We start from the raw sequence: 72,089 nt of genomic DNA on the forward strand, positions 1-72,089 counted from the left end.
TGGGATTCTTCACAGACATAAACAGAGAGAAGTAGCTCCGGCTACAATGTTCTTCTGCAAGACACTAGCAGTTCTGTTTATTAACTGCTAGAGCGTCAAAAGTTACGGACTGCAGCTTTAATGTGTTTGTAGATGAATAGAAAGTTTACAAGAACAGCAAGTTGTAACAATGTGAAAATCTTTACCATCACTTTTGATCAGTTTAATGTGTTTGATGTGTAGATAGATAGACAAATAGATGATAGACAACTAGATAGTCAGCAGACAGCAGTGTGCCGTGATGCCAAAATGCACATAAAATGTAAACGTGATGACAAATTAACTTTTTTTGTTGTTTCATATTTAATCATAATTCTCTAAAAATGTAAAAACCAGAGAATGTTTACTATCCAATGACAAAGGTGTTCATATTGATACAAGGATCATCTAAAACTTTGGTCCAGGTAGATATGTTGGTCTGTATCGATTTTTAACTCTTCCTAACTGTCCAATGCTCTGGTAATATATATACGATATCTTCAGTTTTTATTTCCAAAAAAACAGCTTTTTCCATCAGTTTGGTGTATATTAGGTGATGGACTGATATGAACCGGAATAGAGAGCTGGTAATGATGCTCCCGCTGAGTGCCTGGACATGGTCCACCCCACCCCCAACTCCTACCTCACTTTAGCCTCTCTCCTGGTGTTGATTTACTTATTATGGGCTCTTTCTCCTTCATTCCACTGTCATTGAACCCTGATTAGATCAAGCTTGGATTGCTTTGGACAGTTAGCATCGCTGAGTCCATCTATCACGCAACGTCCATTAGCTGTGGATCGCTACCGCCATCTATAGCCTGCGGTTCTAACGCCCGTGGCCCTCATCTCCTTGACCTCTTCCCTCTCGCATTCCGCCTTTCTCAGACGTTGTCAGTGTATCTTTCCAAACCCCCCCCACCCCACCCTCTACTATCTATGGCAAGCAAAGTCAAAACTGCAGCTCCAGGGAAGTAAAGCCTCTTCTTCTCTCTCTACCCTTCTTTTTTCCACTGTCTTTTATCGGTGACGACTGAGTGGCAGCCAATCATGGGCTCAGTCCCGCTGCCACAATCTCCCTGACTCTCAAAAAGAGAAAGAGAGAGGGAGAAATGTGTGTGAAAGGAAAAATAATACACAGGCAGACCAAAAAGGAGACATAATGCAGGTAAAAAGACAAGTAGAAATCAAAAAGCATTTAAGACAAAAGGACTAGAATAAAAAGAGAGAGCAGTAAGACATCTCTCTCTCCCTCTCTCTCTCTCTCTCTCTCTTTCTTTCTCCCTCGCACAGTAAGTATTTAGTCTTGCAGTGAAAACTGAGAGGGAAGGTGACAAGCTTGGAGCTTATGCTAAGGAGATATAGAAGTGTGCCGAAAACACAGCAGAAGACAATGGAGTATAGGTAAAACTCTCTCTCTCTCTCTCTCTCTCTCTCTGTCTCTCTCTCGTCTGTCCCTCCCTCTCCAGCTTTGTTGCTCTTGTGCTCTCTCGGTCCCCCACTCTAGCTCAGACTGATGAGGAGAGTCCGGAAAGAGAGCAGCCATGTACGTAATTTTCTCTCGCTTGCTGAATCTAAAGGTTATCATTAAGACAGATGTGCCCTGAAGAGTGGTTGCCGTGGAGATAATTTTACACTGGAGGAACTATTTGATTAAAGAGTGGCTAAGACGGATTTAAAGCAACTGAGAAAGACGTGGCAAAAGCAAAAAGAGAGTGTGAGTAGATGGCTGATTAGTTTCTTTTGCAGGTGGTTTCAGAAAATTTGTCTAGGACCTAAAGAGAGGGTTTGGTCGCTTTTGTGAATACACTGGCACATTAATGTTCAAGGACCTACTGTCTGGAATTTATTGAGGTTTCAGTAAAATGAGTTTATATTGTGGGGAATTGAGAGGGAATTCCTGGCTAGAAACAGTTTGAACTATTTCATCTCTAGACATCTGAAGTCATGATTACCTGTGAGAAGTCAGATTTATAGTTTTAAAATATTATTATTTTTTTATATTTTTTGCCAATATGGAGGTAAAGTTTGTTGTTTGAGATTAAATGGAGAATTATTGTTGGTTATGATTAAATAATTTAGATTAAAACTGCTTTGCTACAACCATATAAGATTGTTCTTGGTGCATATAAAATCAATATTATACATTTAGACAGCAAACAATGTCTTAAAACTTCATAGGAGCTGGCAGAGGCTCTGTGGTAATTTTATTTAGCAAATGCTCTGTTATGAATCCTGCAATTATACAAATGCTTTTGGTTGATTCTGATAAGCAGATTATTGCCTTGACCTGTGTGTCATCTGGCAGCTGTTTTACTGGCTGCCTCAGTTTGAAGATAAACGATGTACATGAGTGTGTTTGTGTGTGTGTGTGTGTGTGTGTGTGTGCAGGAGAGAGAGAGAGAGAGAGAGAGGGGGAGAGAGAGAGAGAGAGAGAGAGGGGGAGAGAGAGAGAGAGAGAGAGAGAGAGACATGCAGGAATATTTCATAAATATGTATTGCATTTGGACACAGCAAGAGTCTACCCCGCTGCTCATGCCTAATCACTCACTCACTCTCACTGTTTCTTTCACACACACACACACACACACACACACACACACACACACACACACACACACACACACACACACACAGACACACACATACATGCATGCACACATAAACACTACAAAATGCTGCATCTACTATATACAGCCAATCAACTGGATCTTGGTATTGGAAGTCATTAGTGATTGTTCATTATTGTCCAACACAAATTAACCTCTAAAGTGCTCGTTGCATTTCTGCTTTCTAAATTAGCCACACTAATAGCATCTCTTTCAATGTAAATCGATTCACTTGGAAACACACACAAAAGCCTGTGAATAGAAGATCTGTCACTGACAGCACACACATTTAGGAGACAAATGTCTAGAGAGAAATTTACAGGCTTATGTAACTATTTTAATCTGTTTTATACAGGTTCTTCTTCGGGAAAAAAAAATATCTATATTCAAGAATAAATCACATGAAATGTCAAAATTTTCTTACATTTAATGCAAAAAATACAAAATAAATTAATAAGTATCCTAGAATTCCTGAAGTCTCCCGGTTTCCTGATTTTTCTCAACTGAGAAAAAAAACCTCATAATGATCTCCTATGGAAGTTATCTCATCAAGGTCTCAAACTTTGCTCAGATTTGTGAGATTCCAAGGTCAAATTTCAATATGAATATGGATCTGAAATTCTGAGCTATTGTATTCAAGATAATTGCATAGCGCTATACTTTGCCTGGATGTAAATACATAAAACTGAGAATCTCCTGAGCTAGGAAAAAGCTCAGGAGCAATACAACTTTAATTTGGGAATCCAGCTTTATTTCTTTTTAAGTAAAAACTGTCCTGCAATAACATAAATTTGATATTAGCCTGAAAATGAAGGTAATCAGCCAATCAGAATCCAATTTCTAGGTCATGCCTTCAGTGAAAATCTATAAGCATATATTTTCAGCATTGTAGGCTAAAGACACATGATACACACAGGGAAACCGAGCGAGACAGATAGAGAACTTCAGTGTTATCTGAGAGAGAGTTAGCTCCACCATGTGGCACAAAATTCAGTGCTAGGCAGCAATGAAGCCCATCATGGTTGATCTTCAGTCATTTTAAACACTCTCACAAACAAACATGTAAAGCCATACCATCCAGATTCGACAAGCCCCAACCCTAAATTTCAAGCGAAGGAAGGCCTCTGCTACAGCAAATGTAACAAAAACCAAATCTTTATCTGACCGTGGCAGAGAGTTTGACGCCATGCGAGTAATCTGGAAAGACCGTGAGGCTGCTTCGATTGTCAGAAATCAGACAGGCCTCGGGCAATATTTCAATCTTTTAGAGAGTATGCAGTCTATTTATTATTAAGCGATTTGTTCGTCCTGTTTCCAGAAGTGAAGTTCTCCTGTCAAACTTTTAACCTGAATGAAGTCTCCATCCTTTAATGCTTGAGATGTCAAGGTCACTAAAACAAGAAGTGCTGAAAAAACTTTGCCCAGCCATAATAAGCACGACAAATGACAAGACTCTGTATCCCACATATGGCTCCAGTCATCCATCAGAACACAGTCAGATGTGGACAGAAATAACCCAGTTTCCCTAAATGATCCATGTCTGATATGGTCTTAGGGGGAATATACTGAGGAGAAAAAGAGGAGGGTGTTTGAAGGCTTATAGCATGAGTGAACGAAGCTGTGTTGAACTCTGACAGATGTATTCCCTAAAGACAACGCTGCCCCAGACTGCTTTTAGAAACCTCGGGAGAAATATAGCACTACCTTGCAGACAGGACTACAGCAATTACATAGAAAGACTACGGCGGGTCTGTGTTCATCAGAGCAGTCTGATAATGCAGACTTTAACTGTATATCACTGTCAATCAAGTCAAATCAAATTGCAAAACATGAACTTAGTCTTCCGTTTGCAAAATGCCGCTCACAAAATGTTTTCAGTGTCACACTGATCAACAGGGTCAGCCGTGTTGTGTTTTCTGGTAGGACAACTCACCATTCTCTCCACTAATTAATTCATAATTATAGCATTACCTCATTATACCTAGACTAGCATGTCTACATACGCCTAAACTCACATGTACACACTAATTAGATGCTCTTAATAGGACAAGTGAGAAGATTCTTCCTCCTCGCTCCACTCCCTCGCGCTTCCTCCGTTCCTCCCCCATGGTATCGCATATCCTCCATTATAGCCGCACATAAACAAGTTTTTAATGCACTAATCAAAGTGAGATAATTAAGTGACAGTCCTAAACATCTGGCAAGATAGCTTTTCTTTCTTGTACTGTATAGTAACAGGAATAAATAATAAGAAAAAGGATCAGCTGGCCTAATGCTTAAAAGGCATGCTGTAGCAAAGATTAATATCCAGAATGCTATTAAACCTCAAGGACAGCCTTGAATGATAATTAGAAAATGCAATAATGAGAATCGCAACCCATAAATTGGTGCACACAATTATTTTTTTATTTTATTTTTTCAGAATGTTCTTGACATTACAGTGGAAAGGCTAAGAGTGCAAGATAACAAGAGTTGTTAAAGCACCCTGAAGACATTCCAATAATGCTCATGAACAATGGGCACCACAAATTGTTTGTGACTTCAGCATATACAATATGTGTGGATTTTTTTTATTTTTTTATGTTTTAACCTTTTAAGACCCTGCGGCCTCATATGAGGACATTATATATTCATGAATTTCTCTGAGACTGTACAGGCCACAGTTTTATGTCTGGGTGTCCTGTACAGAGCACATTCAGGCCTTTTCAGAGTTACTAAATGTTTGGATGTTTCACCATGACAACTCCCTCTCCTTGGTCTTCAAAATGTCTGAAATAAATCTAATGACACTATTATGGAAATATGATAATATTTGGTAATTATCATTTAAATCAAAATTTTTTATTGTGTGTCATAAATCAACATCTCAAGAAAATATTATGGGGTTTCAAATCAAAATATGACTTTCTGTTACGAAATTCTGTCATATGAGGAGACAGGTACTAAAAACATGTTTATTACACATTTTGTTATACATAACCAATTAATAGTAATATGAAATATGATATATTATTATGAAAATCTGGTCAATTATTACTCCCATTATTACACTTCGTTTTTCATTACATGTTGCCCCAAAACCACAATTATCTTTATATTTGTGTGGTACACAAATATACCACACAAATATAAAGATAAATATATAAATGATAAACATCTCCTGCATTTCAGATTTGATATTTCTCCTTAGAAAGGTTAAGTTTGCATTAGGCTACATTATCTGTGCTGCAATCCACATTTATTTTATAGGGCTGTACATTTACTCAATGTGAGCAATTTGTGCATCTCTTTATTTCTCCTAAGCAATTTTAGGAGAAAGATCTAAGATAAAATATGTAGCTATATGACACATCACTGAGAACTCTATTAAATCATGAAAGAGCAAATTCTGAGAAGGGAGCACCAGCTTCATAAGGCTTTGAAAGAGCGTGCAATAAACATGCATGAATCAGACCTCATTTTTATTACTCTTTTGTCCGCGCTTGCCCTTGAGCTAAGACCACGGATGGAAAACGTGTCATAGAAACCATTAAATCAATCAAGTCGGTCGTGGACCATGACACTGACAGATGGATATTTATTTGGATCTGTCCGTCAAGGTCACGCCGGAGACTTGAACAGGTTTTTTCATGCCAGCTGCTGATTACATGCTCCTGAACAATCAGTATGACCCTTACTCCAAAATCAAATGTGACTGCCGCTTTCCATGCATTGACACAAACCGTCAAAGTTTATGCCAGTTTTGTGATTCATACCAGACGTGAAAGACTCAGCTTAGTCTCATGAAAATAAAAATCATGATTAATTTATAAGGATCTTCTTAATGTAAAAGTTCTGCCCTGCTAGCTAACCCTGGGCTGCACTGAAACATCCAGTAGGCTGTGTCTGAATAGAAGATGGGCCACAAAAGGCCTCCATGCTGGGGCTGACAAAATTCATTACTTGCATTAGAAAAGCCAGTGATTTCACAAATTAGAGTAGTCTGCACACTTTCAAACGCTGCCTTTTTGAATAATTCCTAACTTCATCCATATCTCATTAAGTAAATTATTTGATTCGTATTCACATGACAGTGTTCATTTACATGCATAACTTCAGTCACATCAAATAGAACCAGAGCCCTAATTTGCTCTTAGAAAAATAAATGATTCACTTTGTTCGTTGAGCTGGCCTTGCTGACACCGTGTGTGTTTTATCCCCTCCCCCCTCCACTTCCCAAGCCTCCCCATCTTTTCTTTTCTTTGATTCAGATCGTTAAACAAAAAAGCCACAACATTATGAATCAGCTCCTCGTTTGCTCACAAGACCCCTGGAGACGTTTGCCATAATGAATGCCTGTCAGGCTAACTTGGCTCCTTGGCCTTTTTCTGCAGACTCCTGGAAAATGGGTTTTCGTCAAATGAGCGAAGAAAGATTTATTAGGATTAACTTCCAAAAGCCAATAAATTATGCATACATCCTCCAAATTACCTATCAGAACTAGTCCTGGAGGAGAGACTGCTTCACTGAGCTGCTGCCTTTGCTTCTTTTACGCTAGTTTGTGTTATAAATGTTGAAGTCCTCAGCATTTTGAGTTTACTATTGACTTTTAGACCATTTGGGGGGTAACTGCAAATCTATGCAGAGTGAGGAAAGAAAAATGTTTAGAGACGTTCAGGCTCATGAAGTTCATCAATTAGAGACCACCGAGAAACTGCTGTGTTCTAAAAATCGAGTCACTAAATCCTTTGCGATCAATCAAGATTAACGATTCGTTTTCTAGTTAGCCAACATGATTTTAGACAGCTAACACAAATTTAGAGTGCCGTTGTCATCTGTGGCACTCGACCCTGAGGTAATTTAGCAAACACGTAGCTTTCTGCTGATATTGTGTTGAAATGGTTTCTTAATGATCTTTTTCTATCTGTCACAGGCCCCAAGAAGACAGAATTTAGGAGAATTAAGGATAAGATGCCCCATTTCGTCACTCCTACCATTCAGCAGTATCTTCAATGCAGAGCTCTGTTTCTTAATTGATTCCTTATCAAGGACTCTCCAGGAGTGATCGGATACAATGATAATCAATCAACTTACTTTCCTCCTGTTGTTCTGCTTGCTGGGCTGGAGTGATACACTGATCCGGCCAGTGCCTGGAATTAGCACGACGGATCGGGATGGACGGACTCTACAGCGCACTAAACGAGGATGGATGTGGAATAGTTTCTTTCTCTTAGAGGAGTGGACGGGAACTGGGAAACAGTATGTTGGAAAGGTAAGGACTGGTTCTCTTTTTAAAAACAATAACTGTGATAAAGTGTGTGTCCTCATCTTTTTGTAGAGTCAAAGTTTTTCAAACATTACATACTTTCAGGGTAAACCATGTATAAGTGGAGATTATTATTTACCCCTTACCCTTTACACAACTGTTCGAACATAGATCCATGATGATAATACCATGGTATTCTTTCAAATACGGTAACATGGGATATAGATGAGTATGCAATCAAATAAATATTATTTGTATTATATAATTTATATTATATAATGTGCATATAAAAAGTGCATATCCAAAACTGTGCAAGCTCCTTCTAGTAGGTCTTGGGTTCGATTCCCAAAGAATGCATGGACTGATAAAATATATAAATTTAATGCAATGGATCTGAGCATTTGTGAAATGGTAATCGAACTTATGACCATGTGGTAGCTAGTGAGCTACTGTACAGTATAATATGAGCAATTACATTCAGTCTGACCATTAACACACAACACAAACAAGCACAAGGGTCAGTAACGAACATGAATCAAGAACATCAAATGAACTCATACCTAACGGGTAATGCTTTCAGCACTATGGCTAATGATGTATTAGAACAAAATCAATGTGAATGTAGGCTATTAGAATGAATCGATGTGTGGGATACAAAGTGCCATATAACCCTCAAAACCGATATGCTTGTGTGGGTTTAAATCAAAGGCTTACATTATAACCGTGACCTGATAATAACAGCAGATGTCCCAGCTTTCAAAATGCACACATGATGCATTTTTTTTTTTTTAGCCAAGATCAAGTCAGGACACAAATCAGTTGAGAGGCAAACCTCTACATGTCATTTGTTGAAAGGTGGGCCTACCGGTGCCACATGATTCGGTTCAAATAAAAAAAGCTGAAGTGCATCTCGTGTGGCGTCTGATTAGAGCGGCGCACTTGTCAAGCCACCGGCATCAGACGGCAGAGACAGCAGCAGTTACAACCCCAGTGCATCCGAGGAGGGGGTCGGCCAATTTTACGTCAAAGGCGTCTGCTTTCATCATCGTATTCATCTTCTAAATGTAAACGTGTGATAGGTTCGGGGCGGAGAGAGGAGTGGTAGCACAGACAGATCAACATCTTTTTTCTCTTATGGTGCAGGGTTGTTTTGTGGGGAATAATTCTAGAGAAGAAACGTGTGTGTGCAACAGAAAGGCAAGCAGGCAAGAGTGGGTGAGGATAAAACAATAAATCAATCAAAAACAAGAATGAGATTCCACCCTCATACTGTAGCATTGCATTTTATGTGACAAGGCAACAAACCAGCGCTTACTGCGAAGAGTCCGTCGGTTGAGGAAGTGTCAGACTCAGCAGTGTCCTGGCCTTCTTCCCAGAGCTTTGATGCTTCTATCTCTCCCTCTTTTTCTGGCTGCGCGTTTCTCTGGCTTGACAGCAATCACATGCTTTTGGCCCGCTTCTCATCTACCGTCCACTCTCATTCCCAATTAAAGTGCCAGAAAGACACAGGGCTCCCATAAATACTGTAGGAGGGCGAGGGAGAACGAAACACCCACATGCTGGTTCAGGGAGACCACTGTGGAGCGACTTGATCATCCATTCCATCCATTTCCCCCATTTCTTACTTGTGTGTGTTTGGGTGACGTGTGAGAACTTGTGTAGGCCAATAGACGGGTACTTAGAGCCCCAGCGAGAAGCCATCAAAGCCATTGATGGTTCTCCTCATAAAAATAATTCAGCAACCTTTATGGAGCCTTGTGGGATACCATATTTATGTCTATCTGAGCAAGGCCTTCACTGGCCCCTGACATAGACAAGCCCTAAAAGAGGATTTATTTTCCAGTGTGGAGCCAGAAATAATCCATAAAATGGGAAGAATATTCACAATAAAACAACAGTGCTATCAACGCTTTCTTCATTGCTTTTCTTCAACTGAGTAGTCTATAACCAGGTGGTGCATTAGAAAAGGGGCTCATCTCCTGTTTCCAAAGTGCTTAAAAAACCTGTAAACTAATTCCACATTGCACAAGGTCCAATCAACCTTACGCCTGTTTCACACATACTCCGTCTGCAGTGGGTATGCGTTGCATATTTTTTTATGCACCCATGTTAACGGATTCCAGTTGCATTTCAGGAACGTTGCGTCTGCAGCAGTGCAGCGATCGTTTGCGTACCGAGTAGCGAACTGCAAATGCGTCCTGTGTGAAAGCACATCGAGTCCGTGCTGCACCACATACGTAACGTTTCCTCAACTGTTTACTTTCACTTAAGAAATAACTGAATAATTTCCAAGGTGGATATTTTGACATATTTTGTATGTATTCGTCGGCACAAGAGCAAAAATATGCAAATTCGATGTTCAAGCGTTTTGAGACGCCTTTCTCTGCGTGAGCGCTGAACACCAGAACACTGCGAGAACTGAATTGGGCTCTTTCACATCTTTTTGTTTGTTCAAACTGCGATTTGTATTTGTTCGTTCAGTTGCAGGAGGGACTTGGAGGAGAACCTCGCAGAAGAGAGCTCGGTTCAGTAATATATAAACTTCACAATCCAGAAACATCTTGCTGGCCAGCCACTGGTCAGTATAACTGCTTAGGAACCATGGCCCTGTTGTGCAGAAAGACACTCAGAAGTGCCGAAGCCCACCGTGCATATCCCCACCTTTGTGTCAGGAGTTTGATGTGGGGGCAGCAGCTCACATGGTGTGCCATCAGCGCTATTGATGTGAAAAAAATCCTATTAACCTTCTCCAAGCCCCACAATGCATTGTGCAAATAAACCCATTCATACTGTTCTGTTTTCCTGGTGAGCTCTCTTCTTGTGTCTACCTAACCCTTTTGATCCTCTTCACGTAAATACTTGGAACTTTAACAAAAAAATAAAATAAAAATAAATAAATAAAATATTTAAATAAAAATAAAATATATATTTTTTAAACACCAATAATGAAAAATTTATGGAATGATGACTCACATTTGAATGTTTAATATTTAGCACAGGTTCATTTGGACTTGTCAGGATTATAAACTCATCTGAGCGTGGAAAACCACATCATGAATAGACAGAGTGGGGGGAAACTCGTGTTAATATGACAGTTGCAGCACTACTGAAATGTCAACTAATTATGTTGTGTAGAATGGCAATTCTAAATATAAAATGTTATCATCGCTACACCAAGACTGAAGATCTTTTCAGAATAGATTTTTTTTGTAAGATATAAAGGTCACTTTGATACAAGCTATGTGTGGGTAATTTACAGAAAGATACAATAAAAGTGTACTTTTTTTTTTTTACATTCATACCAAATATTTGTACAAAAAAAAAAAAAAAAAAAAAAACCTGCTAACATTGAGGTTGCATCCAAACAAGCAAATAGTTGTAGATAATTCTCTCAGTAGATACTTCTTTAAGTACTTTGCAACAAAAAATATTATTTTCTATATCACATGAATATGTGTAGTAATAATGTAATCTGGGCATACTACATTGCCATTCACAAATATTATCCCATGGCTTTATAAGATAGCCATTGGATGCACACTCCAACATCTCCCTGGAAGTAGTATGCCACCTGGGTATTTGTTGACTAATGTTTTATAAATACTGTGAATCAGATAGACTACACTTTTTGCCTACAGTATAGTAGGAAAGTATGTTTCTAAAATATATTTTATATGCACTTATACTGCAATTTGTATTTTTATTAAATTTTTAAAGTGTGATAAAGATCTTGCTGATATTTTTTTTTTCACTCTGTCACAGAAAAGTCAGGCCTCACAGGAACCTCCAGCTATCTAAGTAGTTGCAGTGTGTGTCCTTATCCACTCAAATGAACCAGCAGAGTCCACAGCCAGCAGAGGAGATTAGAAGAGAGAGAGAGAAAGAGAGAGAGAGAGAGAGAGCTTTGCCAAGTTTGGGTTCATGCACTTTTCAACTCCTCAGAGAGTCTGCATGCGAAGAAATCTGTTGTAAACCTCCACGAGTGACAGAAAAAAAATTGTCAAAACTACAGTGCGAACCGCGTGGCCTTATGATTAATGGCGAACAGTGAAACCACAAAAGGGGCGACTGGGGTAGGGAGAGCCAGCGATAGGAAGATTGCACCAAAGTGTTTGTGTCAAGTTAGTCAACTTGAATATGACTCTGTCCTAGTCTGCGCGAGCTCAATATATACACAAAGAAAGAAAGGGTGGTGGGGAAAATATATAATTATTCTGTATCTGTTCTGGGCCCGGGCTCTCATTTTCACAATCTCCTCTCTGCAGTACTAAGCAAGTGTTCACCGCCGACCTGACAAGAATTGTCAATGATTTCTCCGTGCTTGGCTGACAATCCCTCAGTGTGTGTGCAGGGGATTTAATTCCTAAAGCTGCTCCGAGTCAAAGGCTAATTTTGTGCTACGCAAATTAGCAAAGGCAAATGAAAGCAATGCCAGGATAAATCCTGGCTGCCTTTACTTCATATTTATCAGTCAGCTCATTATAATGAAGTACATCCTTCAAAAATAATGAAAAAAAAAACACACTTTTTGTATTTTATTTATTTATTTTTTTTTTTACTTGGAATACTGGCATGCTTTTTCCTTGTTGCCTCTTTGGGAAACGCTTGGATTTTTGACTGGCAGAGATTATTTGAGCAAACTCACGCCGGAGACATATTCCTGCCAATAAACAAAGGCTATCTGTTCAGGGTTGCCAGTGCCACAGAGAGCACAGTGTTGTGCCAAAAAGCGCTCCTAGAGCAAATGAGCAAGTGATCAGTATTCACTGCCATGCAGCACTCTCCCTGTAGTGCATTTGAAATGAACAGAGGGATTGTGGTTACGGTTGAATCAGGATCTATGAGGCCGAATCAAGTCGCTCATATTTTTCATGAGTCACTGTGAAAGGCCGCCGTATTGCCGACAGATGCCTTATTTTGATATGTCTTTTAATTCATCCCCAGAGGCCCAGAGGTGCTTTTGCTTTTTCTTTTTTTAAAGTTGTTTTTTTGGAGCTGGCAGTAATTAGGACACCCCTAGTCTTCCAGAGAACAGCCAAATGGAAAACATTGGCTACACTGTGGAGACGAAACATCTGGTGTATTGTGATACAGACCTGTTGGAAAATAAATAAATAAATGGGGTTTACAATCAATTAGGCAAGTTACTAAGATGCCTGTAGCTATAGCAGTCGTACATGTGCCATGTGTGATCATGGTATGCAATGATTTCCTTCTGAAACAGCGTAAACAACCAACAGAGGAAATGTAAACTTGTACTTTTTGGCTAAACTAAATGTTCAGGTGAAGCATCATGTTAATTTGACCATTTTTCTCTTGTTTTCCAGTACTAATATTCAAATATTCTTCAATCAAGATACATTTATGTATTTAATAAGCAAAAGCAATAGTTGTTTTCTGAAAAAAATTTCAAAATGAAGCTAAGTTTTGCTTAAAACAAGTCAAATATCTGCCAGTCTGGTTAGAAAAATAACCTTATTTTGTCTGTTAAGTAGCCTAAGTTTATTTGTCTTACCGCATTGACAGATTATTATTATTATTATATATATATTTTTTTAATGGAAACTTTTTTCTCTAAAAAATAAATAATAATATTAATAATTAATTAATAAATTCTGAATTTTCAGTCTTACAATTTGAACTTTTCCCCCTTCAGAATTTTCTGATTTCTTTATTATATTTATTAATTTTTCTTTTCTAATTTTGTGTTTAAATTTTGCAATTCTGATTTATAAAAAAAAGCTGCAGACATAAAATGTCATGGTTGGTAAACAGTGATTATGGAAAGCCAAGTGGACCATAAAACGCGTGCTTTTCAACGCCGTATTAATTTTAAAACGCCGTTTTCATAACGCCGCCAGGCGTTAAATAAGCGTCGTTACGCGATAAGTTAACGCCACACGTCGACAGACATTAAGTTAACGCGACACGCCACTTAAGATGCAGATTTATTTACTCATCTACATGGACACACCTCTCATGGCTACAAGGACTCTACGGCAAGTCAGAGCATCCAGTTTGCAAGAGCGCGAATTTGGCAAGGATAGCCCTTACAATTATACATATAGCTTTTGTCTCATAAAGTTATCACCCCAGGCATGAATGAGTGCAAATTTGGAAATTATTTTATTCAACAGTTAAATTAATAAGAAAGTAATATTATTATTTTATTATTATATTATATTTTGAGTAGGCTATCATTTCAATTTAATAAATAGTTGGCGATAGTTTCACAAAAATATAAATTGTTTATTTACATTTACATTTACTCAACCCAATGTTATTTCAAACATTATGCCTTTATTGCGTTTGAGGAAGATATTTTGAAGAATGCTGATAACCAAACTGTTTTAGTCTGTAAATATATGACGATTCAGATTCTGAAACAAAAGTAGAGCATATGTAATTCTAAATTAAATATCAATTTTTAAACTACTTTATTTTTTCTTTTATATTATATATATATATATATATATATATATATATATATATATATAAACATGAACTGAAATGATAATCATAGCTGAATTAAGCATAACTGCGGAGCTGACCCCCCCTAGAAATAGACTTATGGGAGTCCCCCCTGATATTTTGTATTAGCATCAACAACAAAGGCAAATCTGAAAAAAAATGCAGTTAGGATAGTAAATAAGATTAAAGAGACGGAGTATGGGGATTGAATGAAGGAAGTAAATGTTTATTGGTTCAACTCAGATCGTGAAAGCAGACTGCAGTATTGTCATTCACCATAACGAACAGTGTAGAGAGGGCTCCCTCAGAAGAAATGCTGCAGGCGCCCCTGAACATATGGCCTTACATTTCAGGAACACTTAATTTGCTCTATTTCTTAAAAACAAATTCAAACAAAGTCACAGCTGATCGCGGTGCATCTCCAAACAAACACACAGCTGTTTCTGAACAACGTTTTTGAATGAACCTGCATTTTTGAACAAATCTAGCAAGTCAATGATTTATCCATCACCAATTCATAAAGAGAGTCATTTGCTTTGTTCTTGAATGAACGAATCGATTAAATAAATGATTCATTGATAAGGCAGTGACATGCTGCCACCTACTGTCGGTTTCAGTTTCATTTGAAAGTATAAATGAGTCATTTAAATCGTTTAATATTTCAATTTTCAAAACTTTATATTTTAAACATTCATTTCATTACATCGTTCTTATGAAATACATTAACGCCACCTCTAAGTCTTCTCAAAAAGTCTGTATAATCCTTAATGCAACAGCAGAGTTCTGTGCCTTGCAAAGCTGAAATGTTGATGCTGATTTCATTTGACTGGTATCTTATTCTTCTGGATTGTATTTTACTAATTTAATAATAATGAGATGGAAAATGGGATCAAAAAGGTAAAAAAAATCAAATATTGCCCTATTAATTTATTTATGTTCCTAAACAAAAAAAAAAAATATCAAAAAAGAAATGTAAGCATAGAGGCCTTGATACTGTAACGTTACCTTTTAAAAAGGTATCGCCCTCTTATCGCTCTCGCGGTACTTTAATGTCATACTGTGCGTGCAGCGGTGCTTCAAGTCGAACGCGTCTATCAACTTCGTGCTATTGCTTCTGGAATTCGCAGGTTGTAAAATCGTGTCGTATATCATCTCGTCCATACGATTTTCAGATAAACTCACTCGTGCCTGGCGGCGTTATGAAAACGGTGTTTTAAAATTAATACGGCGTTGAAAAGCACGGGTTTTATGGACCACTTGGCTTTCCATACGTGATCTCTGGGTTTTGCACTTTGTGGGTGAAGTCTGTGTGTTACACGTCAGCACTTATTAGTTTGTGGTCATCTCCGTTAATTGTCATCAGCAACAGCTGTCACTCATTACTCATCCCTATATATTGGCTTGTCTAGCGTCTTGTGTTCGTGAGAGCATTGTTTCATGTTTGTAACCTATGCCTTGCTTTCTTGTGTGTTTCTGCGTTGGATGTCCGTGTCTCCCCGGAACCCCGTCCACTCTACGCAACCCACCACCAAGCAACACCACTTACCTTCAGCTCGCTTCCCCGCAGTTCCTCTTCAGGAACTCGAGCTGCGTCGAGAACGTTTGGGGAATGCGTCCAGCGTGACGTCTCTGAATAATGTGTACAATCAGTCCAAAGGAAGGGCGAGACGTCATAGGCGGGTGACGTCAGGGACCAGGAAGCATAAAAGCATGAGCGGCGAAGCCGGTAATCAGCCTTGTGTCTTCAGCAAGCGCTCTGTGTGTGTGTGTCAGTCGCTATATGTTTGTGAGTCTTATTTAGTGACGTTTGTCCACTGATAAACTCCATTGTCAAAGCTTCAATCAAGAGAAGTTTTGGGCGAGAGCAGGCAGCGTTCAGGCTGTGTGTTTTCCCTGCCAAAAAAAAAAAAGGGCAGGGACACATGCAGCTCATGTGTTGTCTGCTTGAGAGTGAAGCGCGCAGTGTCAGCTCTCGAGGGAGTTGATGGCTGCGATGTGAGCCTTTGCTTCACTCTCAGAAGGCTCTCTTTGAGGAGAGAGCTTTCATTGGTGTTTCTCGCGGTGCCAACCCCGCTTTCGCCGAGGCGGAGCAGTGGTTGTGCTCGCGGGATTTGCTTTCGGATCTACTGGAAGGAATGTAAGACAGGCAAGTCCCTATCTTCTTTCTTAGCCACCAGATCCGGCGCCCGCTCTCGGGGGTTCGGAAGCCCGCGTTTGCGGTACTTTCTCCCCGATGAGAGGGCGCGACGCGCTGCCTGTCTTTCTCTGAGGAGATTGATGTGGAAAGGCGTCTATGAGCTCGCCATTTGCACAAGCACCAGTCACACAAGCATGTTATGTCTAATATTAACATAAGCAGCATTAATGAAGAGTGGAGCTTGCGCAGTCAGCTCTCGGGGGCTGATTGTGCTTTTTTCGCTGTTAAGCGCTCTGCTCTCGCCGGGCACGCTCCGAGGAGTGTGTCCGTGCATGTGATCTTGCGGTCTCGCTGGTGCTGAGGCACGGCGGCGACCGCGACAGCGGGAATCGCACATGATCTGGCGAACGGGTTGGACATGGCTCGTCCTATCTCCACCCGTGTTCACTAGATCTAGAGCTTGTTCACGAGGCTTGGAAACCAGCGCTGCGGTTTCTTCGCCCTCTGAGACAGCTCGCAGCAGCATCCATCTTTCTCTAAGGAGATTGATGTTGTTTGTGTGACTGAGTAGCATGAAAAAAAAAAAAAAGACGCGCGCTGCCGAGGCAACGCGTGTATTACATTGTTTCATTTTTATGTGTGTTTTTTCTACACCAGACCGTGTTGACTAGTCTGGTTGCTGACTACATTTAATTCTAAGAAATAAATCACATATTTATCTGACTATGTGAAGTTAGATGTACAGGGGCTCTAGGGATGTGATTTCTTGTGTGAGGAAGTTGAGGCGGTCAGGGGCTGCTGGGCGGAGCAGTCCCAACCGTGTTCCAGCCCCTCGTGCCGGGGGTGTCACGTTTGTAATCCGCAGACGCTGGAGTCAAAATGGCGCTCCCAGGCCGAAGGCTTCTAGTGGAAAGCAGTTCTATGGACCGTTGTTTTCGCTGGATAGCCTTCATCATAACGTCCTGACGCCTAGGCCTCTGGGGAAGAGTGGTGTACACCGCATTACATGGTGCCCGTCTCTCCTCGGTGCCCTCAGGAGATTGTCTGCCAACCCTGCCGGTGTTCCAGGGCGCAGCGATCTCCGGCGAGCAGTTATTGCCCGGAAACGTAGCAGTGATGAGAGGCTCGCTACCTCTACGGAGGTCTCTAGAGCAGCTAGTACGGTCATTCCCCTGCCAGTCCACCACTTCAGGGCACCGAGCTAGTGGCTCTAGGCGCACCAGAGGCCAGTCTCGTGAGACTGGTTCCCTTAGGAGGTCACATGGCGGTGTGGGAGCCCCTGCCAAGTGTACTTCATGGGGTCCTGCCCTGAGCAGGCTCTGGTCTAGTCTTCCTAGCAGACGATGTGGGTCTGAGGACCGTCGTTTTTAGGAGACTTCAGCTACGAGAGTCCTGATGCTGCGGCTCAGGACCTCGGAGGGCAGGCCCCTCTGGGGAAGAGCGGTGTACACCGCATTACACGGTGCCCGTCTCTCCTCAGTGCCCTCAGGAGATCGATCTGCCAACCCTGCCAGTGTTCCAGGGCACAGCGGTCTCCAGCGAGTGCTTCTCTCAGTGTCGCCGCGTGATGCTAGCGATGGACGCGTCCTTCACCGGCTGGGGTGCGGTCATGAGTGACCACCCTGCCCTTGGTCTGTGGAGTTTTCGCCATCTGACATGGCACATCAATTGCCTGGAGATGCTGGCCGTGCCTCGTCCACTTCGTTATTTTCTCCCAGACCTAAGAGGTCACTATGTGTTGGTGCGCATCGACAACACAGCGGTAGTCTCTTACATCAACCACCAAGGAGGTCTGCACTCACGCCGTTTATACAACTAGCGTACCAGATCCTTGTGTGGGCCCAGGACGAATTCCTCTCGCTCAGAGCAGTTCACATTCCTGGTCATCTTAATATGGGAGAAGACATCCTGTTGAGGCAGGGGCCGAGGCCCGGGGAATGGCGTCTTCACACTGAGGTGATGAAGCAGTGTTGGAGATGTTGGCCAGACACGGGTGGATCTGTTTGCAACTCGAGAGACATTGCACTGTCCCCTCTGGCTTCCTCTGACTCATTCAGCTCCACTGGGGCTGGACGCCATGGTACAGACATGGCCGAGGCTTCATCTGTACATTTTTCCCCCGATTGCTCTGCTCTCGGGAGTCCTGGAGAGAGCGCACTGGGACGAAGTCCGGCTGCTGTCAGTAGCCCCGTTCTTGACGGGCCGGGTATGGTTCCTGAGCCTGATTTCACTTTTTGATGGCACTCCATGGGAGGTTCCCGTCGGGAGAGATCTCCTCTCGCAGGCGGAGGGTGCGCCCCCGCATGGAGCTTAGAGGCTGTAGGTGTTGTCTCTGAGGAGGCACAACTCTTAGCTTCCGGTCTCTCAACCAAGGTTGTAAGACCATTCTCCAATCCAGAGCTCCCTCAATGAGGAAACTGTATGCCTTGAAGTGGAAGCTTTTCACTTCTTGGTGCAGAGACCGCCAGCTCGACCCAGTTAACTGCCCGGATGGTACAGTGCTGGAGTTCCTGCAGGCTCTCCGCAGGGCTCACTTACTCCACCCTGAAGGTCTACGTGGCGGCCATAGTGGCCTACCGCGCCCTTCTCGGTGGCCAGTCAGTGGGCAGAAACCCTCTGGTTACATGTTTCCTCCATGGTGCGCTGAGGCTGAGGCCTCCGGCCAGAAGAAGCTTATGCTAAGCGGTGATCTGGATGTTATCCTAAGCCTCGAGTCCTCTGATCTCCCCTCTCCTGGGGGTCAATCTCACTCCTTCTGAAGTGTGGCCATTGGACGGGTTGTCCCCGATTTCTGTCAGGCTCCTTCTCCTTATCTTGCTTTAGCTGTGCTCTTCCACACTAGGCAGAGATTTGAAAGTCTGGCGGTGTGGGCATTCTCGTTCCCCAAACGTTCTCGACGCAGCTCGAGTTCCTGAAGAGGAACGTCTAAGGTTACGTATGTAACCATGGTTCCTCGAAGGAAAGAGATGCTGCATCGCAGTGCCACACTTCTGGCATCTCTGGCTGGCGCTTGCTTCATCCTTTGAGGCTGATTACCGGCTTCGCCGCTCATGCTTTTATGCTTCCTGGTCTCTGACGTCACCCGCCTATGACGTCTCGCCCTTCCTTTGGACTGATTATACACATTATTCAGAGATGTCACGCTGGACGCGTTCCCCAAACGTTCTCGACGCAGCGTCTCGTTCCTTCTTAACCCAAATCCCACTTATAAAAAAAATTATTGTAACTTTTTATCACAAAATTGTGATTTGTTTATATGAGTTTACATCTTACCATTCTGACTTTTCTTCACAGAACTGAGTTTATATCTTAGAATTTTGACTTTTTATCTCACAACTCTGAGAATATTTGTACTGTGAAACAAGGCAAAATTCTAAATAAGAAAATTATTATTTGTTGATCTAAACCCTCAGCCCTCATGGGTCCATCTAACATTTTACAGGACTGCCTGATTCGTTTACACTTTCCAAGAAGAAAAATACACAGCCCTAGTGACACCTTTAGTTTTCAAATGCTTTACATTTAGAATGAAGCATTTTGTGTTAATGACTGCTAATTACTTAAAAGCACTGAAACTGATTTACTGCTTCTAAACATGTCACTGTTTATTCTGGCTCTCACTTCTCTGCGCAACATTTTAAGCGAATAGTTCCTGGTTAGTGACTGCTGAAATAATATGCAACGGCTAAAGACTCACCCGCAGCACTTTATAGAACAAGACAGGTTGTTATGAGACACATTACGCCTTCGTTAAAGCAGGGCCTAAAACATTTTTCACACATCGCCGTCATTCCTGCCGGGAATTTCAGGCTCGACCACGGTCCACCTCAATTTAATGACCTAATGAAGCCCGCTGTTGTCGTTCAAGCATGTGTTTACCTCAGAGATTAATGCAATGTTTTATGTATACCCTTGAAGCGCGCCTAGACACTCATCTGACAAACACCAATTAGCCCAGAGAAGCTGGGGTTTGTACTGGCTTTATGCGGTTGTCTGCTTTCATTGTATGTCTTTGTCTCAGATGTCTTTTTATGGATTTCAAACTCATGTCTGTGTGGGCCATGCCAGCACTGAAGGATTTCTTCACAATAAAGGACAGAGAGAGACTAATTATGGTGCTGTCAAGGGATTTTATACATAGCGGAGATGAAAATGGAATCTACATCTTTATAGCAGCTTACTCTAGTTACAACTAACATGAAAGTCCTCAGTTTTCCAGAAAATACTCTTTGGAGGTACGCCATGCTTTGTTCTGAAATGAAAGAAAGTGAATTAAATGCAGCTTGATAATGAATGATAGTTGTCAGTGGTGTAGCATACATTGATTGTCTGAAAATCTTTAAGACATATGCCATTTTAAAAACATCAAAGTTGAACGAGGGTGGATTTCAGACTGTGGATGATGTCATCTGTCATGCTCTTCTATATAGTTAACTCTACCCTAAACCGTGTCAAATGCGCTTGAGCATTAAGAGGACACATTCATGTTGCTTTTATTCTGATTATTAACTTCTTAGAATTAAAATTAGAATATTACTTAAGACTAATATAAAGGAAGGATTTTTTGAAATATTGGCCAACTGAAAAGTATGAACATGAAAAGTATGAGCATGTACAGCATTCAATACTTAGTTTGGGCTCCTCTTGCATGGAGTTGATCAGTCTGTAGCACTGTTCAGGTGTTATGAGAGCCCAGGTTGCTCTGATAGTGGCCTTCAGCTCTTCTGCATTCTTGGGTCTGGCATATCACATCTTCCTCTTCACAATACCCCATAGATTTTCTATGGGGTTAAGGTCAGGCGAGTTTGCTGGCCAATTAAGAACAGGGATATCATTCAAAAAGTGAAATTTGTATATTAAATTCATTTATTACACACAGACTGGTCTTTAACCAGGTACTGGTAGCATTGGCACTGTGTGCAGTTGCCAAGTCCTGTTGCAAAATGAAATCTGCATCTCCATTAAGTTGGTCAGCAGCAGGAAGCATGAAGTGCTCTAAAACTTCCTTGTATATGGCTGTGTTGACCTTGGACCTCAGAAAACACAGTGGACCAACACCAGCAGATGACATGGCACCGCAAACCATCACTGACTGTGGAAACTTTACACTGGACCTCAAGCAACGTGGATTGTGTCCCTCTCCTCTCTTCCTCCAGACTGGGACCCTGATTTCCAAAGGAAATGCTAAATTTATTTTCATCAGAGAACATAACTTTGGATCACTCAGCAGCAGTCCAGTCCTTTGTGCCTTTAGCCCAGACGAGACGCTTCTGACACTGTCTGTTGTTCAAGAGTGGCTTGACACAAGGAATGCGACAGCTGAAACCCATGTCTTGCATATGTCTGTGTGTAGTGGTTCTTGAAGCACTGACTCCAGCTGCAGTCCACTCTTTGTGAATCCCTATTGCTGATACACTTTTTTTCTACCACAGCTTTTCCTTCCCTTCGCCTCTCTGTTCATGTGCTTGGACTCAGAGCTCTGTGAACAGCCAGCCTCTTTTGCAATGACCTTTTGTGTCTTGCCCTCATTGTGCAAGGTGTCAATGGTCATCTTTTGGACAACTGTCAAGTCAGCAGACTTCTCCATGATTGTGTAGCCTACAGAACTAGACTGAGAGACCATTTAAAGGCTTCGCAGGTGTTTTGAGTTAATTAGCTGATTAGAGTGTGGCACCAGGTGTCTTCAATATTGAACCTTTTCACAATATTCTAATCTTCTGAGAAACTGATATGGGATTCTCCTTAGTTGTCGATTATAATAATCAAAATTAATAAAAAAAAATTAAAAGAATGAACATTTGAAATATATCAGTCTGTGTGTAATGAATGAATATAATATAAAAGTTTCACTTTTTGAATGTAATTAGTGAAATCAACTTTTTGATGATATTCTAATTATATGACAAGCACCTATATATATATATATATATATATATATATATATATATATATATATATATATATATATATATATATATATATATATTAATGATCATAAGAATATTTTTTCCCACTTTAAAAGCTACTATTTTTAAAAATGAAGATATATATATATATATATATATATATATATATATACACACACATTATATATTGATATATAATGATATTTCCATCAGAATAAATAAATAAATAAATGTATCTTGAGATGTCATTTCTTCCTAAAAATTGGTTCAATCCCCATCTCACTTGGGTCTAGAGTCGCTGGCTGTAAATATGTTAAAAATAATTAGATCTTATCCTAAGTTATTTATATCTGCTTTGGCTTTCCTGCATGCTGTGTCCCTCACTCGCTCTGCCACTCAGGAGAATGTGGACCCGTGAGATACAGCACACAAACATTTCATTAACCACATGCTAATGACTCGCATGCTAATGTTTACATAGATTACTGGCTTGGAGCTGAAAGCAGATACATTCCCCCTTTTCGCTTGCTGTGGCTGAGAAATTCTGGATTTATTTTTTTGGACTTTTCTGTCATTCTGGTCGGTGACTGTAAACAGGCTTTGTCATCATGTTGCAGGAGGTTGATTAAAACACAGGCTTCATAGATGCTTCACAGTTTAAAGTTAATTTGAGAGACAAAGGCACTTTCATAAAGCATGCATTGTTATATTCTTAAGCATTTAATACTGCATTGCGTCCCCTGGTATGTGCAGTGATAATTTAATCTATAACAAAACTATATACATGCAACATGCTCACAAAACCCCAATGGAATAAATGAGTGATCACTCTACATGCTCAAGAATATTTCAATATTAATCCAAATTTTATTATATAGTTTGTATCATGTACATGACTTAACATCTTTCATCAACTATCAAAATATTACCTAAAATATTGATTTAATTGAAGCAAGATGAGACAGATGTTATATATTTATATATATATATATATATATATATATATATATATATATATATATATATACTTAAAATGCAGCTTAAGAAACAGCAAGAAAGGTCAATGGTAAAACTGGAAAATGGTGTGTGTGTGTGTGTATAATGATTGTAAGTCTGATTCATAATGGGATATGAAATCTACCTAATCACTGATTGGGTTAATGAGCTAATTATATATTGAGAAATAGCCCAAGGATCCACATCGCAGACCACACTATGCTTGAATAACTCATACTTAATTACTTATATCCTATACTTTATCATGTGTTTTGTTCTGAAAAGTAGCCAGTAAGATTTGTTTTTGAAAGAACTTAATACTTTTAATTAGAAATGATGCATTGAATTGGTCAAAAGTGTCAGTAAAGACATTTATACTGCTGAAAAAATATTTATTTTCATTCATATTTACCAATAGTAAATTATTTTTGATATACATGCAGTTTGCAGTTTCAAACTGATAAAATCCATCCATCCAATATGTGTAAAAAATCCATCCATCCATATCTGTATTTGTATGACTGATGTCTGTCAAAGTGTTGGACAGCCGACTCATCCTAAGTGCACTCCTGCAGTCTGCTATAATTCCCTATAGTTTAAACACCTAATTTTTCAAACAAGTAAAGGTGCTTTTTATGCCCCTGCACTGAGAAAGAAAAAGAGAGAAAAGAACCACAAACGTCTGATGTGTGCATATATCCACTGACCCACAAACCCCCTGCAGCGACAGAGTCTGCAGTGTCTGCTAATCTCAGATGAATGACAGCGCACACATTCTTTACAAGATGGGGAAATTACAAACATACGCTACACATCTGCAATCATTCTTTTGACTTGACTCTTAAAAATAAAGGTTCATCCATTAAGGCTCTCCAGTGCACAAAAGGTTGTAGTGGACAAAGGTTTTTAATATCACCAAGCGGTTCTTGGGGTTCTTGGCACCTTTATTTCTAAGAGTGCAGATTAATGATTGAAATTCACTAATAAAAAGGTGACCAGTTAGGTGAACAGTTAACAGTTTTAAGCATTGCATTTGCTAATAACGATGTTAAATGGTCAATAAAAATAAAAAAATATTATAGTTTTTACATAATTTTACATGAAAGATCAAATACTCCGCTTTAGATGTGGCTTGTGTATCAACACATAATGTATATTGTATTGTATTACTGTGCACTTACATAAGCATTAAAAAGTTTAGGGTTCAAAAGATTTTTAATGTCTTACCTTCACTGAGAGTGCATTTAAATGATCGAAAATACAGTAAAACAGTAATATTATGAAGTATTATATCAATTTTGAATAACTTTTTTAAAAGCAAAAAAAAAAAAAAAAAAAAAAAAAACTTTTGATGAACTTAATGCATCCTTGCTAGATACAAGTGTGGCCTGACATTGAATCTCAAATGCCAGAACTCAAGCACAGGATATGACTTATAAAGCTACTATGGTGAAGGTTTGCCTCAAGAATATTAATTACTTGCATGACTGGGCAGTCTAGAAAGGTTACCAAGCAACGTCAGCACGGCCTAATTAATATTCACGAAATTAACCATCGCCATGTCATAACAACCGCTGACTGGGCTGCAAATTTAATGTCCACTGCAGCCTTTCAGTCCATTCTGTATATAAAAACGGTACTTCATAATTGATCTTCTAATTTTCCACACAAACCCTCAGCTGCATATTTTTGTGCATTTTGAATTCTGAGTAAAATGGGAAGTTGTCTCATATTTGCCACACTGTCTGTGATTGAACAACACTGACTTAACATTCTCTCAAATTTCTAATGCTGGAGCCATTATGTCACTTCTAACCACTGGAAGAAAAATAAAATAATAATCCAGTTATATACATTGCATTTAAGTATACAAGTTCAGGCTCTTTAAGTTTATTATATTTCAGTGAAATACCATAAAAAAAAAAAAAAAAAACTTAAACCAGCTTTGCATAACACTAGAACAGAGTCCGAAAAAGTGTTGTATCTACCATCTGGATCTACGCACTGACACTATCACATGTTGCCAAAACAGTTGTTTTATACATATTTCATAGTTTTCTTTTTTGAGTTACATATTTGAGTTTTCTTTTTCATGCAGTAAGATCAATTATTGTCAACAATTATTGTAATTTAAACTGTGCAGTAAAGGCGTAAATATGGATCTCCAAGATAAAAAGGTGGACTATTTTGCTTTTGTGTGTTTTAACAATTGTAAATGCTGTACTGCAATGAACTATTATTCACTTTTTTTTCTTTTTTTTTCAGAACACAAGTATTCCTGTATTTTAATATGAGGGAGTCTCAGACCCTAATAAAGTCTAAGAGGTCATCAATTATTCTAAACCTGTATGAGTTTCTTAGTTCTGTGGAAAAAGAAGTCAATTTGATTCACACACTGATTTGTGCAAGGGAAAAGAAGGACACTTATTCACTGGTGTGTTCATGAGATAAGAACAGATGTTTGATTCGTACTGTAAATGGATCAGCCTTATTGAGTCAGACCTTCTTGATGAATCAGTTCTCCCAGTTCACAAACTTATAAGCTCACTGGAAGAGAAAGGTCTCAGTGAAATTCAAGAAAATGCAGTTTTTTCTTCAAACAAAGCTTGCATGACTTCAGAAGGCTTGAAATAGAGTGAACGAGTCATATGTGTTATTTTTAGGGTGCCTTAAAAGTACTCTTGCAACTTTTCTGAAGCTTTAGTCCCCATGGGGACTGAATAGATGGAAAAGAACAACCAGTAAGATTCTCTTTTAGTTGTAAAAAGAAAAGAAAAGAAAATTGAAAAAAAAAAAATCATTGGGCTTAATATAATGAACTTAAAAAATGTTAACAACTGGTATTGGAGGATTATTTTTTTATAATTATTATTTTGTTTTATTATTATTATTATTATTATTGATATTTAGAATTTTATTTTAAATGTAACTTTTTTATTTGAAAGTTTTATTAGTTTTGTTGTGTAATTTTGCCATTTTAATAGTTATTGTTTTATTGTAAATATTTCTATTTCATTTGTATTTTAGTTTGAGTTATTTTAGTTAAACTAAAAGAAAATGATAAGATGTGTTTATTTAATAGTTTAATACTTTGTGCAACCGAAATGAATGGTTTTAGCTTTAGTTAATAACCCAAACACAAAACAACATCAGATTCACACAGGTTTGCCTCCTACAACTGTCTATGCCAGGACATAAAAGTACTAAAGAAAAGATTTTCTCTAAGCAGCATGCTGGTGTGTTAATGCAATTGTGTGTGAAATAGATACCTAATTCAGTTTCAGGACAGAGAGGGATGCTGTTTTAGAATGACTCAACCTCCAAATTGCTGTTTTAATTGTTACGTGTCAAATTATCTACATCCTGATAACAGTGGTTAGAAAAGCCTCTAAAATCGTTTCTAATTATAGTCTACATTTAGCTGTAAGTGTACAGATTATGAAATTGTGCAATGCTAAGAACGTTCTTAGGAAAACAAGGATTGTTTTTGCAGCTTATTTCGAGTGTTATTGATCATTTATTAAATATGAAACATCTTATAGCACCTATGCTGATTGGATATTTTGTCCAGAGCTTTCTTGGCTGGCCTCTTCTGGTAAAAACCTAATCAGGAAAAGAAGAACTGCAATCAAATGGAGAGGGCTGTCGGGCTTCCTCTTGTTGCTAAGAGACAGGTGTAAAAGGAAAGTTCTGCTCTGAAGGAGCGTTTTGTGTAATTGTGAGTGTTCTGAACAAAACCGGTCATATCTTTCCTCCACAGTTTGAAGGTACAGGAGTCTATTGACAGTTTTCTGAGATATCTGCCATATGCCGTCAACCACGGCAAACACAGAGCTTTCTACACAGTAAGTTCTGCGCTCCTGCAGATAATGGCGAGATCGCCATTCAGCCCTCTCTGTTTACTGTTGAAAGGAAAAGGAAGAATTGTGGAACTATTACGGATACTGATGTGAATGAAATACTTAAGTCAAAATTTCAAGCTGCACCCACAAAGAAAATTAAACCGAGCGCCGGGGCTTTTGAGCAAATTCATATTCACATATTCATGACTCATTTAAAAACATTGCTCAAGAAACACATTCTGACTTCGGCCAGAAAGGGCTTAAACTGCATTTCATGAATGGTTTAATTTCTGTTTCCATTTGCACAAGGTTTAGGGCCACCGCCTGAACATTTTGCCTTGACAGACTGAGTATATTTGCGAACAATTTGCCAGTAGCGCGCAAAGAAAACAGTTAATTCGGGAACTGTTAATTCCAACAGAACTCTCTTTGCTCTATTCAGCTTCACTCAGACGTGGACACAGAAGATGGATCTGTGAAGTACGTCCTCACCGGAGACGGGGCCGGAACAGTTTTCGAGATTGATGAGAACTCGGGAGATATCCACGCCACCAGGAGGCTTGACAGAGAAGAGAAAGCGTTGTACACCCTGAGCGCCAAAGCCGTCAACAAAACATCCGGACAGGATCTGGAGAAGGCCTCGGAGTTCATCATCAAAATCCACGACATCAATGACAACGAGCCAAAGTTTTCCAAGGACACGTACGTGGCCAGTGTATCAGAGATGTCCGGTGTTGGTGAGTATGAGTTGCAGGCTCAAGATGTTCTGTCAAATTCACAAAAGAGAACTCAAATAAGAAAGATTCACATAAGAAAACTAATTGGTATGGGTTATAAACAATGCTTTTCTACTTCTGTGGGGTTAAGGGAATAGTTCACTTTAGAAACACACATATTTACAATCTAATATTTACAATATTTGCAATCACTCACACGCACAAAAATCTAATTTACATCAAAGTGCCTCCATAAAGACATCCATAGCAAAGTGAAGTAGCTGGACTCTTTTTAAAAACAAAAGATTTCAAAATGATTACATATTAAGCAGTAAAACTTGCGTGGTTACCAAGCAGTCAAAACTGTCTCCTATGACAAGCAAATTGACATTGGCAAATAAAATGAAAGACTTTATTATTATTATTATTATTTTTTTTTTTTTACGCTGAACGGAAAACACTTTGTTTCAGCCACTTAATCATCGCTGATTAAAACTATGACAAACATTCAGCTTCACATGATTTGCAGGAAGGATAAAGATCGTAAAATATCCCATCTGAATTCATTCAGTAATTTTAAACCAATTAAGAGCAGCAGAGAGAATCAAACTAAATGAACGGGATGCAGCAAGCTGAAATCAATTACTCTTCATGAAGCAACAAATTAACCTGCAGGTTTATTTCGAATAAATCAAAACTCATTTGCAGTTCTGACAAAAACAAGGCAGGCGGTTTTGATTAAAGATTTTGTGTTATGATAAGATAATCATTGTGGATCTTAATCATTGTGACCCAGCAAATGAATCAACGATTAATCACTAGGAAATGAGGAAATTATGCTTGAAGTGGTCCTGGTGTACCTATTTGTGTTTGTTAATTTATAAAGCACTGTTTGAGAATGCTTGACACAATATGTCAGAGGTGACTAAACAGAAATGAAATATTTTTGCAGTTTTACACCTTATTAATAATTATAGGAGAGTGGGATAAAGTCTGTCAGTGGGTGAGATGCATCAATGAGTACAAACTTCATCATGCCACCATTTATTAAGAAAAGTGAAAGTCGTGACATTTGCCAAACCCATACTCAGAATTGGTGCTCTGCATTTAACCCATTCAAATGCACACACACACAGCAGTGAGAAGTGAACACACCATGAACACACACCCAGAGCAGTGGACAGCTATATATTCAGTGCCCGGGGATCAACTGGGGGTTCAGTGCCTTGCTCAAAGGCACTTCAGCCATGGGTATTGAGGGTGGGAGAGAGCGTTGTTTAGTCACCCCCCGCCATCTGCAACTCCTGCCAGCACTGAGACTCGAAACGGCGACCTTCGGGTAACTATTCTGGCTCTCTAGACATTAGGCCACAGCTGCCCCTAAATGGTCCATCACATAAACCTGTGTGATTGAGAGTTATGCATTAAAATTAATAATTTATTTTGGACACACCTTCTCATTCAAAGTTTTTATTTTATTTTCATGACTATGAAAATTGTGAAAGTCACACTGAAGGCATCAAGGGCTATTTGACCAAAAAGGAGAGTGATGGGGTGCTGCGCCAGATGACCTGGCCTCCACAGTCACCGGACCTGAACCCAATCGAGATGGTTTAGGGGTGAGCTGGACCACAGACAGAAGGCAAAAGGGCCAACAAGTGCTAAGCATCTCTCGGGGAACTCCTTCAAGACTGTTGGAAGACCATTTCAGGTGACTACCTCTTGAAGCTCATCAATTATGGGGCGGCAGTGGCTCAGTGGTTCATGTAGGTTGTCTACAAATCGGAAGGTTGGTGGTTCGATCCCCGGCTCCACCTGACCAAGTGTCGAGGTGTCCTTGAGCAAGACACCTAACCCCACCTGCTCCCGACGAGCTGGATGGCGCCTTGAATGGCAGACACCACAGTCGGTGTGTGAATGTGTGTGTGAATGGGTGAATGTGAGGCAAATTGTAAAGCGCTTTGGATGGCCATGTGGTCTGTTGAAAGCGCTATATAAATGCAGTCCATTTATTTCTTGGGGAGTCGTGGCCTAATGGTTAGAGAGTCGGACTCCGAATCGAAAGGTTGTGAGTTCGAGTCCCGGGCCGGCAGGAATTGTGGGTGGGGGGAGTGCATGTACAGTTCTCTCTCCACCTTCAATACCACGACTTAGGTGCCCTTGAGCAAGGCATCGAACCCCCAACTGCTCCCCGGGCGCCGCAGCATAAATGGCTGCCCACTGCTCCGGGTGTGTGCTCACAGTGTGTGTGTGTGTGTTCATTTCGGATGGGTTAAATGCAGAGCACAAATTCTGAGTATGGGTCACCATACTTGGCTGAATGTCACTTCACTTCACTCACTTAAGAGAATGCCAAGAGTGTGCAAAGCAGTAATCAAAGCAAAAGGTGGCTACTTTGAAGAACCTAGAATATGACATATTTTCAGTTGTTTCACACTTTTTTGTTATGTATATAATTCCATATATAATTCCACATGTGTTAATTCATAGTTTTGATGCCTTCAGTGTGAATCTACAATTTCCATAGTCATGAAAATAAAGAAAACTCTTTGAATGAGAAGGTGTGTCCAAACTTTTGGTCTGTACTGTATATATATATATATATATATATATATATATATATATATATAACAGACAGTAAAATTGTATTATTATGTATTAATAATTATATTATTTTAATACAATTTTGATTAAATTGTAATAATAGTAATAGCTAAATAAGAAGACCCTTATTTTGCAGCAACTTATTTTTCATGATGCAGGCAAGAAAATGACTGAAAGTATGTACGGAAACACTTACACTTTGGCATGATACTGTTTGCCCCCTTCTTTCTTGGAGAGATCATATTTCTGTGGTCTTATGTTGTAGACCTTTTACCTTAATTTACGTTGCAATGGGAAAAATTTTTGCAAGCAACAAGCTGTCAGAAATCAGAAATCTTTCATTATATTATAATAGATGCTTCACTAGTTCCCGATATTTTTTGAAGCATGAAATGGACTTAGATTTTTCCCTGCTGCTGCCGTTCATGTCACAGTCACTAACGCGACTGAATGGTTCGGGACTGTATTCATTCTTGAGGAGTCATCGACCAATCAGCACTATCATCACATCCTCGTTGTGACACTTTCAATGCAACATCAAAATGAAATGTGCATGAAGGTATTCAAAATTTTGGATCTCTCATTGGAAAATATATCATAATGCAAACCGTGTTTGTTGAAAGATGGATCCCTGAGGCATGAAACACTATCAGTCATCCTTTCAGAAAAACGCAAGACCACTCCACTCAAGCTTCAGGGACTCTCAGTTGGATTCTTACATTACAGTGCCTGATCTCCTTTATGCCTATGCCATCGAGAGTCTCAATGCCTCTGTGTTTTACAAGCCGAGAACATACAATGATGTTTAATTCAGATTCTTAACATGATACATGGCAGATTCACTGTCACTACCGATATTTATTGCCTTCACAAATGTAAAAGCACATCACATTACAATAGTTCAACTCTGGGCAGAGTTATTTATTCAAAATAATCTGGTGGAAGCAGCCTTGTAAATGGACCACAGTCTTTTCCCCTCAGGCTTTTGCACTTGAAACCCAAGCTCAGCCTTTCTTTCCCATTTCTCTTTCCGTCAGGCTTGTTCTCCCTTTCATATCTGTATTTCTCCGTGGGGTTCAAAGTTACATCATCCCCGGTACTCCTCAACATAAATGGGACACCGTGCTCATTTGACACTTCGCTTGAGCTCTTCCTTTCTCTGGACCTTGAACAAATTCACGAACAGCTCTGCTTGCCAAAGCGTGAGGTCACGGTGGCACTCACTTTTAATCTGAACAAACCGGCCATGTGTTGCAAACGTGTCTCCCGTTAATCAGATCTGGCCATACATGAAGACTGACACTGTTTCTCTCCATGTTATTGGAATGGGATCAGTGGGTGACAGATGTTTCCATATTCATTAGTATTCCTCGTGCCGTTCGGAGAGCGAATGCTGCTCGGTGGAGGTCTTGTTGATGCCAAGGACGCTGCAGATCCATTGAAGAAACAACATGTGCATTCGGTCCACCTTCAGAGGTGAGAGTGAGAAGCCGTGAAGTCACCTCTAAAGTCGACTGAGGAGAACAAACCATACACAATTGAGAACAGAGAAACCTCTGAGGAATCTTCTCACAGGAAGCCGTGAGTGTAATGGAAAGCACGGTTGTTGGCAACCACGAATGAGGAGTGATTTTGCCCTTCAAGTGGCAGGAGAAAAGCTGTTGTCTCTAGCTATTATCTGAGACTTCTCCAAGATCAGACTTGTATTGCGGGTGATGATGTACCAGTACTACACACTTAAAAACACTACAAGGCTTTCAGCAGCACAGCTACAAAACAGAGAAAAAAAATCTATTTTTTAAAGCCTTTCTTTCATTGAATGATGTACAAATCTAAATTTTGACACTTAAGACTGTTTTGTGGTCCAAGGTCACAAATACATTTTGATCCCCATATATTATTATGAAAAATGCCAGTTTGAATTGATTAACAGAAATTAATCAAAGTTACCAAAACTAACAACGTTCTTTGGTACTAAAGTTAAAATTAGAGAAGCTATTAATTACACTGTCATACTGGTGAGTAGAGAGAAGGAAGCATTGCAAAATTGCTTCTGAGATCTTGTGAATCACCAGCAAAAACATTTGAAAAAGAGTGAATATTTAATATATGGCTTAGCCTATAGTAGCACACTACTGTAGAGCCAAATATAAGCAACCAAAATGAGTTGGTTTACTTTACACCAGCTTTTTCATATCAAAGATCTTTTTTTTCTTCTTACAGCTGTCCAAAGCTGTGTCAAGCTGAAAGTGAACCCCCCAAAATCATGTTAGTTCTAGATTAATTGGTCTAATTATAATGCTTCTTTGAGCAGATTATTAGTCTGACGTTTCCCAGCAACATACAGCAGATTCCATCAGAGCGGAAAATGAATGGGATGACCCAGAGAGAGCGGCCCGAAAGAAAAACTACAATTAAAGATATGCCCATCTCACCGTGCAGCTGGAGTAATTATGAGACTAGGATTTAGATAAGAAATACACTGAGATAATGAAGATGAAAGCACGAGTGATCATACATTCGCCTTGATCACTGCTCACGCTGGAAGGGTGGGGGTCTCATCATATAGGCTAATAGCAAGGTTTTTTTTTTTTTAATAGCGAATTTGTCATTGCACCTTTAGAATGCACTCCTTTGATCATGGTTGAGGTTTTAATACTGGATCTGGGGGTCATGTTTTACAGTCATGTTAGGGCTCTGAAATACCTCTCTCTATAATTCTCTTTTGCTCTCTTTCTCCCAAGGTGCATTTGTAATAAGAGTTACAGCCACTGATGCAGATGATGAATCATATGGAAACAGCGCCAAGCTGGTTTACAGCATACTGCAGGGCCAGCCATACTTCTCAGTTGAACCTGAAACAGGTAAGCTGGGAAAAGATGAGAAAACAAGCATGATTTGAAATGATTAAAAGATGGGATATAAACAGTTTTACATTTTATATTTCATTTTCATTTTGAAGTTGTAATTTTGTTTGTGTTTTTGTCATTTATTGATTTATAGTCTAAATGGATTTTGTTCATTTGAATTTCAGTTTTAGTTTCAGTTATTTTAGTACATTAAGTTAAACTAAATTAAGATAAGAAATTGTTTTTTATGGTTTTAAATTTAGTTTGCAGTCTATATTATTAATATTGTATTATTATTATTATTATTATTATAGTAATGAGTATATATATATTAAATTATGATATTTTATTTATATTTTTCTTCTCGAATAATGAAATAAAAAATTGCAGGGAAATTTTCTCAACACATTATTTAGATCATTCTTAATCTATACTGTGTATTCCCATTCACATGTGTGCCTTTTTATTAGTATAAATTATTTATATTCTAAATTAATAATGTATTAAAATTTTCTATGTGTTTTAGTACATTTAGTACAGTTTAAGTCTGTTGCTTTAAAAACACATAAATTCTAATGGTATGTACTAATAACTTTAACTCAACATCATTTGAAGATTGACATCCTACCCAGTTAAATCTTGCTCTATAAAATACCCCAAGGCTGGGAATTCATTTCCTTGGTTATGTTTTTTTTTGTTCTTGTTTAGCGTGACATTAAGATATAAGTCATGAAGTCAGAGAAGCTCATTAGACAGCACCTAATAAAACCTGTGTCCATCCACCCCGTCAGGCGTCATAAGGACGGCGCTTCCGAACATGATTCGAGAGAACCGGGAGCACTACCAGGTGGTGATTCAGGCTAAGGACATGGCTGGACAGATGGGAGGTCTCTCCGGGACCACTACAGTCAACATCACTCTCCAGGATGTCAACAACAGTCCTCCTCGATTCCCGCACAGTAAGACAGCACAAACCCTCCGCTCACATACATATGATGAGCTGAAGGAGACATGGTTTGTGGTTTGCAATTGGAGGATTGAAAGGATATTGTAGCAAAAGGAGGCCATTTTAGGTCACATAAAACTAAATTATGACTCATTTGGGTGCAAAACACCTGTACCTTTCTGTGGACCTTCATGGAAGAAAACTGCTATTGAAATGTCTAGGACTAAAGGCCTTGAGCAAGCCTGAAAGTGCATATCAAATGAACAAGGGTTAGACTGCCAGTCAACTATTAAAAATGTATGCAGACTAGATTATCAGAGTATTTATGAGCAGAATTATGCTTGGAGTTGCAAACAGATTTCAACATAATCAGCATAAGAAGTTATCTGTTCACTAGGCAAATTTCTTCTCTCCGAGTGATATTTCATAAGAAAAGCAACAGACACATGTCATGGTTCAGCTGAATTATCATGGAGATGCTCAGGGCCAGTTTTTCCTACGGACCAGGAAGAGACACAATCTGAACCCAGAAAAAAATCTTCACAGAAAGAGGCTTTTAGAGAGTGAGAGAGAAGGGTGGAGAGAGAAAGAGGGATCAAAACTAGAAGACAAAGAAACATAGAGAGAGAGAGAGAGAGAGAGAGAGAGAGAGAGAGCACAGTGGGCGCTTCATTTGGGGTGATAATCCCTCTCTCTTTGCCACAGTCTCAAATCTAATACAAGAGCCACATCAGAAACAGTTTCCACAAACTGGGTTTAAAAAGAACCTCCAGTGGCTCATCGGAGCTGAAATTCTATTAAAGAATAACCACTGAGAGGCAGCTCCGCTTTTTCCCCCTCGAGAGAAGGATAAACAAATAGACAAATGTACGCAGAAGCAGCTCGCTCGAGAACAAAGAGTTCGTACAAACACCTGACTGTTTACTCAATTGATTTCTTTTGCTCTCCTTCTCCAGGTACCTACCATCTCTCCACTCCAGAGTCAACTGGAATCGGATCATCGGTGGGCCGGATCAAAGCGTATGATGCGGATGTGGGAGAGAACGCCGAGATGTGGTACTCCATCCTGGATGGCGACGGGCAAGACGTGTTCAATATCATCACGGACAGCACCAGCCAGGAAGGGGTGATAACAGTGAAGAAGGTAAACAGGCCCGATATTTAATGTTTTAAACATCACACTGTAAGTCGGCGTCGGAAATAAAAATCCGTACCATCCAACAGTCTTTCCCTCATTCCCATTCTCTAATTCTTTCATATGCATGCAGGCACCCATACGAAGCAAAGTGCTTAGAAAGTAATCCCCTAAATCGAAGCCTTCGTGTCCTATCAACTTTACAAAGGTGCTTAATTCTATTCACGGCCCAAAAAGTCCCTTTTTCCCTTTTGTATGGCACAGGGATCTATTTTCCTGCTGAAATCTGCCTATAGCTTATTTCCTCTCTCTGTCAGGCCAGGCTTTGACGAGGCTCAGGCAATTATGCAAATCTTATTGCTTAAACTAGAATGAAAGATAGCTACAGAAGAAGGCCTGAATAGGCAAAAGGTAAAAGATCGTACCTTGAGTCTTTAATCGCTCATAATTAAAAGGCTGCATTAAAGCACAATTCCTTGCCTTTATATAAAAAAAGACATTCAACTCAGAAGAAAAGAGAGAGTGATAAGCACTTGTATGCAAAAACGAGCTTTAGATTTAGAAAAGTTTAGGGTGACATTGCTAGAGCATGTCGTTAATTTGCGACCGAATAGACCTGAGCTGAAACATATCAGAAAAGTAAGCCTTCCTTTATTCAGACAGGTCATGAAGAGTGGACTAACATCTTATCTTTGCTCTTGTAACCTTTCTCCTGTTCAGCAACTAGATTACGAGAGTAAGAGGTTGTACTCACTACGGGTGCAGGTGACCAACACGCATATAGATCGACGCTTTGAGCAACTGGGGCCTTTCAGTGACACGGCGATTGTCCGGATCACAGTTACGGATGTAGACGAACCTCCACTTTTCAGTAGGACTCTGTACATTTTTGAGGTGGATGAAGACACCCCTGCCGGCAGCTCGGTTGGCACTGTGTCAGCTCGAGACCCTGATGCAGTCAATCACCTGGTCAAGTAAGTATCTATTAAAAATACACAAGCCCTTAGCCACTTACTCATAAGCTCTAGAATAAAATGATTTTAATGCTATTATCCATTTAGGAAATGTCTTGATCGTTACCTCAATTTTCGAATTATCCAATATCAAAGACTATCGAAATATCAAGCTGGTGCTCTCAGATTACTATGAACAGGAGAAAATCAACATGCAATATGGCAGAATAAGTCCCACCTTATAAATAAAAGAGCCAGTAGCCTATTGGTGAAGTCAATTATTAATTGTAGATTATATATATATATATATATATATATATATATATATATATATATATATATATTAGACCAACATATGAATAATATATTAATACTGTTATTTTTATATTAGATTATTTGTATTTTACATATTATTTATAATATTTATTAGAATATTAATTACACTCACATTTTAATTATTAATTTTTTTTTTTTTTTTTTTTTTACATATTATTAATATTAATGAATAATTAGTGAGGACATTTTGAGTTTTTGAAAGTTGCTTTTATTAGTACAATGAATCCTCTTATCTCAGAAGTTTAAGGGGAACTTGATTCTGCTTGACATGACCCCTTTAATGTTTTATTGCTTATAGCTTTGTGATGCACTTGCTTTCTGTTGCACTCATTATATTAGTTTATTATCATGCAAAGGCTTATTTAGCTAATAAGCAGGCTTCTGTCAATTGATATTCTTAGCCATTGTAACAGGCAATTTAATGGTCCAGTAGAGATTTGAACAGAGGGACTCAGTAATTAAATGCTTTTGAATATACAGCGAACAAACAAGTGGTTGCTTTCACCTTAAATACAAATAAAAGGTACAGAGGGGGAAAACAGCAAAATGACATCTTGAAAAGTGCCTCCCAAAGCATCGGAACATAAAGTTCATTATGGACAATGAAAATCAAGCAGAACACGTCTTCGCCTTCCACATTTTGTTTGTTGATCAGATGTTTCGTGCTCGGTTAAATCCAATCCATCAACATGTTCCCAAGCGTGTGTGTGTGTATGGGTGTGAAGACGGGGAAAAGCAAATTATTCATGGGGCCTCAGTTGGTGATTTCCCTCCGGAAGTTTGGCAAGATGAATACAGGCGCTGTTTTATTTCTCTCTCTTCCCCTCACCCCTTCCTTTCTGAATTCAGACTTTTATAAGTCACAAAGTTGCTGTGAAAGCGAGTGTCTTGTCTCTCATCTCCTGTCCGCATGAGCACTGTGAACGATTGTCTGAAAAGCTTGTCCTTCTGGCTTAGTCATGCACGTCACACTCAGTTGCATATTCAAATGTCAGCAGAATATGTAAGTTGACGTTGATAAATGAGTTTAATAGGAAAGATTTCCTTTTTTATTTCATGAAAACAAGAGACGGGATCAACAGAATGATTAGCATTCAGGCTCTTTCAAATGAGCCACTTTAAAATTCACAACATGCAGTATGTGGTTAAGGATAATTGATAGTTGCTAGTTGCTTCAGCTAGGAAGGTGTCCGTCACAGCTGGCTATTCAATGCATAATGCATAATTGATTACTTAAAAAAAATAGCACTTACTGGCACCAAGGTATCACTATACTGCTGAATGAAAAAAAAAAAACTAACAAAAACAAGCAAACAAACAAACAAAAACACATAGCTGATAATCAGGTTTTGAATGCTAGTGTGCAGGTGTTGCAAAAATAAAAAAAAATAAAAATAAAAATTCCTGGAAAAATCCACAGTGGAATGAATGACTGATTATTTCAGAATATAAAATGCAAAATTGCAAATGTAAAAAGTATTCAATATGTATTCAATATAAATATTATACTTAGTCACTGACATAAATAATTGGTGTTTTCACATTGAAAAAATTGTAAAAAAAAAAAAAAAAAACAACAACTACAAAAAAAAACAAAGTGTGGAATACAGTAAATATACAAGTACATTTTAAATGACCCCAAACAAACAAACAAACAAACAGATACAAGAAAGTGGGCCAATTTAGTCCCAAAGAGTATTAAAACAGTACACTTACAAGTATACTACTAGAACACTGATATATGTATACTTGCTACATGAAATATACTTAAAAATATACTTGAACTTAGTAAAATAAACTTGAAGTATACTACTTTTTCGTAAGGGAAAGCCACTCCTCAAGAAAGGCCACATGTAGTCACAACTGAGCTTTGCCAAAATACACATTGAAGATTCTGCAACCACGTGGAAAAAGTGTTATGCTTAAATAAAACTAAAATTACAATTGCAATTACAAATTACATTAAAGCGTGGAGGTGGTGGTATTATGTTATGGGGGTGTTTCTCTGCAGCAAGGACTGGAGCACTTGTCAGGATAGAAGGAAAAATGGATGGGGAAAAAAAAACAGTCAAATTCTTGAGAAAAATCTGGTGCCCTCTGCCAGAAGGTTGTTAATGGGAAGAAGGTTTACCTTCCAACATGACAAAGATCCAAAGCACAGAGCAAAACTGATCACACATTGGTTGAAGGAGAAGAAGGTGAATTTCCTTGTATGGCCTAGTCAGAGCCCAGACTTAAACCTTATTGAAAATCTGTGGAATGACTTGAAGACTGCAGTCCACAAACACTCACCATCAGATTGAACTGAACGTGAGTAGTTCTGCAGAGAAGAGTGGGAAAATAATTCTAGATGTGTCTAGAGTCTAGATGTGCAGTTACTAGAGACCGAGGCATATCCCCATATTTTATTTTATTTTATTTTATTTTATTTTATTATGTTGGTGTTATATATTTCACTTGGATGTTAGAAGTTGCAATAAGTAAATACAGCTGGACAAAACAAAATGTGATTATTTTAAAGGAGGGTGATCTATACCAACTGTAATATATCTGTATCTCAACTGTGTGATGTCAAAGGGTTTCAACTGATTGTGGTAAATACACTTCCATCTGGAAATTTTTAACTTCTGGTGAGTCATTGTGACAGAACATGCACCATACAAAAACACACCCAGCAGAAAGTAATTGAAATGCATAAGGCATGGGATTATTACAAGAAGATTTTCAAGTCAAGGAAAGAGTGTGGCACACCCATAAATGAACCTAGAGGAGGATATCCTCAAACACTGAGAGACTGTGCAAGGAAACACTGAAAAAGGTTAAACGCGTTAGTACCTGAGATTGGAATGACAACTGTCACCCATGTCCTTCACCAGTCAGAGCGGAAAAGAGAAAGCAGCTGCTAAAAGACTGTCATATGACATCTCGGCTACAAAAGGCGTGTGGGAGACTTTGAAGCCAGCTGGAAGAAGGTTCTATGATCTGATGAGACTAAAATTGAGCCTGCTGGCCATTAAAATAGACGCCACGTCTGGTGTAAGCTAAACACTGAGCATCGGCAGAAACACATCATCCCCACTGTGAATCATGGTGGTGGCAGCATCATGCTGAGGGGCATATATGCTTCTCTGCGGCAGGCCCTGGAAGGCTTGTAAGGGTAAAATGAATGCAGCAAAATATACTGAAGCCCTGGAGGACAAACTGATGGGGTCTGCAAGACACCTGCAGGAGGAGATTTGTTTTCCAACAAGACAATGACCAGAAGCATAAAGTCAAAGTTATACAAGAATGGCTAAAACTCCAACTCCAACCAAGCATTTATGGGTGGAATTATAATGTCCATGAAACCTGTCAGAGTTTTGAAAAGAAGAATGGGAAAATCTATAATGGTCAGATGTGCAAAGCTGAAGTTGCAAAAGCTGATATATATATACATACACTTGAATAAAGCATCAACAAATTACAGAGTTGTGTATCTTAAAACATTATATATATATATATATATATATATATATATATATATATATATATATATAATTTTATGTAAAAAAAATAAGTTTCTAAAATATCATTACACTGAAAAGTTCATCTTTAAGATGTTCATTTAGAAATTTGTACATTTGACAAATAATTACATAGAAACCACATATGACAAAATGAAATAACATTTTTAAAGTAAAAATATACTCCAATAGATATGTTTTATTTATTTGTATTGTGTGTGTAAATATTATATTTATTTTCATTTCATTTCAGTAAAATTCACTTCCTTTTATTCCAATTCCAGTTCAACAGGTGTAGCCAAATTCATGAATTGGAAGAAAACAAATGCAAATTTCTGCATCAAAAACATTTTTTTTGCTTAATAACTATGACCAATTAGCAGAAATGTCTCCACGATGATACAAAAGATTTGTCTTTTAAACCCTGTCAAAAAGGCAAATTAAATCCTCTGTTATTCAATGCTGTAAAACAGCAGAACATAAAAACTTCTAAAAGGGTGAATACATTTTTATAGATGCTGTAAACTAGTCCGAACAGGCATGAGAATTCAATATCTGGTCTTTTCAGCAGGGTAGTTTGTATCCGTGGTCTTAAAGCGCAGAGGTACAATGTATAGTTTATTGTGCTTGATGTGTAACTAACATCAATGCGTTTGACGGGGGCAAATTTGTTCTCTAATAGAGATGTCAAATCAAATACATCCCACCGTGTGAAGGAAATTAAACCAGTCTGGGCTGATTTATTTAGCGGCCTGTGCAGGCACTGTTCTGGGCCCTTGATTATGGGTGTGTGATGTACCCTTTTACACTTTCTGGGGCCGTGTTTACAGCGCTTTAAAACACTGAGATCGTTCTATCCCTGTGCCTGGGCATAATCAGAGCTCCATTGTCCCGCATTCATTACCGTCATTCTTGTTTCAGATACACCATTGATCGCCACACAGACCTGGAGAGAATGTTTAACATCGATTCCAACAACGGGACCATCAGCACACTGCAGGCTCTGGACAGAGAAACTTCCAAATGGCACAACATCTCTGTTCTGGCAACCGAACTCAGTAAGGTTGCATTGTGAGCCTTTGCTGGATCACTACAGTTATTAAATTGCATATTGCTGCAAGGTTTACTTATAACGATGCAGAAAGCTCTTGCCATTAATTCAATATTTCAATTTTAAATCGTGAATTAGTTATGGTCTGAAATTCATTTTCAAATGTTTATTATTATTTTATTTTTTTGTTTGTTCAAAAATAATTATGTTATCACAGGTGGACTAAAACTTTAAGAGCCTCAAGACATTTTCAGAAATGGTTAAAACGACAGCAATAGAATAAATGACTGATGAGAAAAATCAAATTGTCACTTTGAGTTGTGGTTTAATTCATGCTTTCTGCATTCTCGGTAGAAGAATAAATGCCTGGGGTAAAAGGCTGAAAGACAAATTCAGACTCTTGAATGCAAACTGAATATCTTCCACAATTGCTGAAACGCATTCATCATTGGTGTCTAGGTACTGCCCTGCAAACCAGAGTGCCGGTGTTTATCAAAGTGCGTGACGTGAATGACAATGCGCCTGAATTCGCCATGTACTACGAGACCTTTGTCTGTGAGAATGTCAAAGCTGGTCAGGTATGCATTTTCATGTTTATTCATTGTTTCACACAAATATTTAACTAAACGCTTCTGCTTGCTTTGTTACTTCTGCTGTTTCGTAAAGCTTTAGAATTGCACTTATGACTGATGCTTTTATTAGATTTTTACACACTTCTGTTTTCACATTTCTGTTTTCAATTAGAATAAGGTGAATAACCTTAGCTTGTTATGTTTCCAGCTCATCCAGACCATAAGTGCTGTGGACACTGATGAACCTCTTGTCGGGCACAAGTTTGTTTTCAGTCTAAGCTCCATCAATTCAAACTTCACCATCTTCGACAATGAAGGTAATTTAATGGAAACCCATTTCTGGGACAAATTAAAAACTAAAACAGGTAATGGTGAGATAAGTTTAACATAAGAAATACAATGTAAAATATAGATGCAGAGATAAAAGGTTGCAATTCCAAATATATATTGAAGTTTAAACAATAAAAATACTCTGAAAGATATAAAAAAGGCTCATTGTGGATTTACACTACCATTCAGTGTTTAATTTAATTGTAAGCCATGTATGGTACAACATATTTCTCACAATGATTTTTGAAGGATCATGTGAATAAAGACTGAAGTAATTGCTGCTAAAAATTTACCATCACTTCACAGGATTTAAATTTATTAAAATATGCATTTTAAATATTATTTTATGTTGTAATAATATTTTACATTATTATTATTATTATTATTATTATTATTATTATTATTATTATTATATACTTTGTTTACACTGTATTTTCAAAAACATAAAAAACATACTGCCCCCAATCTTTTACAACTGAGGTATAAAGTTGCAATTATTTGCACATTTTTTTTATATGCATAGTTAGATATGAACTCACATATGCAAATCACAAAGCAACTATTAGAAAGAAATGTCACAGTTGTGACATGAAGCCAAAGATGCAACTAGCTAAAGAAGCATTTGGCTAGTTAAAAACCCAACTCAATACTTAAACTTTTAAAACAACTCATTATATTGCCCACTAGTCTCACTACTATCTACATTAATCTTGACATCATTGTGTTGTAGACAACACAGCGCGGATCCTGACCCGCAGGGGTGGCTTCAACAGAAGAGAAATGAGCTCATACCTGCTGCCTGTTGTCATCTCAGACAACGATTACCCTATCCAGAGCAGCACCAGCACGCTGACGGTCCGTGTCTGCGCCTGCGACAGCCGTGGGAATGTACAGACGTGCAGCACTGAGGCCCTGCTGCTCTCAGCTGGACTCAGCACTGGAGCCCTGGTGGCCATCTTACTCTGCATTTTAATACTACTGAGTAAGTGTTGAACTCCTGTAAATATATAGCATTGGGGCATTTAGCTATTTTATAAAACCTTTATATGGCCCTTCATGGTGCCTCTCTGAACACGGGGCCCCTGGGCAGATGCCCAATTGTCCATATGGTTAATCCGGATTCTGGTCCACCCTGAACATATCAGCCCTTTTTACATGCAGCGTTTTGTTTACTCTAATTTGTGATATGAAACAATATGTAGTGCACTTTCTCAGAAGCATTTCATCATCTATAAACAGCAAATGCACTGATCTAACTAGGCTACATTACTGAATGAACCCACCAAACAGTACACACACTGTGGCTCTGCAGTGAAATCAACAGGGCTCAGAGACAGGAGGAAGGTTGTGGAGTTTCTAGCTGTTTCTGTTGTTGTGTCTTAGCTCTCTTGGTCAGAAGCAGGCTGTTGTTGTGATTGAGGCATATATGTCTGGGTTGCAGACTCAGAACAGGGTGTGTTTACACAGAAGATGCATTGATCATCTTCTGATGAGGAGGAGACTGTACTTTGGCACAGTTTTGTGATTGGCTGTGGACTTCAGAAGTGGCCACACATTGTGTTCTACACGTTCTCATGGATCTGCAAACCTCTGTCAGAACTGGCCAGTTTATCAAGTCTTACACATAGATTTGAAAACATATATCAAAAAATCTTAAGAATTTGTGTATTTGATGTATTAGTCAGTAGATGATTGAACACTTCACAATGAGGCACAATTTGTTAAGGTTAAAATTAGTGCAACTGTTTAGAAATAAATTGACAGACAGATAGATAGATAGATAGACAGACAGACAGACAGACAGACAGACAGACAGACAGACAGACAGACAGACAGATAGATAGACAGACAGACACAGACAGACAGACAGACTAGAAATTAGAGAAAAATTTAAGTTTTCTATAGTATCCACTACCAGTCAAAAGTTTTTGAACAGCAAGCTTGTTAATGTTTTTTAAGGAAGTCTCTTCTGTTCATCACCTGCATTTATTTGATCCAAGTACTGCAAATCAGTGAATTTTTGAAATTTTGGTACTAGCCTATTTAATATAGCTGTTTTCTATTTGAATATTTCAAAATGTATTTTATTGAGATTTCAAAGCTGATATATATATATATATATATATATATATATATATATAATGTCTGTGTGTGTGTGTGCTATTTCTGTCCCCCTCACTTCTGGAAAGATGGCTATGCCCCTGGTTAGATAGATAGATAGATAGATAGATAGATAGATAGATAGATAGATAGATAGATAGATAGATAGATAGATAGATAGACAGACAGACAGATAGATAGATAGATAGATAGATAGTCTGCTTAATATATTTAGTCATAATATCAAAACAACACCAAAGATCTGAGGACATGGACCAAAATTAAGCCCTTGTAACATCTCAGCGATGCGTCTGGTGAGTAGAGCTTACTGTATCCTGACCTCTGTTCCTGCTATTCTGATGATCCAGCACAGTGTGGGCCATGCAACATCCTCCTTGTGATGTTTATTTTGTTATTTATTCATTCTTACTTTGAATTTTCTCCAAATATTTCCTCCAGACAATCAAAAAGTAGGGCACCCATTAAGACATTACTGCAGGTTCTCTCTCTCTCGTTCTTTGCTTTCCTCAGAAAGTGCAGCGTTGTGGAAAAATAGCTTTCATTATTAAATGTTTGCAATTGACAAAAAGGCCTTTGTGTTCTTCCGGGGCTTAAGTAGGTCGCATGCTCCTTCCTGACGTCCTAAAATGCCACTTGTGGAAGGTAATGCAGTATGAAAGCGCAGCTGGTTCTGAACAGCATGTGTCTGTGTTGTTTCTGCAGAGAAAAGGAAAATATGTTGTGCTTAATTTAAACATCCATCAATAAGTAATTGTTGAAACTGCTGGTGAGTGCATCTCTCAAGTCTAACCTGAGGCAATCCGTCATTGTTCAGCATTTTCTATTATCTGCCTCTAACTTCAGGTTGACTTAGCTACAGTATCTATTATTTACTGGCTTTTGTTTACACATATTAAAGACACAGCATCTATTCTGATATAAAATAGCAATGCTGCAAATAAACTTATAGTGACAAGTGTTTTGACATGGCCCTCAAAGCTCTAACAAATTCAACTTTGAACCTATTTGCCACTGAACTCTTGAATACATTACATATGAAGTGTCTGGTTTAACTTTACTTTCTTTCTAGATTATATTTTTAAAGTACCAAGCAAAGCAGCAAGATATGTTTAAAATCTGTCAAACTTTATGAAGACATGAAAAATGCTTCATAATTTATTACTTTTAAGTCATGGTGCCTCAGTTCTTAAACTCATTTAAATTCACCAACAGCATCCCGAGACCAACGAGTCGTGTTTTTCTTTTTCGATGGACTGTATCAGAGTTGGTGTTGGGGACGCAATGTTTAAATGTCAAGCTACGAGTTCCTTTTCAGGAACTCGAGCTGCGTCGAAACGCTTTTGGGGAACGTCCCTGACGAGACCGACTCTGAATATCGTGTGCAATCAGTCCATCGGAAAGGCGTGACGTCACGGACGGGGTGACGTAGCGACCAGGAAGCTATAAAAGCACGTGCCGTGCAGCTGGCTTCAGCTTCGAATCTGTCAGCAAGCGCTCTGTGTGTGCATGTCAAAGTCTGTCCTGTTGGTCCTATTTATTGTTGTCTGTCCCTTAGCCATTAAAAGATCGCTAAAACAGCTTAATATGCCAAAACAAAAGCAAAAGACCTAACATATGAAGGGCGATTCCAAGCCACGTTATAGATTGTGTGTTCCTCCCTGCCCTCGCTACATTACGAGTGGGGATACACACAGTTTGTGCGTGGCCTGCCTGGGATCGAAGCACGCTGAGTCGGCTCTCGAGGGGGCCGACTGCCCGCATTGTGAACGAATGCCAATGCGGACACTTCGATCCCGCAGGGCTCTCTTCGAGAAGTGAGCCTTCGCAAGCGTTCCTCGCGATGCCGGTTCCGCTTTCGCCGAGGCGAAGCCGCGCCGGCATTCGTTGGGTTCGCAGATCGATCTGCTGGAAGGTATGGAGACGGGCACGTCCTTATCTCCTACGTTCCCACCAGATCTGCCTGATTCCGGGGTTTGGAAGCCCGAGCTTCGGCTCTTCCCCCCGAGCGTCGGGCTTGACGCTCTGCCTTTCTTTCTCCGAGGAGATTGACAAGGAGGGCGTCGGCGAGCTTGTAGTTGCACAAACAAAGTTGCATAAGCACAGTATAAAACAAACAGTCTCATTATACGGGCAGCGTTAGTGAGCAGCTATTTAATCTCCGAGGGGATTAATATTGTTTGTGTGACTAAGCTATTCGCGCGCTGTCGAGGCAACGCGTGTATTACATCATTTTCAGTTTTGATGTGAATTTTTCCATACCCGACCGCGTGTCTGGTTATTTTGACTCCATTTAATAAGCAGGAGTTGGTTCTAGCACTTCAATGTGTACTTTATCACAATCTAGACCGTGTTTACTTGTCTGATTGTTTGATTATTTTTAAATTCTGAGGAATATGACTCTGAGAAGTCAATATATCACTATATGTGTACTTTATCACAATCTAGACCGTGTTTACTTGTCTGATTGTTTGATTTCACTAAATTCTGAGGAATTTGGATTGCATTAGATTCTGAGGAATCTAATGACTGTTATCTAACTTCGAGAAGTTCAATATATCACTTCAATGTGTATTGTATCACAATCCAGACCGTATTTACTTGTCTGATTGCTTGATTTCATTAAATTCTGAGGAATATAATGACAGTTATTTGACTCATGAAGTTAGATGTACTGGAGGGACTGCTGGGCGGGAGCAGCCCCCTCCGCGTACAAACAGTCACGACTACAGAGGGCAGCCCCTACTGGGGTAGAGCGGTGTCCACCTCATTACACGGTGCCCGTCTCACCTCAGTGCCCTCGGGAGGTGGGTCTGCCAACCCTGCCAGAGTTTCAGGGTGCAGCGGCCTCCAGCGAGCACTACTCAGTTATTTCCGCCCGTGAGCGTAGCGGAGCTGGGATGCTCGCCTCCCCTTCGGGGGCCTCTTACTCCAGAGATCAGTCTCGAGAGACTGATTCCCTTAGTACATTAGCTAGCAGCGTGGAAACTACTGCCAATGTATCTCAATGGGTCCTGCGCACAGTGGAAAGACAATAGTCGGCCTCCTGCAGGCTCTGGTTATGGAACAAAAAAGTGAATACCCTTTTTAGGAAGGAGGCCATCGAGGTGGTCCCTCCTCTAGTCAGGGAGTCCGGGTTTTATAGCCGGTATTTCATAGTTCCAAAGAAGGATGGGGAGTTGCGTTCGATCTTAGACTTATGTCATCTAAACCTCTCAGTAATGTCACTGAAGTTCAAAATGCTCACTGTCAAACAGATTGTAGCTCAAATCAGATCCGAGGACTGGTTTGTCACAATAGATCTCAAGACGCATACTTCCATATCCATCCTTCCACAACACAGGAAGTTTCTGAGGTTCGCTTTTGGGGGCAAAGCCTACCAATACTGAGTACTTCCCTTTGGCCTCGCACTCTCACCCCGCACGTTCACGAAATGTGTAGATGCGGCTCTGGTATCCCTCCGTATGCAGGGCATCCGCATTCTGAACTATATCGACGATTGGTTGATTCTAGCTCAATCAGAGCAGATGGCGGTTCGACATCGAGATGTCGTCCTCGCACACATGGGGGAGCTGGGTTTGAGACTAAACGCCAAGAAGAGTGTACTTTCTCCAGTTCAGAGAACCACCTATCTAGGCGTAGTGTGGAATTCGACCACGATGCAGGCACGCTTGTCTCCTGCTCGGATCGAGTCGATCCTCACATCAGTCGAGAGAGTCAAAGAAGGCCAGTCACTCACTGTCAAACAATTTCAGAGATTGTTAGGGCTGATGGCAGCTGCGTCCAACGTGATACCTTTTGGCCTGCTGCACATGAGACCCCTACAGTGGTGGCTCAAGTCCAAGGGCTTTTCCCCGAGGGGAAATCCACTTCGAGTTATCAAGGTCACGCGGCGGTGCCTTCGTGCCTTAGACATGTGGAGGAAACCTTGGTTCTTGAATCAGGGCCCGGTGCTGGGAGTTCCTTGTCGCCGTGTAACGCTAGCGACAGATGCGTCCCTCACCGGTCGGGGTGCGGTCATGAGTGGCCACCCTGCCCGCGGTCTGTGGAGTGGTCGCCATCTAACATGGCACATCAATTGCCTAGAGATACTAGTGGTCTATCGAGCATTGAAATATTTCCTCCCAGACCTGAGAGGTCACCATGTGTTGGTGCGCACCGACAACACATCAGTGGTCTCTTATATCAATCACCAGGGGGGTCTGTGTTCGCGCCCCTTGTACAAGCTGGCACACCAGATCCTTCTGTGGTCCCAGGGCAAACTCCTCTCGATCAGAGCAGTGTATATTCCTGGGAGATTGAATGTGGGAGCAGACATACTGTCGAGACAGGGGCCGAGGCCCGGGGAATGGATGCTTCACCCCGAGGTGGTGAAGCAGATATGGAGAGTATTTGGCACAGCCCAGGTGGACCTCTTTGCGACTCAGGAGACATCGCAATGTCCCCTCTGGTTCTCTCTAGTTCATCCAGCTCCTCTGGGACTGGACGCTATGGTACAGACCTGGCCGAGGCTTCGTCTGTACGCTTTTCCCCCTATCGCTCTGCTCCCGGGAGTTCTGGCGAGAGTACGCCGGGACGGGGCCCGTCTACTACTAGTAGCCCCGTTCTGGCCGGGCCGAGTATGGTTCTCAGATCTAGTCTCGCTCCTCGACGGCTCTCCGTGGGAGATACCGATCAGGACAGACCTACTCTCACAGGCGCAGGGCACGATAATTCACCCTCGCCCGGAGTTGTGGAAGCTGTGGGTGTGGCCCCTGAGGGGGCACAGCTGTTAGCAGCTGGTCTCTCAACCGAGGTTGTTGAGACCCTACTCCAATCCAGAGCTCCCTCTACGAGGAAACTGTACACCCTGAAGTGGAAGCTCTTCACTTCATGGTGCAGAGACCGCCAGCTTGACCCAGCAGACTGCCCAGTTGGTACAGTTCTGGAGTTTTTGCAAGCCAGGCTCTCTGCGGGGTTATCCCACTCCACCTTAAAGGTTTACGTGGCGGCCATAGCTGCTTTCCATGTCCCTTTCAATGGTCAGTCAGTGGGTAGACACCCCCTAGTTACACGTTTCCTCCGCGGTGCGCTGAGGCTGAGACCTCCAGTACGATCCCGTGTTCCCCCCTGGGATTTGGTTGTGGTTCTAGAGGCTCTTTGTAAAGCTCCATTCGAGCCAATACAAGATATCTCAGATAGACATCTGACACTTAAAACTGCCCTGTTACTGGCAATCACCTCACTAAAGAGAGTTGGAGATCTTCAGGCCCTTTCGGTGGCCCCTACTTACTTAGACTTTGCCCCTGGTATGGCCAAAGCATTCTTATACCCTCGAGCGGGTTATGTTCCGAAGGTTCCCTCTGTTACACCACAACCTATCGTACTGCAGTCCTTCTGTCCTCCTCCCTTTCGGGAGCCAGACCAAGAGAAGCTAAACTGTATGTGTCCAGTGCGAGCACTGGACGCATACGTCCACAGAGCTGCCCTGTGGAGAAAATCAGACCAATTGCTTGTTTGCTACGGTCCTTCTAACAAGGGTTCTCCTGCCACCAAGCAGACCCTTAGTCGTTGGATAGTCGAGGCTATCAACGTCTCCTATGAGTCCTCTGGTCTTCCCCCTCCTTTGGGGGCCAAGGCTCACTCTACTCGGGGTATGGCGGCCTCCAAGGCCTTCTCAGCAGGTGTGTCCCTCTTGGACATCTGCAACGCTGCGGGGTGGTCCATGCCCTCCACATTTGTCCGATTTTACGATCTTGACATGCGAGCCACGCCGGGCTCTTCTGTTCTCTCGTCTTAGCTGTGCTCTTTTGACTACACACTAGGCAGGGATTTGGAAGTCTGGCAGCGTGGGCACATCGTTCCCCAAAAGCGTTTCGACGCAGCTCGAGTTCCTGAAAAGGAACGTCTCAAGGTTACGTATGTAACCCTAGTTCCTTGAAGGAACGAGACGCTGCGTCGCAGAGCCATACTCCCGGCACCCCTGCCGGCGCTTGCTTCCCTACTCGAAGCTGAAGCCAGCTGCACGGCACGTGCTTTTATAGCTTCCTGGTCGCTACGTCACCCCGCCCGTGACGTCACGCCTTTCCGATGGACTGATCGCACGATATTCAGAGTCGGTCTCGTCAGGGACGTTCCCCAAAAGCGTTTCGACGCAGCGTCTCGTTCCTTCAAGGAACTAGGGTTACATACGTAACCTTGAGACGTTTCTCACCATTGAACTTTTGGAAAAGTAATTAACTTTACTACTACTTTTACACCACACGTTACAGTACTAAAAAGTATTAAGTACATAAAGTACATTCATAAGTCATAAAGTTAACAAAACACTGTTGGAATTAATAAGTGATTGATCAAAGTGACAGCAAAGACATAATACGATACAAAAAATATATATCAAAACAAATGCTGTTCTTTTGACCTTTTTAGAATTTTTTAGAAATTGGAAACAGCTGTTTCTAATGTTGAGAACAAAAAGAACCGTGATTAATATTTGAACAATGAGCAATAATAATTGATAATAATTTAAAACCAAATTAGAATATTAAAATGATGTCTGAAGGAGTATGTGACACCAAAGTTGAGGTAATAACTGCTGAATACATTACATTATAAAATAATAAAATAAAACAAACAATTATTGTAGTTTATCATAGGATTTCACGATATAAAACATTTTAATTTCTACTTTTTAAGTATAGCATTTTATTTACAGTATTTCACACACACACACACACGCACACACGCACACACACACACACACACACACACACACACACACACACACACACACACACACACATATATTCCAAACATTATAAGCAAACATTAAAAAAGTAATATTCTGTAAGTACATGGTCTCTTTAAATTACACTTCAAAATTATGTCTATATGTACAGTATATGTCTGTACACATTACACAACACAGGCAATTGTGTGCCGTGTGTTCAATCACTTCTGCCATCTCATATTCTGCTGTTCCCCCATGCAGGCACCATCTAGTCCACCACTGATCCTCACTGGGCAAACTTAATATGGATATTTTCCCCTTTATCCTTCTCCATTTTCAGTTTTCTTCCCCTAAACCTCTCCATTGGCCCTGAGTGGACAGGTTACAGAGGGTAGAGCATTTCCATAACAAAATAATGCCTCTTTCTGCTTTAGCCTGCATCCCCCACCACCCACAGGCTCTTGCTCTCCATTTCCCCCTCATTTCACATCATTTCTGTTGCACCCTTTTCTGATGAGCTGGCTAATGAAAAGCCCAGAATATACACTAATAGAGTAGCTGCTTTACGCGGCCAGAGCGGGAAGTATCCGCATCCAGCCCACACTTTTCCACCAGCATTTTCCTTCCAGATCACAGAATAAGCCCTGCACACACCACAGGCCCCCAGGCTGGGCAGAACACAGCATGTTGCCCCCCACCGTTTCTTCTTCATAATTAACACCTGAGTGGGAGGCAGGGGCGAGCTCTCCGATTACCTGCTGGGAGGAGAGAGCAACCACTGAACAGGAAAAACAAGTTGCAAACTACAGCACCTGTTCCCTTTTTAGGACCATAATTCCCTCTTCTCATCTCTTCTACCTCAAACCATGAACATTATGTGGTGAAATCACCACACAGTGCCAATACTTTAGGACGATGCATTTCAGCACAAAAGACTACATCTTAAACAGTGTCATCTGGAAATAATTAAATAAAAATATTTAAAAAATTATAATAATAATTACTTACATTTATACAGCAATTTTCTGGTTACTCAAAGCACTTTACATGGAGCAAGATCATTCTGTTTCCTTTAAAAAGTTATAATTAAACAAAAATACAAAATTAAAATATTCTAAGAAAATTAACTGTTTTTACAGTTTAGATGATGAAAATTGAAAATTGACAGAAAAAAGAAAAACACATTCCTAGTTGAAGAAATATATTGTTCTTATTAAGTAACATCTCCATGAACTGGGGCTGTCAAACGATTACAATTAATCGAATTAATTACACTATGTGGCGATTTATTAATTGAATGAATCGCAAATTAATCAACAGCCATAAACCGTGTAACATACAAGATGATAATTTGATAAATGGCTCAGTATTAAGTTAAACCTTTCAATTCCACAATAAATAAATTATTTTTAATCATCATGACCATGACCAAATCAATCAATCAATCAATCAATAATAGAATACCATTATAGACGTAAAGCTCCATAGAAAGGCTTGAGACATCTTGAGACATTCTTTTTTTATGTCCTTGTATTTTAACAGTACTTTGCATAAAGTTTTCTTTAAACATTATTGTTATAATAATAATAATAATAATAATAATAAATTATTATTATTATTATTATTATTATTATTATTATTATTATTATTATTATTGTTGTTGTTGTTGTTGTTGTTGTTGCCATGCTTAAATAAATAAACAAACAAATTAATAAAAAGTACTGTTAAAATTCAAGGACAAGGAAAAACAAAAATCAAGCCTTATGGTTGTGTTTTACATCTGTGCCCTTTGGAACCTTGTAAATGTGTAATGCGTAAGAGAAGAATGCAAACCCTTTTTTTTATTTATTACACAATTTAAGACTGCAAGGTGATTGCTCCAGGCAGTACAAGTCCCTTTTTCTTCTGTATTCATGAGTACCTTAAGCGCATGACACCTTTTGAAACATCCTCTGTATCTTCAGCCAAGCTATCTGTAGTGCTGCGTGCTGCTCACTGGGTTCTTATCTGAGTGCTCTGCTTTAGCCATCCAAGAACAGCCTGTGATTCTCCGCCAGTGCTTTCTTCTCGCTGCAGTGATTGAGATTATGCACGCTTTCTGTGTCTCTGATCTGCTGCAGACTAGACTGTCTGCTTTTTTTTTTTTTTAGCTGACTCAGTCCTTCTGTTTTCAGTGACTGTGACAATTTTGTGGTCCTAGCCATCGATTGTCTGTTCTCTCCCTGATTGAATTAACCTTCTGAGGTCTAAGGGTATTTTTGGGGCCTGGAGAAGTTTTGTCATGCCCTGACATTTGTGTTTTTTTTTCAGTTTCTTATACACATCTAAATGGCTAAAGTCTAATCTCACTGTAATCAGCACAAACTTGGCTATAATAATATGTGAGCAGCATGTATGTGCATGATTGTGTTTTTGAGAAAAATGTTATGCGTGGTTAGTGAAAAACTAATTACACTTATATATATATTACTTACTAATACAAATATTTCTAATACAAACAGTTTGGTCTGAATTGCAAATGACTGACTCATGTGAGCCTTTAACAAATCAGGTTATTAAAAAAAGAATACTCACAAAAGTCTGGACTGAGTGAAGCTGATCAGTTTCATCTTTCTGGCAAGTCGATTCCAGTTTTAGGGCTTTTAGTCCATGTGTGGCAGCTTTGTAACCATTTCTATGCTACCACACTCTTAAAAGACACAATTACAAAGTTATAATAATAATCATATTTTAGACCAACAGCAATGATAATTCCGTCCGCACTGAAAAAAACCCAAAAAACCTACTTGGCCAATTTACTACTTTCTGAGAGGAAGTTGCACTTTCTGAGTTTAAATTGTTTCAAATCCAATTTTATTTTCAGCGTAGTTATCAAGCAAAAGCCTGTAGGAAGCATTGCTTCAGCTCTGTAGTGTCAGGTATCTCTGTGACATTCAGAATGCATGACTATCACAGAGCTTTGTTCAGCTTGATTTGCACCATGCTGATGATATCATTTCATTCGTCTGTCTCTGTCTCCATAGTGATTGTGGTATTGTTTGCTGCCCTGCGGCGTCAAAAGAAAAAGGAGCCCCTGATCATCTCAAAAGAAGACGTCAGGGACAACGTGGTCAGCTACAACGATGAGGGCGGCGGAGAGGAGGACACGCAGGCCTTTGACATCGGAACCCTGCGGAATCCGGAGGTCATCGACACCAACAAACTCCGCCGGGACATAATGCCCGAAATGCTGTTCCCTTTCCGCCGCTCGTCTCCCATCAAAGACAACACAGATGTGAGGGACTTTATCAACGGACGGCTGCATGAAAACGACTCGGATCCCACAGCGCCCCCTTATGACTCCTTGGCTACCTACGCCTACGAAGGCAACGGCTCTTTGGCGGAATCCCTCAGCTCTCTAGAATCAGCCGCCACCGAGGGGGACCAAGAGTTTGACTATCTGAGTCACTGGGGTCCACAGTTCAAAAAACTGGCGGATATGTATATAGGGCAGGAGTCCCAGAGAGAGACTTAAAGCAACACAGCACACTTAAATATATCTCAGAGCACTAAATTAACACATACATACTGAAGTCTCCCTTTGTTCTCTGCTGTGTAACGCATATAGACGAAATCTATGAAGACTTGAACATCGCGCTCAACTACTGGGAACTCTTCGCATAGACATTCTCTTTTCTCTTTGTCTACTTTAACTTTGTCCTCTTCTTCTTCTGGTCTCTCTAGCTCTTTCTCTCTCTTTCTTTCTCCCCCTCCCCCCCAAAAAGAATCAGTAAAGATGCCTTTTAAGATTAGGGATTTGTTGTAATCAATGGTGTGGACAATGTGTTTTATAACCAAGGTGAGTGATGGTAGCTTTCTACACTATCGATGTTTATGGCAAAATAAAACCTGATGAAAATTATTTAAAAAAAGCTTAGCTGTTATTGCAGACCAAGTCTAAAATAGGTGCAGTATGTGTATAATATGTTTTACAAGTATGATCATTATGTAAACTACTTGATATCTCTGTTTAAGAGGCAGTTTTCCTGTGGAAGGTTTATATGGGTTCTGTCAAACTGTGGATTCATCTCAGAACATAGACTTAGAGCTGTACAATGAATTGTGTACTTGTAGAATATCAGTCATTCTGTTCATGTCGTTTGAATGCTGTCACTTTGTTTTATACAGTATTTATATTTTTATACTTATTTTGATAATAAAGTTTTAAAATCTTTTCTCTTTATGGTTTGTTCTCAATTGAAAGGTACCCTATGATGCCCCTTTCTACAATATGGAATATAAGTCTCAGGTGTCCCCAGAATGTGTCCGTGACGTTTCAGCTCAAAATACTTCACAGATCATTTATTGTATCATTTTGAAAAAGCCTATTCTGAATGGAAGCAGAAACACACTGATTTAGTGTCCGTCTCTTTAAATGCAAATGAGATGCTGCTCCCCACCACATTTTCCGGAATAAGGTTATGCGTTTACAGCTCATACCTCAAGATACGAAAAAAAAAAAAACCTGTTTGGTTTTGATTATCATGTCTTTCGAGCTGAAATCATGCATTTAAACTTCGGTTTTAGGGTTTTCTGAGCACACATCTGAAGCACACGCACAGAAAGTGGTTGTCATACAGCAAGTGAGTACTAAACTAAGTTATCTTAATGTCTTATTGCGCAAATACACAAAAGTTTGTTAAAAACTAATAAAACAGTTAGCTATGTATGTGAAGGTAAACAGCTAGGAATGAAATTGCATGCTTATATTAGATCTGTGTGGCAGCAGCATAATATACAGTAAATAAATAAATCCATCTTGACAATTTAGAAAAAAAAAATTCCAGTTTTCATATATATATATATATATATATATATATATATATATATATATATATATATATATATATATATAGTCACATTACATGGGGAGCTAGGAGACACAGGAGATATCTTCAACATGGAATTTCAATTCAAAGACATGGAAACCACAGAAGACATTTAAGAGCCGACAGTGAACTTAAAGCAGGAAACACTATTTATACACAGACAATTTGGAATAACTGACTAGACACACCTGCGATCAATGAAACTTAGAAAACCCCTGGAAACAAATTAATACAATCGGAGAACACCTGGAAATAAATCAATAAAAACACAAAACACGGGACAGAGTCTGACACAAACACACACACATATGTATGTATGCATTTTTTTTTTACCATACAGTCATGCAAGGGTCATACAAGTCTGTTTTCCTAGTTGAAACATACCGAAAGGTCTAATGCATGCACCTTATGCACTTGTCCAGAAATACAGTTCTGTACAAATCCTCAAATTTTAAAAGTCAGAACTGGAAATCCCAATCTGCAAACAACGACCATACCCATGAATACTGATGTGGGCATGTTGGCTGCACACAGAAAAGTTTCCTCTCTTGAATCAGCTTTGTCCTTAAATGAACCTAAGAGGGTTTAATCTTGAAACAGTTTGTCTTTCCTGCGGCCCGATATTAAATGAAAACTGAAGTCATTAACTAATTAACCAATAGACGGTCTGTCATTCCAACCCACCTAATGATAGTTTAAAGTTATAAGGCATATTTTAAAATGTACTGCAGTGTCAATACGGCCTGCTGAATTTAATTAAGGGTTGATGTATTACGACACTAATTATCAAAAATGTAGCTGCAGTGTGTGGCTTAATGTTTGAATGAAGTATTTCTTTAAACCAAGGCTTTTACCATTCAGTATATGGACATTTTACGCAGATCATAAAAAAAATAAATAAAAAAAAAAAACTGATGTTGTTATTCTGATATTAGTTTGTCTACAGGCAGAACATGTCTGTTCTCATGTCTGTTCTCATTCAAGTGTAAAGGCCTTTGGTTTCGGTCATGGCCAAGCCGAGGTAGAGTATAATTGGCATTTTATTTCATTAACTCTAGACCGCTATTACATGGGTAAGGTTAACAGAGAAATAAGCATCTATTAGGACTGCAGCTGCCCTCTTTTCTATTCTGACCTTGAATAGCTCAATATTAATAATCATTCTTTTAACAATGTAACTATTACAATCTTTTCTTAATGCCAAAGCATTTCTCATTTTCCGCCTTCCCTCGGAGGAACTGTAAAATGTGTGACCTTCACTTCCAGTGATAGGCAGCAGTTCCTAGTGAACGTAAAAATTGATTCTGAAAAGAAGGAAAAAATCCACATGCATACTGTTAGGGAAATATTTCTATCACAGTGAAAGAAGTTGCAAAGCACTCATCTTTTTCAATATGTAGCTCTCAGATCCATAATATTTGTGTACAAAACTTCAAAACAAAACAATTCTGAAAACAGGACTTTTTCATATAAATTGTGTTGAATGTATACAGTATGTATTATCTGACGTTCACTTTAAGTGATAGCCGGCAGCTCCCAGTGAACATAGAAATCAGTATAGAAAAGAAAAGAAAAGAAAAGAAAAGAATTTAAGAAAAAAAAAAATATTTATGTATTAATATTACTTCATTTATTTTCGTTTTATTTATTTATTTATTATTATTATTATTATTTTTTTTTTTTTTTTGTAGTCTACCAGGGGATGGGACGGGTTGGGTTCTAAATTTGTACAGATGTTTTTTTTTTTTTTTATACTGTACTACTGTTCCAATAAATAAATAAATAAATAAATAAATAAATAATAATAATAATAATAATAAATAAAAAAATTAAACAGTTAACAAAAAAAAAAAAAAAAAACACTCCAACTCCACACTGTCAGGGAAATATTTATATAAGCAGCTCTCGGGTCCATAGTATTTGTGGAGGTAACTTCATAACAAAATAAAACTGAAAGAAAAAAAAAACTAATTTAAATTAAAAAAGACATGCTATTCCAAAGTCGCACATGATAAACTAATTGCGAAGACTAAGAGAATGTTAAACTGCTGTGACAGGCAGAAGCAGCAATGAAGACATTTTGCTTGTGCCTGCACAAGTTAGCGAGTCATCCTTTTGGTCGAACCTTTTATCTTTCCATGCTTAAACATTGTTCAGAGTATTCACCTTACCCAATCCCCTACTGGTGGAACTAGACTTTCAACCCTCACTTCAAATACAAGGAAAAATGGCTTAAAAGGCAGAAAAGTTTGTAAAGAAATGAATTTTCCAGGTTTGAAGCTCTTTAAACAAAAGGATGTTCCATGTCTGGAGGCCAGCGTCGGATCAGAGAACACTAAAATACTGTAGTGTACGAAGGTTGATCTTGGATCAGCTACAGGGTGCTAATATCAAAGGGTTAATTAGTAGATATAATGGTTAAGAGTAATACTGCCCAACAAATGTTGCATTTGGTGTTCACACTCAAGCCAGGGTGACCCAGAAACATCAGAGTCCTGCCATGCCACTGCACCCTTGAGCAAGTCACTTAACTCTACAACGCTCCATGGAGACAGGCCCTCAAATTAGTCTTCTCTAAGTCACTATGGATGAAATATGTCTGCTAATCAGCAAGCAGTCTCCATCTGCCCAAAATGCACATTTAGTATGAGGGCTTTTCATCTGGTATTTCACTATGAAAATTGGTAGTATGGAATATCATGTTCAGATTTGGAGTTCTTAGGTAAATAAACCGCATGACCTTAGCAGTTGTTTTTATCTAAAGTGATTTACAGTTCACTAATTACAGGAACAAACTCCTGGAGCAACTCGAGGTTAGACGCCTCGCTCAATGGTTCAAACCTGCAACTTCCCTGAACCCGCAACACAAAACCAATCCCAGTAGCACATCTTCCTAACAGCAGGTCATAGGTGGTATACATATCAGGGTTATTTTTGTTAATCACAGCTGTAGCTAATAAACCATTTTTGTTCATTGAATGAAAACTGAAATAAAATATTAGATATCTATCTATCTATCTATCTATCTATCTATCTATCTATCTGTCTATCTGTCTATCTATCTATATATCTGTCTGTCTGTCAGTCAGTCAGTCAGTCAGTCAGTCAGTCAGTCAGTCAGTCAGTCAGTCAGTCAGTCAGTCTGTCTGTCTGTCTGTCTGTCTGTCTGTCTGTCTGTCTGTCTGTCTGTCTGTCTGTCTGTCTGTCTGTCTATCTATCTATCTATCTATCTATCTATCTATCTACTTTAATAAATGCATATAGAGGAGGAATGATAACTATATGCATTTCAGAGATATTTTCAGTTGATTTCACAATAAATGATACGCATACTGATCCTGGACCACAAAATCAGTCTAAAGTGTCAATTTGTCAAAATTGAGATTTATGCATCATCTGAAAGCTGAATAAATAAGCTTCCCATTGGCCGAGACACAACTATTTGGAAATCTGTGTTCTGACAGTCAAAAAAAAAAAAAAATAAATACTGAGAAAATCGCCTTTGAAGTTGTCCAAATGAATTCTTAGCAATGCATATTACTAATCAAAAATTAAGTTTAGATTTATTTACAGTAGGACATTTACAAAATATCTTTATGGAACATGATCTTTACTTAATATCCTAATGATTTTTGGCATAAAAGAAAAATCTATAATTTTTTTGGCTTTAGCTAAAAATATACCCCGGCGACTTAAGGAGGTTTTGTGCTTCAGGGTCATATTTTTGCTCTTTTATTCGCTGTTTTCTTAAATTAAATGATGGACCCTTTAAAATATCCATGGATGGAGTTGCGGTTTCACTGAGATTTGTATTGTGCAGGTGTGTAGAGGCATATTTGTACTACAGCTAAACACTGCCCATCTCACATATATAGATTTCATTGTGAGGCAGAAGAGGAGATACTCATTTTCCTCCAACATTCACTCCACAACTCAATCCGAGCCGACAATGTAAATCTACCCTCTCTCTACTTACAGTAATGCATCAAAAGTGTGGATATCACTGAAAGAGATCCACTTTTCATTTGATCAATAGCTCCTGACCAGCCATTTGTGAAGATATTTTCTCTCCAAAGCTACCGTGCTGCTCTTCCATTTTAACTCAGAAGGGTTCTTGTTTCTGCAATCTCTCTCTCTAAAAAAAAAAAAAAAAACGAATCTCCCCGCAGTCATATCTGAACATCGAGAGTTACAGACAAATGCAAAATATAGCCATTCTACAGAAGAAGCCACTTATCTATTGTATAGAATATAATCTCTCTCCCATATTGTCTCCCACATACAGCATGTAGATCAATCAGAAAAATGCCTAAAGCATAAACATAATGAAATATAATGCTTAATTGTGAAAGATAAGTTCCAAAATGAAGGTCATTAAATCTCCCTTTGTTGTTTTTCTTTTGTTAAATGACTAAACATGCAATTATCATGTACAAATATCATGCTTCTTGCTATTTAATGCCATTTAAAAAGATGTTTATATTCATTAAATAATTTAAATGATAACAATTTAGTAACCCATCGATTGATGCATGGATAGATAGATAGATATATCATTCAGTCACTTTTATTTATTATGTTGCAATTTTATACACTTTATTACAATTTCTGTTGGCCAAAACAATTGTTACCTGAATAATTATTTAATTAAATAATAATTAAAATATGACAAAAAAATTTTACTTTTCATTTTGCTGAAAAGCTATTAAATAGCCTATGTAATCTTAAATGACCTGCACATTTTTCATAGGCAATTATGTAGATAGAGAGAGAGAAAAAATATATATTTGTAATGTTTGCAAGATATTTAAAATACATAAAGAAATCTTATTTAAAGGAGCTATGTGGAGGTTTTTACTTAAAAACATCTTTAAGATAGAGTTTTCATTTGTACATGTATGAGCCAACCATGATGTAAAAAAAAGAATGACATCTCGACTGTCCACCACGGTTGCCTCTATCAGCCTGTAGGCTCAATTGTGTGTGGAGGAGTTGGGCCCGAATTGGCGCGAAAATTCACAAAATGTGACGTCATGCGCATTCTCGTCTACTTGGGCTTACAACCGTATGGCACGCCAGCCATTATAATAAGCAGCGGCAATAGTGTTTTTTTTAAATGCGGACTCTGCGGATGGAAAGAAGCGACCAGCCTCCAGCACAATTCAGACACCCACCTACACTCCTTGTAAGCAAAAAAAAAAAAAAAGAGCGTGCGCACTGAGAAGGAGCATGAGACTGGCTGCAGTTCCTCTAACGGCCACTGGTGTCAGTAACGGTTAGAAATTTCAGAACCTACGCAATGCCCCTTTAATGGAGTAAAAAGTGACAACTTGCTCCATCTCTCCTATCTCCAGTATCCCTCTTCAAGATCTCTAACTCATTAATTGTAATCACTGAGCCTTATCTAACTATTAACCCCATTGTACATATATTTGTATATCTGTGTGGTTCTTAACCAGTGAAAAGGTAAGAAGGCTTAAAAAAAAAAAAAAAAAAACAATCACACTAATGGAGGCCATTTAATCAAATCACATATTGCCGTTATAATCTGACAATGTAATATTATAATTCAAATATCCATGCAGCTTTAATTTGCCTGTAAAATATTTCTCTGAGAAACGTAGACTGTTTTAATGAGGAGTAATTGGATACTGCAACAGCCATATATCCGAATTAAAAAACACAGCATGCGTGACCCTCGCACGACATTTGAATATGACCAGTGAGTCACAGAAGGACTGTCGCACCTGGAGGGTTTGTTAGTGTGTCCGGCTGTGCTGTTGAACTGTATTTTGCACCGATAAAAGGGCACGTGGTGACCTGATACAACTATATCTGTAAATGAAAGCCGAGGTCAAGGTGAACCGAGACCAGACGGACTGTCACTGCAGATTACCCCTGTCTGATGATCTAAGAGGGTCCCGAGCTATCGGGCAGCCTGCTGCCAGAAATGTGTCGTTAAAATCTGAAATGACCAAGCGAGATCCTCTTCTCCTCGTCGTGCCCTTATCTTTCAAAGAGGTGCGAGCATTTTCTGCAGCACTTTGAGGTAATGTGCTTATAATGGATGTAAGAATGTTACTCTCCGCTCACGTAGACCGTGTCTATTTCTCATGAAGCTCTAATCTTCAAACAGTCTACTGCCTGAATGAGACCGGAGACCATTTTAACATAATGACAACAGGGAAAGTTCTGCCATAGTAAATTTTCGATCTAATTGAGATCATTTGTCTTCGATAACGTTTCAAATGAGCCTTAATGACATTGAGCAGCAGACAGTGTCACATTAAAAGCCTCTAAAACACATGAGGAGCCGTCATTAATTTTTCAATCAAAAGAGAAAAATGCTAGGCACAACTCTGCCATTAGGTTTCTACAGCAAGGAAATGTCTGTCAAAGTCACGACTTCTTGATTTCTCTGCATATTCACCACCAATGGGGTGAAGTCTGATGCGAGGCTTGACTTCTTGTTGTGGTGGAAGCAGTTTAATCACAGCATTTAGACAGAGTAGGGAACCAGGCCTCATATGGAGAGCTATTTGGAGAGGCCAATGACCCATGGACTGCAATGAACTGTGGGAAATGTCTCCAGTCCGGAGGGACACAGGGTGGTTACTGCTGCAATGCAGCATAAGATGCTCACACACATCAGTCATTTCTATGATAGAAAGCGATCAGAAAGATGACACTTGCGTATTTGTATATTGTGGCTTTTCTGATGTGGCATTGTAAACTAGTCACACATTATATAGTATAACACATGAAAGCCAATTATGTCTACCGTTAAAGCGTTAAAGAGATAGTTTACATGAAAAATGAACATTTTGCCATCACATGTTGTTCCAAACCCATATGACTTTCTTTATATTTTGAAAAATGTTGGTAACCAAACATTTGCTGGTCCCCATTGACTTCCATAGTATAGAGACAAAACAATACAGTTGAGGTCAATGGAGACCAGCGACTGTTTGTTCATCAACTTTCATCAAATTATCTTATTTTGTGTTCAGCAGAAGAAAGAAAATCATACAGGTTTGGAACAACTTGAGGGAGAGCAAATTCATTTTTTGGTGGAGAACTATCCCTTTAACTGCATGAGAAGCATCAGCTGTCTCCAATAAGCTGTCAATTACAGAACGGATCCCAAACTCTGTAAGCTGATGGGAAGATTAGATTTGATGTAGGTTTCTTATTACCGGAGGCCATTTTACAGTTCTACTTCAACTTGTTAAGTTAGCAAGAACAGAAATGTGTGAAGTGAACACTTTTCCTCTGCTGTTACCCGATTCTATAGCGTCAGCCTTCTTATCAATATCACATCAATGAATGCATGTTAAACAGCAGGATTGTGACGGTGACCCACCAGGATAAAAAGAGATCAATCATGTATCTCTTTGATAATTTGTATGATGCGTTTTTAAAACAGTTGCGTCAGCGTTTAACATTCACAGCTGGTATTTCTTCTCAAGGCTTCAGGCTTTGAGACTCAGCCCTGCTAACTTCTTTTCTTTAGGACTTTGCAGCATTAAATGTGATTATTCTGCTGAATGTGACTGTTTCACTTTAGTTAGAGAGACTTAACTTCGAGCAGAACTTTTAGTGCTGTTTATAACAGTTCAGTCAATTTTAAAATTTCAGTAACCCATAGGATTTCCTGTCTCTGTGGAAAACAAACCAATATAATTTTATGAATCTTTTTGCAAAGGTTGCTCCTTGCCATGCAAGGGGACTGGAGCTGTCAAGAATCAAAAGGGCATAAAAACTTCATAAAGTTATCATAAAATCGGTCCAAATGCATTATATTCACTGAAAATATTTTATTCACTTTAATAAGTTGATTATAGGAAACATCAATGTCTGATTTGTGAACAAATCAGTCTTCCCAGTCAAATCATTTATATGAATCAGTTGATTTGGTTCAACAAAATGTTATGATTAATTCATAAATCAGGCTCGTCATAAAGGTTTGCAACAATATAGGACTTTTATTTTTGAGTAAACTATACAATTCCTTTACCCCTCAAGTGAACAAAACAGGAAAGCACTATATATTAAAAAGTTTGATTCACTTTTCTTGCATAAAATAGGACTTACTAGAAACAAAGACAAATTTTGAAATAATATTGAAAAATAATTGAGAGGGGACCTTTCCTTGAGGCAACAATGGGCTACAAAGGAAATAAATTAATAATACAGGCTTAGACTTAATTAATATATCTGCAGTGTCTATATCCACTTATATGTCCACTTCTGATGCTCTTATCCATCATTTGATAAATTAATATAACCATGATAACCAAAAAAAATGTACACCATCATTTTATTTACTGCCTTCTTTTTGCACTTTCATGTTAAAATTGTAAATAAATGGAATAAAATAAAACAAAAATAAAAATAGTTTTAAGTGCCACAGGTTAATTTATTCATCACAACATTTTAATGTACAGTTATGAAAAATGGATTTGACTATTTCACTATGGATCCAACATTTCATAGAACTTTCAGTGGTTTTCATAGCTTTCATAAAGGAATAACAAACTTATTATTATTATTATTATTATTATTTTTTTTTTTTTTTTTTTTTTTTTTTTTACTTTTATTAGTTACACTTATAGCGTTCCTAACCTGTATGTCTCATATATATATATATATATATATATATATATATATATATATATATATATATATGCGTAGTTTAACAGTGTGTATAATAGGTTTATTATATATATTTTATGGTAATCTCACGTGCATCAAAATGTGTTTGGAGAAATAATAATAATGTCTGTTAACACTTTTATTAGACATACAGAAATGAACAATAGAGGCATACAGAGGGCAGATTATTGATCAATAATGCAAGTTTTATTTGATGTGCTAAGAAAGGTTTAAAAAAGGGTATCTTCATAAAACACGAAAGATTAAAGAAAAAGACTTTTACAGGGTCGTGCCACAGGCAGTAAACAGGTACTCCAGCGTGATCTCAAGGGGGCATGATGAGTGGAACACCGCCCAGATGTAGGATTAATCATTTGAGTCACGCAGTCCAAATGTCCCACAGGAGCTTCTCATGGCGTTTTAAAATTCATCTTAAAAAGCAGAGCAGCTCTCTAGAGATCTGGAGGGTAATAGTCAGATAGGGGCTCTAGAGGTGTTTGGCTATAATGGTAGCAGCCTATCAAGCTACGCGGGGCACTGGAGGTTGTGGTGATGGGGTGGTGTTATGGGATTCTGAACCAATTTGGAATAACAGCTTGAAGGATTTGCAGACACTCAGAAAGATCTCACAGTTATATATTTATATCAAATTGTTTTTGCACTTAGTAGTGGTTTTGTTGTGGGTACTGCTAAGAGTTGTCGGCTCATAAGTGATACGTTCAAAAGCCTTGTAAAATAAAACGAAATGTGATATATCTTCTTAAAGACACATCGTCGTGGGAAAGGCGCAATATAACCGTATCATATCATGGGCATTATTGAATGCCACTCTTTTAATGTAATTCACTCCATAAAAGTCCATAAATCTAATTTACACGGAAACTTGCCAATTACTCTGCTCAAGAAGGCACTTACAGAGAGCCAGTGAAAATGCATTCTGATAAAGCACTCAGCATCTCCATAAAACTGCTTGCCAACGAGAAAAAAGCTGTGATACTTTACCTGACTGAGCTCATAAAAAGATTTTATATTTGGCAGATTTGCGAGGCCTCGTGGACCTTGACTTGAACTACTAGTGAGGACTTCCTGACCTACCCTATGGAAGAAAACTAAACATATCTAAAATAACACAAGAGAAAGCCTTTTTCAAGCTTCATTACACAAACATCGGCGTGACCTCGTCCGGCACTGTGGAATGACTCTGAAGCATTTAAAACCGAGGTGCACGCCCCGCTTTATTGTGAAGGCCGTTTCAGACTAAATTCGGCAGAGAAGCATTAATGGTTCCAAAAATTGTTGCATATTTTAGATCCATCTGGGTGATTTTCTTGGGGGAAAACTGTAATTGCCATTCCTGAATGAGGGTTGCCCGCCTCTTTTGAGCGGCAGTAATACACATCCATCATATTTCCCGTGATTATGGGAGCTGCAGATGCCAGTCATGTCATTTCCAGCTTATTGGTGATGGCACGGTCTTCCTGTGCCGTTGATGTGTAATTTGGGAGGTTTAGGAAGGAGAAGACGAACAGGAGAGAAGTGGTGAGGGCTGGTTCAGATAATTGCAGTTTCAGTTGCCAAACTGAAGGCTTGCATTAGTGTCTTACACAAACGCAAGGGTACGAACAGCAGAAGGTAAATGGCTTTGAGATTACCCAGCTTGTTTTTATTTTGACACCCCTCTATGGGGTTTAATGAATGACAGATTGCACTCTAAGGCAATAGCTTCGTAAATTAAACAACACGGTTTAGAGATGTAAAAATGCCTACACAATCTTTAAGAGGTGTCTTGTGAATAAACCAAGCATTTTGGACTCTACACTTATGAAAGCCTTATATATACAGAAATTAGAGTCACACACAGGAAACGTACTAGGATTTATCTTTCTGATTAAATAAATCACTTTTAGACTCTGCAAACATAAAAATGAAAAGACATCGGTACTAATGTCCACTATAGAATCCAGTTTGTAAATGGTTCGTGCACATCACTAAATCTCAACCTTTTCAAAAAGAACACGAGAAATCACGATTAATTCGATGGCACCATTTAGTGGTAAATGATCTGTTTGTCCTGTAATTCACCTATCTGTAAATCTTTTTTTTTTTTTTTTTTTTTTTTTTTTTGTGGTTTATTACAAAATAAAAAGTGCTTAATTATTAGGCTGTCTGAACCTCAGGCAATTAGGAAAGGCATTAGTGGAAAAACTTAATTTATTTATTTATGCATGCATGCACGTGTGTATGTATGTATTTATTCATGCATTTTTTAATGTAATTTTGTAATTGTAAATGCAAATTGACAAATGTACAAATCTCATTACCTTTTAATAATATTATGATTTTATCAGATTTATTATTAACATTTAAAAAATATATAATTTTATCATATAAAATATCATACTATATATTATTATGATTAATATTAATAAATATTCATATTTAATTTTATAATAATTAAATGAGAAATTAAGTAATTTTTGAACCAAAACACAAGCTTATATTATAGCTCAGACTACTGTTACTCAGTATTTGAATGTTCAATTATTATTTTTTATTTACAAATGTAAAAATATTTATTAACAAAAGTATAAATAACTATTTGTGAATTAGTAAATGAAATATTATATGTATAAGAAATATTATCTTTATTATTTCTTAAAATGATTTTCTGTGTTTAGCTATACTAGCAGCACTTGTATGTAACAAAACTGCCAATATTGAAGTCTGATCCTTAATGCACATTGTCAGAAAACACACCAATTCTAAAGATCCTATGATAGTGATCCTGTGGCTCAGTGGTAGAGCATTGCGTTAGCAGCACAAAAGGCTGTGGGTTCAATTCCCAGAGAACACACATATTGATCAAATAAAATAATGTATAGCATGAATGCAATGTAAGTCACTTTGGATAAAAGTGTCTGCTAAATGCATAAATGAAAATGTAATTTAGATTGCTGAACATATCATGTTTACACAATTTTTGAGCGCCAAACCAATCTGCATACATTTTCATTGGATGTTTTTTAGGAACTGCATTGAAATACAGCTGCATTTTAACACAACAGATTCAGTGTCCTTGACTTCTTATGCTGAGTTCAGCAGTTACTTGGTGCCATCTTGAGGTGAAATTCTGTATGGTGTGCAAACAATGTCACACTTAAGCAAGGTCACAGGAACATCTGCCGCCGCGTGAGAGTGCTATGAGCATGATTAAATATCTTTGAAACATGGCTACTACATCTTGACCTGCAGTATGACTCCTCTGTTGTTCATGGTCATATTGGCAAGTCAAAGAAAAGAAAAAACTAAAAAAAGATTATTTAGTCAGTTAATTAAATATTGATATTTTAGAAACTGCACATGCATGAAGGTGATCTAAAACTGCTGGTATATGACTTATAAGATCTGATATTAACCTGATAAGGATGGTTGGAGGGGAGGGGTGGAGAGGGGGTGAGTGGGAAAGCACGTGGTTTACATCAGCTGTTGAATTTGTAGAAAGGTTATGAGAGGAATCCAGGCTTTTTTAAAGGCAGATATATTGTTCTTTTTATGAGCTATGGTTTATTCTGTCAAAATGAATTCTGTAATTAAGTTAGTCCAATGGGAAAAATGGAAAGAAGATTTTGATTTCCAGTTTTGAAAGATTATTTTTTTAGCGATTGCTAGAGAGACAAGAACTGGGGTTTTGTATTTGGAAGGGATGGAGGTTTCTGAAGTGTCTCCCAGGAGACAGAGTGCAGGAGACAGTGGGACTCTGCAGTCCAGGATCGAAGATAGTGTGTTGGTCCAAAGAGAGTGAACAGGCTGGCAGAGCCAGGTTGCGTGGAGATAGGTGTCTGTGCTCCCATAGCACTGTGAGCAGATGTCTGTGTCAGATAATTTCATTTTAAATAGTTTACTCTGAGTGATGTGGATTCTGTGGATAGTTTTATATTGTATGAGTTGTAAATTGGTGTTGGTGGTCATAGTAAAGGTGTTCTTGCAGATCTGTATCCAGAAATCCGGGTCGGAGGATAGCATGAGGTCACTTTCCCACTTCCCCTTGGGCAGGGTTATTGTAGGGTTAGATGAAGTGATGAAGCTGTAGAGTTTAGATATAAGTTTTCTTGGTTGGTTGCCTATAAGATAAATTAATTAATTACATCACATCACAACAATTCACTAGAGTTAAACCGATTTATATGCATTATTCAGATTTGACAGATTATTGTTTTGACACAGTAGATAAATTAATTATTTGTCACAAAATTAATTATTTTTATTGTTTTGACACAGTAGATAAATTAATTATTTGTCACGAAATTAATTATTTGTCATGAAGTCGCACAAAGAAATGTAGAAATGTTAACAGGTAATGGCAAAAAAAAAAAAAACACACACACACAAAAAAAAACAGACCAATTCAATTTTTATAAAGCAGCCGTTTAGACCTACTGGTGGATTTCTGGTAGTGCAGCCTTGATGAGAATGAATATAGGTTTCTCCTTGACCTAGAAAGCAGTTCTTTGATTTCATGAAGTGCCTCAATAGATTTGTGCCCAACCATTCATGAATATTGCTCTGCAATTTTTCAACTTGAAAGGTTCAGAGGGCCATGGCCATGGGTTATGACAGTCTTTTATCTTGACGGATCGAGGTTGAGGAGAAATGACGGTTTCTGCAAGGTGCAAACAGCTGGTTCTTCTGCCATAAATAACAAACTAACTTTAAAAAAAGAAAAGAAAAAAATACATTTGAAGTTGTTCTTCTTTATGCCTCTCTTTGGGAGGGTTAAAATGGATTATTCTTAATAAGTAATTTGTCATTCAGCTGACACTTTTATCCAAAGCGACTTGTGGTAGACTTATTAGAGATACAAATCTCCCTGGAGTATCCTGGGGTTAAGTGTCTCACTCAAGGACACGATGGATTGCCTTGTTCTGCTGATTGAACCTGCAGCATGAACTAACACCTTTAGGATGCTCTACCCCTTGCTTTATCACAAAATGGGTTTTGCCAATGTCATATTCACAATGTGGAACATGAGGGGGTAAACTGATTTAAAAAAACTGACAAATTGATGAAAAGTGTTAAAACATTTATACTTCAAATGCTGTTAGTTTGAACTTTTTATTTAACAAAGAATCGTGAAAAGAAAATGATGTATCACAGTTTCTACAAAAAAAATTAATAATAATAATAATAATAAAATTAAGCAGCACACCTGCTTTCAAGATTTATAATAATAATAAATATTTAGCTCCAAATCAGCATATTAGATTGATTTCTGAAGGATCATGTGACACTGACGTTTGGAGTAATGATGTAAAAATTCAGCTTTTTCAATCAGGAATAAACTACATTATAACATATATATATATTTTAAAAATATGCTGCACTCCAATGCAGCAAAAAGTTTTGAGGATAATTCTTATCTTAATCATATGTACGTAACTAAGTAAGTAGAGTCCTCTGGGATTAGACAGGAGCAGCATGTGAAGGGCAATCAGAACGCTGCCACAGAACACTCCTCAAAAGACTAATCCTTGCAGTGGAAAAAAGCCCTATCACCAAACCCCCTGCAAGGCTGTTGAAAATACAGGGTGCATTTCAACCCCCTGTCATTCCAAAGGAAATTGGAGAGCACCTTTTCCCAGGAGCCTCAAAGCTTCCTAGCTTGAAGTAAATCTCTAGGGGGCATCAGGGTCACGACAACACAAGCGGATCTATATTCTATATTTGTGCCTCCATACTTGCTTTAGGATAACGCCATACCACCAATGTCCTAAAAGTGAACAGAAAATCTTGCACAAGGTCACATATTCCATTTGTGGCTACAAATTATAGCAAGAAGTATCATTTTAATTAGTTTCAGAGGTGTTTTGCTCCAAATGAATAACTAATTGTTCAGTGTTAGAAATAAATTAATACAATTGCATTATATATTTAGAGCTGCACACTAGATAAACAGAAATGTATCAAAATACCATCTGTTTAATCGCATATCAGCATGAAATCCCAGAGATTTTTTATTCCTTTTATAAACTGAATCAGTTGATTCAATAACCGTGCTCAAGCAGTTAATTATGTTAAGGATTCGTTAGATTGATTTAAACTGGCACTTTGTGAGTCTTTTTGAACAATAAAAGATCCAACACTTAAGAGTGATATGTTGACTAGTACACTGTTTGCACGGTATGCTCTTGATTCACTAAAAAGAGCTAGCTAATAAACGGACTTGTAGAGTTTATTTTTGATTCACTATAAAGAACTGTCTCATATGAGTTATTTCAGCACTGTTCCAAATCGCACCCTAAACCCTCATGATCGTCCTCTGAGTCCACACTTTTGTGATGTAATGCCGCTTTTACTGTCGTCAGGTAGAGTATAAGACTGCAAGTGCATATGAAGTGTGCCATTTGGGACAAGGGCTTTACAGACTTCTGCAGCTTGCTGCTGATTCACTAAAAATAGCCAACTCACAAGAGTCATTTGCTCATGGATTGGATTACACTAGTCGCCGTATTTGTTTGTGTTTATGCAACCCAGTCTATGAGTAGCCCACGAAGACAACTCAATACGAAAACATGTTATCTCACCATTGTTTTGCAGTATTTTATCCACCACATTAATTTTAACACTGCAAGCTCACAATGCGAGTTAACTATTAATTATTTTAGCCTGACACTGTAAATTAAAGCGGCGCAGGGGGAAACGCTGGGTGAGTGAAAATACTCATGTTTGAGGATGATGACCTTTTGACATGTCTCTGTGGAAGGGAACAACAAGAGTTTTGGTTTGTTTGTTTGTGTTTGTTTGTTTTCTTCTTCTAGTAGTTGATTTCCGGATTTAAAAAAAAACTAACAATTGCCTTATTTTTGGTAAACGAGAGAAATATTCAATATGTTATGAATAAAACTGTAATTCAGTTTACGTCATTCCTTATTCAGTGATCATTTTCACAGTAACTGTTTCATTGTTTGTATTCAGACATGCTATTGTGATGAACATTATTGTAGGACTAGTGGTCAGTCTTAGACAGAAAGTAAGTTTCAGAGTCTCAGTAAGTTACAGTGTTCTGTGCATATCCTTTTTACCCAAGATCACCTCTGCTTTGTGCATCCAAATAGCCTTATTTCATGTCCAATAAAGCAGCACAGACACAGCAGCAAGCTTACACAATGCAACATGGCCTTTTACGGCCCCCTCTGGGTATCCATTTAAGTGACTGCATGGCTGAATGTCTGATAAACCCTGTTTATGAACCCCCTTATCTCAACCAGCCAAGACCACAGAGCAGATTGTATTACAACAGAGATGGACCCTTCACCAAAAGCAGCCAAACACTAAAATACACACACACATATCCAGAAACATCACTCTAAAGGTGTTACTGGTCTCTCCGGAATCCCTCATTTACACACACTCAGTTGTGCATTGTGGTCCTCCACACCAATTTGACACATTGAATTTTGAAAACTGGATGTGCGACAATGGGACAATTGTGTGAGCTTTGCCCCAGGGTGGGTTTTTGGACTGGG

At 38.8% G+C, this 72,089-nt stretch overlaps 1 protein-coding gene across 2 annotated transcripts; it reads left to right on the top strand.

Moving 5' to 3' along the window:
* The first annotated feature begins 1,328 nt into the window (after positions 1-1,328).
* LOC132121678 (cadherin-10-like) lies at positions 1,329-55,263 on the top strand. 2 transcript variants are annotated; one of them, XM_059531341.1, is made up of 12 exons: positions 1,329-1,419; positions 7,537-7,875; positions 27,664-27,958; positions 33,286-33,405; positions 34,182-34,349; positions 35,293-35,480; positions 36,192-36,445; positions 41,185-41,321; positions 41,774-41,892; positions 42,095-42,203; positions 42,947-43,198; positions 54,067-55,263. In XM_059531341.1, the coding sequence occupies exons 2-12, from the start codon at positions 7,678-7,680 to the stop codon at positions 54,555-54,557; spliced, it is 2,331 nt and encodes a 776-aa protein (XP_059387324.1). In that variant the 5' UTR covers positions 1,329-1,419; positions 7,537-7,677; the 3' UTR covers positions 54,558-55,263. The 2 variants fall into 2 exon arrangements, with proteins under 2 accessions (XP_059387324.1, XP_059387323.1); XM_059531340.1 differs by lacking the exon at positions 1,329-1,419 and adding an exon at positions 1,542-1,732.
* Positions 55,264-72,089: the final 16,826 nt, after the last annotated feature.

Source organism: Carassius carassius, chromosome 39 (assembly GCF_963082965.1).
Source record: "Carassius carassius chromosome 39, fCarCar2.1, whole genome shotgun sequence".
NCBI lineage: Eukaryota > Metazoa > Chordata > Actinopteri > Cypriniformes > Cyprinidae > Carassius > Carassius carassius.

Bases quoted from the DNA above. Each gene is read 5' to 3' on its own strand.
- LOC132121678 (XM_059531341.1), top strand. From the start codon at position 7,678: ATGATAATCAATCAACTTACTTTCCTCCTGTTGTTCTGCTTGCTGGGC. The intron at 41,322-41,773 runs GTAAGGTTGCAT...ATTGGTGTCTAG, and splicing joins TGTTCTGGCAACCGAACTCA to GTACTGCCCTGCAAACCAGA. The intron at 41,893-42,094 runs GTATGCATTTTC...TTATGTTTCCAG, and splicing joins AGAATGTCAAAGCTGGTCAG to CTCATCCAGACCATAAGTGC.